This window comes from Trifolium pratense, linkage group LG5 (genome assembly GCF_020283565.1).
Source record: "Trifolium pratense cultivar HEN17-A07 linkage group LG5, ARS_RC_1.1, whole genome shotgun sequence".
Classification (NCBI taxonomy): domain Eukaryota; kingdom Viridiplantae; phylum Streptophyta; class Magnoliopsida; order Fabales; family Fabaceae; genus Trifolium; species Trifolium pratense.
This window is the reverse complement of record NC_060063.1, coordinates 4,399,781-4,469,892: the sequence shown is the minus strand read 5'-3', so window position 1 is coordinate 4,469,892 and position 70,112 is coordinate 4,399,781. Positions and strand designations below refer to the sequence as shown.

At 32.7% G+C, this 70,112-nt stretch overlaps 5 protein-coding genes, 2 long non-coding RNA genes and 1 other non-coding gene across 15 annotated transcripts; 2 read left to right on the top strand and 6 right to left on the bottom strand.

The window, feature by feature from the left end:
• The first annotated feature begins 17,713 nt into the window (after window positions 1–17,713).
• On the top strand, window positions 17,714–20,977 carry LOC123887387. 5 transcript variants are annotated; one of them, XR_006801457.1, is made up of 8 exons: window positions 17,714–18,110; window positions 18,205–18,241; window positions 18,557–18,612; window positions 18,841–18,920; window positions 19,059–19,469; window positions 19,556–19,685; window positions 20,224–20,665; window positions 20,778–20,977. It is a non-coding gene; the product is annotated as an uncharacterized LOC123887387 (long non-coding RNA). The 5 variants fall into 5 exon arrangements; XR_006801456.1 differs by having other exon boundaries at window positions 18,205–18,612; window positions 20,224–20,415; window positions 20,619–20,665; XR_006801458.1 differs by having other exon boundaries at window positions 18,205–18,612; window positions 20,224–20,502; window positions 20,619–20,665.
• A 7,743-nt stretch (window positions 20,978–28,720) lies between these two features.
• Window positions 28,721–31,440, bottom strand: LOC123887386 (heavy metal-associated isoprenylated plant protein 16-like). 2 transcript variants are annotated; one of them, XM_045936712.1, is made up of 4 exons: window positions 31,285–31,440; window positions 31,106–31,184; window positions 30,293–30,559; window positions 28,721–28,940 (listed from the first exon to the last, which is right to left on the bottom strand). In XM_045936712.1, the coding sequence occupies exons 1-4, from the start codon at window positions 31,288–31,290 to the stop codon at window positions 28,924–28,926; spliced, it is 369 nt and encodes a 122-aa protein (XP_045792668.1). In that variant the 5' UTR covers window positions 31,291–31,440; the 3' UTR covers window positions 28,721–28,923. The 2 variants fall into 2 exon arrangements, with proteins under 2 accessions (XP_045792668.1, XP_045792667.1); XM_045936711.1 differs by lacking the exon at window positions 28,721–28,940 and having other exon boundaries at window positions 29,464–30,559.
• Window positions 31,441–34,723: 3,283 nt separating this feature from the next.
• On the bottom strand, window positions 34,724–36,053 carry LOC123885885 (uncharacterized protein At4g26485-like). The gene is made up of 3 exons (XM_045935225.1): window positions 35,912–36,053; window positions 35,205–35,406; window positions 34,724–35,000 (listed from the first exon to the last, which is right to left on the bottom strand). The coding sequence occupies exons 1-3, from the start codon at window positions 36,051–36,053 to the stop codon at window positions 34,724–34,726; spliced, it is 621 nt and encodes a 206-aa protein (XP_045791181.1).
• Window positions 36,054–38,724: 2,671 nt separating this feature from the next.
• LOC123885884 (uncharacterized protein At4g26485-like) lies at window positions 38,725–39,509 on the bottom strand (the record flags this gene model as incomplete). Its single annotated transcript, XM_045935224.1, has 2 exons — window positions 38,725–39,111; window positions 39,301–39,509. Coding segments are annotated over 2 exons (486 nt in total), but the record flags the coding sequence as incomplete, so codon positions are not given.
• A 3,428-nt stretch (window positions 39,510–42,937) lies between these two features.
• Window positions 42,938–43,009, top strand: TRNAK-UUU. Its single transcript has one exon. It is a non-coding gene; the product is annotated as a tRNA-Lys (tRNA).
• A 5,221-nt stretch (window positions 43,010–48,230) lies between these two features.
• Window positions 48,231–49,197, bottom strand: LOC123885883. Its single transcript, XM_045935223.1, has 2 exons — window positions 49,135–49,197; window positions 48,231–48,986 (listed from the first exon to the last, which is right to left on the bottom strand). The coding sequence occupies exons 1-2, from the start codon at window positions 49,195–49,197 to the stop codon at window positions 48,231–48,233; spliced, it is 819 nt and encodes a 272-aa protein (XP_045791179.1).
• A 7,448-nt stretch (window positions 49,198–56,645) lies between these two features.
• Window positions 56,646–60,319, bottom strand: LOC123887385. 3 transcript variants are annotated; one of them, XR_006801454.1, is made up of 6 exons: window positions 60,096–60,319; window positions 59,800–59,982; window positions 58,988–59,143; window positions 57,896–58,101; window positions 57,506–57,799; window positions 56,646–56,924 (listed from the first exon to the last, which is right to left on the bottom strand). It is a non-coding gene; the product is annotated as an uncharacterized LOC123887385 (long non-coding RNA). The 3 variants fall into 3 exon arrangements; XR_006801453.1 differs by lacking the exon at window positions 56,646–56,924 and having other exon boundaries at window positions 57,352–57,799; window positions 59,738–59,982; XR_006801452.1 differs by lacking the exon at window positions 56,646–56,924 and having other exon boundaries at window positions 57,352–57,799.
• Window positions 60,320–61,386: 1,067 nt separating this feature from the next.
• LOC123885882 (uncharacterized protein At4g26485-like) lies at window positions 61,387–69,648 on the bottom strand. The gene is made up of 5 exons (XM_045935222.1): window positions 69,613–69,648; window positions 69,469–69,525; window positions 65,258–65,387; window positions 62,721–62,919; window positions 61,387–61,678 (listed from the first exon to the last, which is right to left on the bottom strand). The coding sequence occupies exons 1-5, from the start codon at window positions 69,646–69,648 to the stop codon at window positions 61,387–61,389; spliced, it is 714 nt and encodes a 237-aa protein (XP_045791178.1).
• Window positions 69,649–70,112: the final 464 nt, after the last annotated feature.

Sequence of the window (70,112 nt, the reverse complement as noted above, 5' to 3'; positions counted from 1 at the left end):
ATATCATGATACCAACTACCATACCAATGGATAGTAGTTATATTAGTAACAATAAGTGTAACCAAATAATACTCATGGAAATATTATTATTATTATTATTATTATTATTATTATTATTATTATTATTACTACTTAGTAATAAACACAAAATTAATAAATGATGAATAAAATGAAGACTTAATTGATCAATTTGCTTTAAAAAATGTTAAAATGTTGACATCTTTTAGATCTTATTGATTATAAAATGTCTCTTTTTTTTTCGGAGGTCGCTTTTTATGTTGGTTATAAGAATGACTTTTTTAATGTTATTTAAAACTTATATAGAGAGGATTTTTTTTTCTTCATTTTTTTACTAGGGCCAATTTTTAATAATTGAGCAGGGTCTCTAAAAAGTTGGAGCCGCCCCTGCACATCGCAACTTTACAATTTGGAATAAATTGTGCAGAATTAATTTGTTCATACTCAAATAAAAAAGATATCATATGACAATTAACCACATCAATATTATTTACGCAGCTAATAGTCATCTACCAAATATAGGGCAGAGGAGTATTCATATATGAGTTTCATGAATTGGAACAACGACACAATCAATTTGTTTTAAATGGGCATGAGTCATAAAAAAAAAAAAAAGAAGCATATTTCACATTTTAATGGTTCATATTAATAACTTCACCACACTTACCCTTAATTTACTCAGAAATTTGTATCAATTTTCATTCTGTTTTGTGATTTATCATCTTTATTCCTAAAATAGATATTATTTTAAAATTTAATGCTAATTTTATTTTTTAATATATATACATATTGTTTTGAAATAGATATTGAGTGGAGTTAAGATTTGATGTAGTCACTAATGTTAAAGTTAAAAGGAACACCTTTTATGTGATTGTTTTACATTTACTCTTTTTTTTTGCTTATTGGATTTTCTCTACTTATAATTGAACATACTAATTCCCTCGAGTCTTGTGAGAGTAAAATAGACGACAATCTTGTTGGAAATAAATCACTAAAGATTAAACATATATACATGTTACACCTTTTAATAACAGTTTGCGTCTTTTTTTATATGTTGTTAATCATTATGTGTCGCAATAGCATATCAAATGATTTTGAATTTTTCTGAAATTTTACACAAATGATCTATATGATATAAACTTTCAATCAAATGGTAGATTTTATAAAATTTATATCGGTTAAAACGTTGTTGAGAGGTGTAACATTTTGTGTCAAACTAGTTGATGTCATTTAATCCTGACACAATTATGATATATACTTTAGTGCGAAAACAAAATAGTCATAGAAGCATGTACAAAACCATAGGATCGACAAGTTGATCTTTAGGAATGTCTAGATCCATCGAGAAGAGTGTTTTGGCAATGATCCTGAAATACAAAAGGTTTGGCGACTTGTATGGTTCTTCCTCAACTGGTACCCTAATGCCTTGAGTCTCTTAAGATGGGGAGAAGAGTGTTTTGCTCATGTACAGTGTATTGGGGACCATATCCTTATATAGGATGTACAGTGTACTACAAGAACTTGAATTTTAGTGACAGCAAAAAGTAATTTTGCCGTAGGTATAGCGCGTAGGTAAAAGTAATTTTGTCGTAGGTATAGCGCTAAATACCTACACCAACGGCAATTTTTTTCGTGGTGCATAATCGGCTACGTGTAACACCCTAACCCCTTAACGCACATTTATTGAATATAAATAAATAAAACACTTAAGACAATTAAGGCGTCACGCTTCATACACGAAAACACGGCACATATTTATCATGCTCACACAGGGGGAAATTAAAATTCAAATATAGTTCATTGTGCATATCATACATTCACCATATTCTTCACATAATATCCTAAGGCTCTAAGCCATCATCAACAAGGATATTATATTTACAACAAAAGGATTAGCAAGGTCAAATAGCCATCATGGGCATAAATACAATCAAACGAATAACCGGACACGGTATTACACCTAATCAAAGCAATTCTATACAATCCAATAAAAAGATATATATATATATATATATATATTAATCATGGTTATAAACACCTAATTGTATACAATTAATCACAATACAACATCATCAAACAATTAATTGTATATAAACACAATACAACATCATCAAAGATATATATATATATATATTAATCATGGTTATAAACACCTAATTGTATACAATTAATCACTTTATTAAGATACTTCTATCTTCATATACTTCCTTTACATCATCAAACAACATCAACAATCATCACAATACAATTAATCATGGTTATAATTGTTGTCGCGGATGGCTGAAAAACAAATAACCGGAGGCGTGTAATCACTAAACTAAGGAATTATCCGCAAATATTGCGCAACTCCCCTAGAATACAACCGGTTCTTCTCGACGATAAACATGCCGAGGCTATCAAGACACGAGAATATTAACAAGGTAGGTAACTCAGGCATTACAAAGAAAACTGGAAAAACTAAACAAAACTCAATTGCATCTTCTGATTCTTGGATACACCTTCTCATATAATATCTATATAAAAACCGTTACTTAATAGTAATAATTATGATTTTACACAACAAAACTTTTTGTCTAAAACAAAACCGTAGTCCCTATTCATTAGCAATTAACTAAAGGTGTATCTCAAGTAAATAACAAAATTAATTTGGAGTTAATATATGAAAGGAAAACGTGAGAGAAATAATAGGAACAAGTGGGTATCCTATGTATAGACTAATTCAAAGTTTTTTCATTTAGATAAATAAGACTAAATGAATATAACCACAAATAAAATAATTTCCTTGATAAAATATATTTCTACTTTTCTCATTTAAAAATTATTAGACACAATATAATATAAACTTTTGAAATATACCCAAAATTTCCAACAATCCCCCACATATTTCAAAAGTTTTTAAATCAAAAGGTAAACAAAAATTGTTTCGAAAACATTGCCTAAATCACTTTTGAGTACGATGCATCAAACTGGTGTAGCAAGCTATATGAACCAGTGCTAGAATGATATACTTAACACACAATGAATTTGGTGTAGCAAGCTATATGAACCAAAGACATTTGGCGTATGTTAGCGGTATAACATCCACATCACACCCCCACAATTCTCGTGTTACGCGGTGTTGCGCATTTAGGCCGTGCGCGTGTCTGGTTTTCATGAGTGCTCTAGTGACCCGCCACGGTCTCATGCAAGCGGCCCCACTTGACACTCATATAGGTGATTCCATCTAGTGTATGCTACATCCATACACCACCCAAAAAGGGCTTATGGTAATCATTAAAAGCCTTTAAAGCTTACCCCTCAAATTTAATTTTAATTTAGCACTTCTCATAGCCATTATCATAACACATAGGAAAAGGACAAAATTTTAGTGCTAACATAACTAACAAGTAACTTGTTTTTACCCATATGAACCTTCTTCATGGGATCTCCAATCACAAAGGTTGGGTTCCCATTACTTGTTGTTTTTCAGTGGCATAGTCCATTCCTTTCTTCCCAGGGGTTAAGTCAACGGATCCGATCAATTCACTAATATTGACTAAGACGTCTCAAAGTCAATTCATCTCACAATTTCTTGAGTCTATAAAGTAAACTCGATTTTCACAAGAAGTTTATACAAGTCTACTTAAATGGCCACTAAGCGACAACTTATTCATCAACAAAATAAATCTACTTATAGATTTATCTCATTGGCTAATATCCAACTATAAATTTGTTATACAAGTCTACTTAAAATATTTCCAAGCGACAAACCTTCGCATCGAATAAATATAACTCTATGTAGAGATTTATCACACAAGTCTACTTGAATAATATTCAAGTGACCACACTCTACATTGGGCAAATTAAATCAACTTAAATATTGAATTTCATATAACCAAATTTATAAAACATCATTGTATTATTTTAACACAATGGTCAATTCACAATATACCGTATAATATTTTATGATATCTCTCAAATATCTTTACTCAAGTATAGCATTATGATCATAAGGGATACTCAATATTTTAATTCCAAAATATTTAAACTTCCTAAAAAGATTCTCAAGTATTATACTATTATACTATATATCACACATCCTTATGATCTTATACCATAATTCACACTTGATTATCTCATTTCTTATACAAATTTTCTTTGAATAAGAATTGGTATCACAATGAACTCCATTATTTAGCTCAAAATGTATTACGTACATATTATAGACTTCTAGCTATAACATTATACTGCTAGCTCCTCTTAACAAATGAAGTTAATTTTACTTCAAAATTCATTCGCAAGATGTGCGGGAATCCAAGTTTTTGGTATGATAACTTTGCATAAGTGCAGATCAGGCCTGAGCTAAACTAACCACTATGAAGACTCAAAGTTCAAGTGCAAAGCTTATTAATTAATAACAAAGTAGAAATCAATAACCACTTCATCATATATTTGTAGCAACCACAATATCATACACCTCATATTTAACTCTCAAGTTATTGCACACTATCAATCTTTCAAAATTACAAGGAGCTAGAACATTTTACATTAAAGTAAAATTTATCAAATCATCAACTTATACATGTTAAAGTGGTCTCAAAATATTAATGAGTATGTGACTAGCAAACATATCAATCATTAAAGAAGAAGTCAACAATTACTCACAAATCTCAATCACCATACATAATTTCATGCTTCCATTGCAAACACATCACTTGCATACAATCACTATTTAAATCACAAACTATAACACATATATTTATGACTAGAAATTCACTCGAGAGTATACATAGGAAGGATGAAACTTATCAAACAGATTCTCAAAACACTCAACTTTGGTGAATGACAATTATCCTAATAGTCATAACTTCTTAAGATAAAGACCAACATATTGCAAAAAACATTCCACTAATTATCAAATTAAGCTGTTCACTTTTATGAGAAAATTCTTATTTGTTCAATTCAAACACCAGGATTTTTATATTATGTTACAATCCTTCAATATATATATGTCAACTCATTTGATAAACACCTTTTTAATTTTAAAATTAACAATAATAATTTTTCATAATCCATTAATTAAATTGAAGCAAGTAGACTTTAGAGATGCAGGAGCATGTAATACGGTAGCTCATATTTTCATCCAAAACAAATATTTCTCAAAACAATGAATACATGATAACTCATCTTAATAAAAAAAAAATTAATCGCAAGGATGTACACAGTATTCTCATCATAACAAAAAATTAAGATTATCATTTTCATTAAACTATATTATATAATCACTAAATTTTTAGGTAAATTCAACACGGTCAATCAATCACAAATTCAACATAAAATTAAGAAGTTGTGAGGTTAATTAGAACTTAGAGTATGTACCTGACACCTTGTGGATGATTTTAAGGGGAGTAATAATATTATGCTTACAATTGTACATGCTCCGGTTCCTTTCGCCGACAAAGAGGGCAAACCCCACATTTTGACGTTAACCAAAATAGAGTGAAAATAAAATCAACGCCGTCAGAGTTTCGTTAAATGCAGACCCGGAGGCCATCAACCTCAATCTTGTTGCCATTGTCGTGACCATATCCAGCCATAATTCCTTAGATTGTTGTCGCGGATGACTGAAAAACAAATAACCGGAGGCGTGTAATCACTGAACTAAGGAATTATCCGCAAATATTGCGCAACTCCCCCAGAATACAACCGGTTAAACATGCCGAGGCTAACAAAACACGAGAATATTAACAAGGTAGGTAACTCAAGCATTACAAAGAAAACTGGAAAAACTAAACAAAACTCAATTGCATCTTCTGATTCTTGGATACACCTTCTCATATAATATCTATATAAAAACCGTTACTTAATAGTAATAATTATGATTTTACACAACAAAACTTTTTGTCTAAAACAAAACCGTAGTCCCTATTCATTAGCAATTAACTAAAGGTGTATCTCAAGTAAATAGCAAAATTAATTTGGAGTTAATATATGAAAGGAAAACGTGAGAGAAATAATAGGAACAAATGGGTATCCTATGTATAGACTAATTCAAAGTTTTTTCATTTAGATAAATAAGACTAAATGAATATAACCACAAATAAAATAATTTCCTTGATAAAATATATTTCTACTTTTCTCATTTAAAAATTATTAGACACAATATAATATAAACTTTTGAAATATACCCAAAATTTCCAACAATAAACACCTAATTGTATGTTAGAATACCCTACTCACATGTTACAAGTGCCCTAATGCACTCAAAACAATTATCAAAAAGTTGCAGTCTCAGTGCTGTTCGTTGAGCCAACCCGTGGCAAGCAGTGGCGAACTGTTCGCTGAGCGAACCCATGGCGAACTGGTCGCCACCCGTTCATTGAGTGAGGGCCTAGCGAGGGCCTTATGATAGAATTGCTCAAAACTCACGTTTTTCACTCCAAATCATTCAAAAATTCCATTTTTCATGTTATAAATCTCAAATAAGTTTGTTTTCATGTTCATAACACTTATATAAACATAAAATGACATTGATTCTCAGATCTACATCATAAACATCGGAAAAGTAAAGATTCACCACTTTTACTCAAAACTCATACAAACACATGTTCTTGGATTCAAACATCTACAAATTCCGTTTTTGCTCATTAAATTCGGTCATATATCATACTAAGAGTATATTAAACATGTTATAAACATTAGATTCTATTTTCTTCAAGAAAAATTCATCCAAACTAAAACGAAAATAGGGTGGAGAAAGTTCGGGTACGGAGAAATCGACATTCACCCCTTCCTCGTATCACCCACGATTATGAAACTTAATCTCATACCTGGATACGAAGAAAACTCGAAGATTTGCTCTTGAATCTCTTCACTTTCCCCTTGCCCTTGCTTCTTTCTCTCTTCCTTCTCTCTAACTCTCAATGACAAAAGAGAAATAAATGTTTTCTCTCTCTCTACCCATGACCATATGGGCACCCTCCACTTAGACCACAAGGCCCATTGGCCCATATGGGCACCCAGTTGCTTGGCCCAACACGCGTTAACTCTCACTACTCGCTTAATAGGTTATATTGACGAAGTTTAAGACGTTGAACATTACCTTCGGATATTGACTGATGGTATAGAGCATAATGTGAACTTTTAATTTTTTACCTACGACCCTTCGGTTGGCATAGATCGTAACAGTGAATAGCAATTTGATATTCCCGCAATTGTGTTTATTGATATTTTACCCTTCAATTTCAATTTTTACAAAAATATGCACACTCCTACTGCTATACTTAGGAAACAAAATGTAACCAAAGTCTTGCAATCATATAATTAAAATTAGCAATAGCTAAAATATGTCAATCCTAGAGTACTTAAGAGCATTAGACTATAGTTTGCATCTTCAAGTCTCCATAAAAGTAGCATGTTGGTAACTGCTAATTAGATTTGTGGGTTACCTATAATGAAATCAGAAGATGAAAGGATTTGCGGAATCCTTAGAAGAAATGGACTAAAACAATTGTCCTATATACTCATGTACTTTCAATTTATTCATAAATCATAAATAAACAATAGCATTATAACTCAGTGGTATCTGATTTTGTGTCAATGAGAAAGATATCGCAGACGAGGTTTAAATCATGAATCAAAAGCAAAGAAAATATAAAATGATTCCATCATGAGAAAAAATAAGGGTCATGCTAAACAGTGCCCCCGGGGCACTTGTTAAGCATACCTAAAAAGGAAATAAAAAATAAAATTTATATTGAAAAGATAACTTTTTGTACTTTTGAGGCATTGAATGCACGCATTTCGAGACAAAATTTCTATTTTAACATGCTTAACCAGTGCCCCCGGGGCACTGGTTAGCATTTTCCAAAAAATAAAATTAATAACATGAAAGAAGAATGAAAAGTTCTTATCTTCAATTGCTATGAATCAGTACCGGGGTTGATGGAGGTTGGTCGGTGGAAACTGGCGGAGACAGAGGGAACCAAAGGAGGTTGCTCGAGTGTGATTTTACCGCTATAAAGGAAGAGGGCATGTGACTGAAGAAGAATGCAGTAGGTGACTTTGCTCGCGTGATCTAGTTAGGTTACTATGCAAAACCAATTTAATATGTGCAACTATCCATAATGTGAATGTATTTTGTGAGCTTCACCTTTAGCCGAATTTAAACTCCTGTGAACAAACGAATTCCTCAAAAACACAATATTTGCTTTCATAGAAACAAATAAAACAAAACAAATACTTCTATCCTTTCCATATTTTCAAAATATGTTTAATTTAATTATTTAGTCAAAGACAATCTCACAATTGTATTTGTTGGAATTTGCCTTGAACTTGATTGTTGCAGAAAATTTTGGTTTTGGATCTGTCCACTGCGTGAAACGCAGCTCATCAGGCGTGTCATGCAAGGCTGAGCAATTGTGAAACTGCTTCTCCTAGAACCTGCGTGAAACGCTGGCATGAGGCGCAGCAGGCTTGTTTGATGGCTGCACACAGGCCTTGCTGCGTGGCGCGCAGCAGAGCATTATATATACTGCTGTATGTTTTTCTGCAGCCGTGAAGAGAGAGAAATGAAGGGTTTTGGAAGGGTTCTTCATTCAACATCAATCTAGGATCAAAGGGGGTTCCTTTTGGGTATATTCTAGGGTTGGGGAAGTGATTCTAACACCTTTTATCACTTATAATTGAAATATCTTGGTCATGGGAAGAGATTTGGGAAAATGGTAGAAATAGGGAAAATCTATTTCTTCCAACTCCTTTTGTATTGAACCTCATTATAATCAAGAAGGGAGTTTGATAGTGGAACAGAGAGCTCTCTCTCCCCCAGAGTAGGTTGGTTTTAACCAACCTGGATAAACAAATTCATCGTGTTCATTATCGTTTTTACTGGTTTTAGCTTTTGTGTGATTATTTCTTATTCTCATTTTGTTTGGTTGCTTATTCGTTTGCTCCACACACTAAAGGATTTATTGGTGTGGTTTCTTTGGATTCACAGCAGTATTCCATTTTGCTAGATGCAGAAACACATCATTGTTACTAATGCCCTACCACTTAATCATGTGTTCTTACACTTCTACTGACATTGAGTAGTAAGGATAGGTGCTTCATGACAATATTCCTTTTACCTCTATTACAAACATCTCGAAAAAGTCAAAAAGGAAACAAGCTCCCGCACCTGTGATCATTGCTCACAATATAGGGTGTGTGATGCAAGTGATCTAGCTGTGGGGGCGGTCAAAGACAAGGCTGAGTCCTCAATCTATTATGCAAGTGAAGCTCAGCCCACCACTGAGAAGGGCTGTTGTCTTTGCATTTGACAAGTTGTATATATAAAATTATCTACCGACTATTCTCATGTTATTTTAGATAGAAAAATGGAAACCAACCATGATGTGCTAAGGTATCAAATAACAAGAATTATACGCTGATTACCATTTAACATTAGAATAGAAAATATTCATTAATAACCAATAGTCCATCTCTAAAATAAAAAATAGTAATTTTCTGATGCTAGTTCAATCAAAATATGTTAGCAAGAGAATTATAGTAGAAGTCAAAAACCTGTATTTTGAGCCAAAATACTACCAGACTGAAGTAATGAATTAGGAGGAATGACAGAAACACCTGATAACAAACTAGTAATCCAACTAATCTGCAGCTGCCGTACCCCAAAACCAGAAAACTCTGCTGCAAAACAACTGCCCATAAACCAAAATCAAACACAAACCTGCACCAGTTCAACAAAATTGAAGTACAACATTCGCAAAAAATGTCTAAGCAAACCTTAAAACACATTAAATCACTGAAAAATCCAGTTCCAATTCAGCAGAAAATTACCTTATCATGCAGCTTAAGGGATATAACTATTCTTAATAGTTAAGACCTCATTCATTTGTTGTCCCCTTTACCTGTTCAATATCTTCAAAGCGACAAACTATGTTCTTCTCTTCACCCTTCATTATGTTCTTCTCCTCTCTCTATCTCCGAAAGAGAAATCCCTAACACCCTCTTTGAACCAGTGACCGAGCTTTGTGTAAAAATGGAAGATGCTCTAACCAAAGCAAAAATTGAAGAAACAGTTCTTAAGATCCTCCACGAATCAAACATGGAAGAGGCAACTGAATCAAAGATTCGAAAACAAGCCTCCACCGAATTGGACCTAAACCGAAATCAGCCTCCATTCAAAGCTTTGGTGAAGCAAATCGCCGAAGCTTTTCTTGTAGAAACAACAAGAGCAGGAAGAAGAAGAATGAAAACAGCGAGAGAAAGAAGGAGTTTCCAGCAAAAGCGATCTCGTCATCTGCAAGGTCTGTTTCGTCTTTTTTTTTTTCTCGTTTCACTTCTTAATGATGAATCAGTTAGAAAAGGGATGCTCATAATATTATTATTTTGTTTCAATTTTATTTTTCCCAGCTTACGAAAAAGAGAAAGATAACCATTCGGGATTACAAAGGGATAAGGTATGTTTCCATTCGGGAGTTTTACACCAAGGATAACAAGGAATTTGCTTCCTTTATAGGCTTGTTTTCAGTTCTTCTTATTCAATTTCCAAGAGGATAATTTGTTATGATTTTTTTTAGTAGTAGAAAAAGGTGGAGAGTTTTGTTATATGTTTTAGGAAAAATCATAACAAATTATCCTCTTAAAAATTGAACAGAAGAATTAAACACAAGCCTATAAAGGAAAAAAAACATGTACAATTTCCCTTTAAATGAAGAAAATTCCTTGTTATCCTTGGTGTAAAACTCCCGAATGGAGACATACCTTATCCCTTTGTAATCCCGAATGGTTATCTTTCTCTTCTTCGTAAGCTGAAATGGGAAAAACAAAATTGAAACAAAATAATAATATTATGAGCAACCCCTTTCTAATTGATTCATCATTAACAAGTGAAACGAGAAAAAAAAAAGTAAAAAAAAAAGAAGATGAAATAGACCTTACGAGATTGCTTTTGCTGGAAACTCCTTCTATCTCTCGCTATTTTAATTCTTCTTCCTCCTGCTGTTGTTCTTGTTTCTCTACAAGAAAAGCTTCGAAGATTTGCTCACCAAAGCTTTGAATGGAGGCTGATTTAGGTTTGGGTATAATTCAGTAGAGGCTTGTTTTCGAATCTTTGATTTAGTTGCCTCTTCCATGTTTAATTCGTGGAGGATCTTAAGAACTGTTTCTTCGATTCTTGTATTGGTTTGAGCATCTTCCATTTTTACACAAAGTTGGGTCACTGGTTTAAAGACGGTGTTAGGGACTTCTCTTTGAAGATAGAGAGAGGAGAAAAACATAATAAAGGGTGAAGAGTTAACCAAAAGAGTCTCTGCAGTTGCGCACGGAGCATACCTTTAGTTTCAAAAAAAAAACCAAAAGAAACAAATTAGACTTATATCAATTTATTATTTTTAAATGGATCCATGTCAACAAAGAAATTCTACTCGGTGAAAACTGAAGAAACCAATATTGCTTGAACACTGATTCATAAAAAAATTGTCGTATTTACATGCGATCAATATGATAAGCCAGATAAAAGTAATCACGCATATACGATATATACTGAATAATCCAAGTTTTTTTTTTTTTTTATAAAACATTAGCGTGCAGAGGCATCACATGATAATTATGACATCCCAACTATGTTGGCACCCCGTAATCATCACCTATCATTTGCAGCACCCTAATAAATTTATTAAAAAGAAAGAAAAAAGAGACAAACTTGGGGGGACTAGACCAAAACCCAAAGAAACAATAATACAAGGAACCTACCACTGCCTCATTAAAAACCTTTCCTGGAAAACCCCAAGGGATAAAACCAAGGATAGGGAAAAAGAGTGCAGTGGATTTAATGAAATCTAAAAGACGGAAGACCCATTAAATTACTAATATAATCTCCTTGAACACTCTGCGGAACATTGTCCCACCAGTAAAAACCATTAACATTAATGCCTAAGGCATCCATTCGATCTGCACAACAGTTCCCTTCACGATAAATGTGAGTCGCTCTAAAATGCATGGTTTTAGTCAACGTCAAGCAATTGAACCATCTATTACGAAGCTTCCAAGGGACAATGTGGTCGGACTTAAAAGCTAAATTAACCAATTGTGAATCGGATTCAATCCAAAGTTTGTTCCACCCTTTTGAATGAGCGATCTCAATAGCATTCATAACACCTATAAGCTCAGCATGAAGGGCGTAAGAGTTTCCAATATTAATAGAAAACCCCCCTAGAAAAGTAGCAGTATAGTCTCTAAAAATACCCCCACAAGAAGCAAGACCGGGGCTACCCAACGCTGAACCATCTGTGTTGCATTTAACCCAATTATAAAGCGGAGGTTGCCACAATACTTCTTTGATGACAGGTGTTTTGGGGTGATGGACATTGACATTAAAAGCTTTCAAAATGATGAATTCCTGCATGGAAATGAAAGAAGCTTTTTTAGATAAATTCCCAGATAAAGAAACATTGGAGATAATTGAGTTGACCGCAGATCTCCAATGAATAGATTTTCCCTCAAATCTATGTTGGTTCCTGCACCACCATATAGTATTAAAAATATTAACAACTGCAGAAATAACTACAGTTTTTTTTTTTTTTGAACAAGCCAAAATGAGATATATATATATATATATATATATATATATATAAATAGTCTATTAGCACAAGACGTGCCAAAAAGACTAAACAAGGTTACAACTGAAGTCCAAAAAAACAGGAACCAAAAGAAACTAAACAAGGCCCGAGCAAAGCAAAGGACTAGACCACCACCTATGGCAGTTCAAAGCTAAAGTACTACTCGTTACAATTTTTGTTACAAATATCAAAAATAGAACTAACAGTACTTGTGTCAACGTGCAAGGAAAGAACAGAGGCAAACCAATGCCAAATATCCTTAGAAAAACAACAATCACAAAAAATATGATGTATGGTTTCAGCAGCCTCCCCACAAAGATCGCATTTGGAGACAATATAACAACCTCTACGAGAGAGAAGATCATCTGTAGGTAATCTATTATGCATGATTCTCCACATCAAACAAGATTTAGAGGGAGGAATATCGTCACACCAAATAATTTTAGCCCAAGGAATATGTTGCCCTATAGGTCTGTGAAACAAGTAAGCCTCTTTAAAAGAAAGGACCCCGCTATCAGAATGAATCCATCTTAACTCATCATTAGTTTTACTAATAGGAATAGTGACAGAATTTAATAACGGCACCAAATTAGGATAGCTCGAAGTAATAGAATGAGGAATAAGCCAATGATCATTAGCAATAAAGTGTGCCACCTTAGCCTGTAATAGAGCATGATAATGGCGAGGAATATCCAAAAAGTCCACCAAAGGGTCACCCACCCAAGAATCTGTCCAGAAATTAATCTGGTCACCCTTACCAAGTTGCCAACAAGTATTATCAGTAACACTAGGATACCGACTTTCTACTGTAATGTAGAAATCGGTCAAAGAATACACTTTCTTGAATGGTACCACTCGAATTATACTATGATATCAATCTATGAATATGATATCAATCTATGAATCAGTCGTATTGATACTACGATATCAATCAATAATGGCACTGAGGCCATTCCAATATGGCACAAGACCAATCTTAAATCAATGAGATTATTGTACTATGACCATTCTTAATTTGAAGGAACAAGTGATACTTTGATGACTCTTAAAACAAATGAATAGCAATACTAAAAATAGTATCACACAACACAACGTATAGAATAAACATAATTCTTCTCTAAACAGTTAAGATTTAATTTGCATAATCAAATAAAGACGCCAAATTATGTATCTAATTAGTTCATTCACTTATCATATTTATTCACAATAGTTTAGAGATTCATTCCCAGTTTATAACCAATTCAAATTAATTTTGCATTACAAGGATTTCAATCACGACTATTTGGATAATTAGAGAATGAAACACGAATATTAGAAAATTTAACGATGCAAACTGACCTCACTTAGGAAGTTATTTGGTTGTGTCTTGTGAATCCATCAATTATTTTGACAGCCACAATAACATGAATCCTAATCCTAATCCTAATGGAGTAATAATAGTGCTTGTTGTTCTCTGACGGCAGCTTATGTGTGTGTTCTATCAACTAGGATTTTCTTGCGCAAATTTATATGAAGGTATAATGTTGGAAAATAAACAATTAAATAAATAAATAATAAAATGTGTTAAACCCCCGTTTGGATTAGCTTATTTTTGAGCTTGTGCAAACAGTTAGACATGGCAATCGGGCGGGGCGGGGACGGGTTTTGCCCTCCCCAAACCCAAACCCATAAAGTTCGGGTTTTCCCAAACCCGTCCCAAATTCTAGCGGGGATAAAAATGATAACCCCAAACCCACACCCAACGGGGATCGGGTATCCCCATCGGGTTTCGGGTATCCCCATTACGCCTCTTTCCACATGAATTTAGATTATATTTTAGTATTTTTTTACTAAAAAAAAAAGTTAAACGTCCAAAATTATTTTTTCTCAACAATATTTTTTTAAATAAAGAAAAAAAATAGAGAAAATGGTTTGTTTAATACTCAAATTAAAAATAAAAATTAAATATATGAATGTAATTTAAGAGATTGTTTAAACGTTTCTAATTTAAAAGAGATGAAATCTAATTTTTAGTATAAGCGGGGCGGGTTCGGGGTGGGTATCAATGTACCCATTACCCGCCCCAAATCCATCTTTTGAAATCGGGGAAAACCCAAACCCGAACCCAAACCCAGTCAACTCGGGTTTTCCCCGTCAAAGCGGGTATGGTTTGGGCGGGTACCCGCGGGTATGGGTTTTATTGCCATGCCTACAAACAGTTTATGCAATATAAATTGGGTTTTAAGCTGTGTTATAACTTCACACTGTGAAAATTGTATTTTAATAAGCTATTTTATCATAAACTACCTTGACAAACTTATAATAATACATAAAAATTGCATAAGCGGTTTGCATAAGCTCAAAAGTAAATTAATCCAAACATGGTCTAAAGTCCATTTTAAAAATACCTGGATCCATGGAGAAAAGTGTTTTGTGAATGATCCTACAAAAGGTTTGGCGGCTTGTATGGTACTTCCTCAACCGGTACTAGGGGTGTACATGGATTGGGCAAATTTGGTTGATCCGGTCAAACCCACCCAATCCAATCCAAAAAAGTGGGTTCGGTCGGGCAAGTTGGTGGATATGGATTTCAAAAATGAAAAACCCATAAAAAAAGTCGGGTTCCGGGTAAAACTGGACCCAACCCAAAAAACTCACTTACCCACTGGTGCTATGTTTTTTAAAATATTTTTTATGAAAATACTAAAGATTTTTCCATTTGATCATTAAATATTTTTATATTGAAAATAAGTTATACTGTTTTTTAAGAAAATAGAAAGATTGAATAATTTTTATAAACAAATATGATAATTTATCGCACTATTTAAAAAATAACATGAAAAGCTTTAATAGTTTTCATAAACATATAATATAATTCATCGTTTAGTCATTTGATATTAAAAAAATAAAAAAAAATTATTTGGGAGCAAACTATCTAACCCGTAAATTAGTGGGTTTACACGAAAAATAAGTGATTATTTTTTATAGTGAAAAAGTTACACTATTTTTCAAGAAAATACAATGGTTGAGTTATTTTTACTAAAAAATATGATGATTCGACATTTAAATATTTAATATAAAAAAATAGAAAAATAAATTGGGTAACCCACTACCCAACTCAATCCAACCCGAAAATTAGTGGATTTACCCAACCCGGCCCAATATGATAACAGGTGGTTATTTTCCTCGACCCAATCCGAAGTATTCTATGTGGTTCGGGTTTTGGTTTTGGTCAAACTCAACCCAATCGGACCCACGTACACCCCTAACCGGTACCCTATTGACTTGAGTCTATTCAGATGGGGAGAAGAGAGTGTTTTGCTCACGTGCGGTGTATTGAGGACCATAACCTTATATAGGGTGATGGCCCATTAGAGTTCTCATTATCCCGAAATAGATCATCCTGACATCCACCAATTTGATCCCACATCCAATTAATTATTTAATTCTAAATAGAAATCCAATAGTCTTTTAACTTTATTTGATCACTTAATTAATCAATTTAAGCTCTTTATTGATAAATAACTAATATAATTAATATAAATATATATGCCCACATAATGATTATTGAAATATAATAATTAAATAATATAAAATATTCCAACAAATCTCTCGTATGAGAGTGATTGATTTATTTCGCATATACTAGCTCTTAACCCTTATTAAGTTATAATATAATTTTACATCAAAAAATCCTTATAGTTACAAGATAATTTGCACCAAAAAACAATTTAAAAACAAAATAGTAACATGTAATCTGTTGGGCTGTCTTGGAGAGCCTCACAGAGTTGGATCAACACGTCGGGTCTTGAGCAACCACACAAGTGATTTTGACACCATAATTTTACCCAAAATCTTAAGATATTAGGTTTGTGGGTCATCTCATTTATAAAGTGTTCAACCCAATCAAACTAATATTTGACTTAACTCACACTTGATAGATCTCAAAATATCCTCTCTCAAGTGTGAGTGTCTTTGCTCCACGATTCATCGCCACGTACGACTTATTTCTCCCCATCTAGTCGGGCTCTGATATGACCGGTTAGCATGTTTAATAAAAAGAGTGACGCAGCAAACTATTTGAGGGTGTGTTTGAACATGAGTGTTAGAAAGAGTGACAATAGCATTGCTCATCAACAAAACGAGAAAACGTAAAGAAATTGAATTTGATAATAAGTTGAAGATATAAGCCATATGTTGAAATTAATTTATGCTATGCATGCCAATCTAGCTAAGTTATGCTTGTGAATTTCCTTCGAAATTACAGTTAAAATTTCATATGAAAAAGGACAGCAAATTACTAATATATATTTTATAAAGTGACTTGGTATAAACAAAGAAAATTTCAATCCTAGGATTTTAAATTTCTAGCTTGTTGTAGAAATTCTCTTGACTGAAGAAGTAAGTTTTTTTTTTTTGTACATGACTGAAGAAATAAGTTAATGCTATAAGAAATGGCAAAATTAAACCGCGTGGGAATGCATGTACCATAAGGGATGGTAACGAGTGTCCACGGATGCGAGTTTTACACTATTCAAACTCATACCAGAAATCACTACCCGAACTCAAACTCAAATCCAAAGGTTGTTCAGATGGCAAAATAAAACTCACACCCACATCCATTGGGTTTGGATTTTTCCACCCAAACCCGCAGTGCATTTTGTACTACTTTGTAAATTTAAGCAAAACAAGGTCTGTCAAGCCAATCAGTTAGCACAACATATTGTAAACTTAAGCAAAAACAAGGGAATTTAAACATATTGTCAATCAGTTAGCAAAAATATATGTTGTAAATTTAAGCAAAACATATTGTCATTGATGAGAACTAAACAAAACAAAGTCTGCCAATTGAAAATACACACTACAACATTTTGGACCTATCGCAACGCCTTAATTTTGGGATGTAAGAAAACCGTTCTCATAGAGTGTCAAAGGAAACGGTTTTTGTAAACCGTTGTGGTAGTGTCTATATTTCGCCCACTATTTGCAACAATCGAAAACCGTTGTCATAGACACCAACAAGATCGGTTTTCTATTTGTTTTGTATAGCGATGGCTTAAAACCGTTCTGTAATAGTTTATAATTATTTTAATAAAAATATATACTTCTCCCAAAAGAAAACAAAACACGCGTTTCCATTCCCAAATTTCAGAAACATTCATCCATTCCAATATTCAAGATTCAAAAAACACAATTCGCGATTTCTTCCCAAAATCGATTCATCTGTTCTTCTTCTTCTTAAAATTGATTCTCAAAACGCAATTCAGAAACGCGATTCATTTCATTCAGATTTGTTGCTTCTTCTGGCAAAGAACCCTAATTCGCTATGTTCTGTTGATTATTGTCGCAAACTCAGAAATTGATTCTTCTTCCTAAACTTACGAACCCTAGTCCGTTCATTGACCTGAGAAAGATGAGGAAACACGATTCATTCAAAGAAATCGACGAACCCTAGCCTCATTCAAAGAGATCAACGCGATTATTTCCTTTCTTTCAGACATCTATTCTCACAAGGTACTCACTCTTCAATTCTTTTTCAAATTTGATTATTGTGAGTATAAAACTTTTGTTTACCTTTTTTGTCGTTCTCTTTCTATATTTCACATAGGTATCTTCAGCTTCAAGATGAAGGGGTAACTAAAAAGGTAGTACTATTTTATTTTATGGTATTGAAATTGGAATACACCTTTAATGAGGTTATATATGTTACCTTGATTAACTAGTATGAATTACCTAGTTTCCGATTTGAATCGTTCACTGAGTTAGACTACCTATGTTGGATGGATTGCTCTGTCGAGGATTCACCACTAAATGGTTTTGCATTTAGATTTCTTATTTCTATTATCTTTTGAATCTTTGATTTAGTTTCTGATGAAGAAACGTTGCAGGGGTTTGTGAATGTAGTTATGATGTTGTTTTATCTGTTTTTTTTCGGGAAATCATTGATCAAATTGATGAAGAATCAGATCGATGTGGTAAGGAGATAAGGGAAAGCAACAGAGATGTTTCAAACTAGGTACTCAGCATCTTTAGTTAGCCTATTAGTGTCATTTTTTTTCATTCTTTGCATCTATGAACCTTATGTTCATTGTCCACATTCATCTCATATATATATATATATATATATATATATAGCTAGGCACTAATGTTATGCATTATGGATGAAGTTATAGTTAACTAGAATAAATAATGTGTATCTATCTTTTATATCGCAAATAGTCTTATTATTTTTGCATTATTTCAGTCCTCCTGCAATTGAGAGGTTTTCCAGTGGCTTCATGGTCTACTTCTCAACCCCGCAGATTGACTTTCTCTACATCTGATGTAAGTGTAAATCATTTCTCTAATTCTGATGTTTTCATTTCCATTGCTTAGATCTTTTCAATTTTTGTAATTGTTACACTGTGATTTCATGCTTTGATCGTAATTTTGAGAATTAAGACGGTTCTACTTGTGTTGCAGTTAACAAAAAGGGTAGGGCTGTGCATAGTAGGGAATTGTTATTTCGACACTTGTATTGCCTTTCTCTATCCTCCATTGGATATATCGGGTGGTTGATATATTTGATTGAGAGGCTGCTGTAGACACTTAGGATGGAGATGATCCGGATCCGATATAATTACTATTGTGTATATACTTGTCACAAATTTGGAATTTTATACAAAATTTTTATATCAATGAATACAGGAAGTAAGTCATCAAATGGCCAAAATATAGCTCAACTGAAGTAAGCCATCTAAATTGTGTTACTTCATTAATATTCTCATATACTCTCGTTTTACTTGGTTTAGCGTGTTAGTAATGAAGACAAAGCGCCTCCGACTCTTGGTGTCAAAATTGTTTGTGATGAAGCACTGATTAGTTTAAAATTAAGTAAGAGCTAAGACATAGCATTCAGTCCTTAGTTACTGAGTTAGCCTTATCTTTCTTGACTTTTCTTTTCTTCAAATGTTTTAAAGAAAGAGGAAATTAGGAGGAAGAGGCATAATAATCTGTTAGCAAGGCTTATGTCCCATGTACGACGGCTCCATCACTCTTGCACGAAGGCTCTGTTTTTTCCTGCACGATTGCTACTTCCGCGTGTGATTTGTAAGTTTGTCATCTCTTTCATTTTTCCTCACCACTTGCACTGGATTTAAACAAATATAAATAAATTGATTTATTTTCATGCATTGCTTAATTTTGTAGTTTGATTTGCATTGTGATTTGTTTGAAGTTTAGTGATTTTTTTGTACTGTGGTGTACTGACATGATGGTTTTTGGCTATGTGCTTATCCATCTTTTGTGAATGTTATTAAATTAAATAGTTCTAAGGAATTAATCGGCAACTGAACATCTTATATTTTGGTTGCAGTATTGGTATAAAATATAGATTGATCCTCTGTGCTAAACTTATACATGATACTTCTAGTAAATATGCAAACACTAAATTTGTGGTATATAATATGTTTGTTGCTGTTTTGATACCTAGGAATATTCCAAGTTACTTAGCATAGTTGGTGCCTTTTCTCTTCATCTAAATTTGGACTTGTTGATTCATGATTTCAAGAAAGTTGTTTGATTCCAAGATAATCACTTAATGTTTGTGGTTATAGGGCTCATGCTTAAACTCTTGGCATTATTGCAGTTGATATTTATTGGATACTATTGTGTAATCAGCAGCACTCTATGGCCTGCTTCTACTTTATGCATAATTGCAACAATGTAAAAAAGACTCAAATAGAAGAAGGCTAAGCTTTTTTGCCGGGAGTTTGTATGTTTTGCTGCAGTACATAAGTAGTTTGCAGAAGGATGTTGGGAGTTGGTGAACAATATTTTGGTACTAATTAATTTTGTTTTTCATTCCTTGCACATTTTGCTCTTTTATGAGTATAATAATTATAAAATCAGGTTCTATGTGCAAAAGGTTTGTTCTCTAATTAGCTTCAATAGTTCCTCGCAAATCCCAATCACCATTTTATTTTTGGACTAATTATATTATATAGTACTTATATTGTAATTCTTTATTTTATTTTGGATCAGGCTGGCCCTAAAATGTCTATATTTTTGGCTTATGGGGGCTTATTTCGGTAAGGCTTTATTTCTTCTCTCTTAGTTACTGTTATTTGTAATTGCTAGTTAAGTATATAAATATGATTATATATTGCTCATATCATACATATGTTTTCCATGTAATTGCAGAGTTACAGGTAGAGAGGATGGCAAAATACTACTTTATAATATGCTGAAGTCTCATATTTTAGTGATGTATTGTTATGTTTTTGTTAAGAAACCATAATAGGATTGTTCATTAGGATATTTAATGACTATATACAGTACATGTTCAACATAGTATAACTTGTATTCTTTTTTGATATGTAATTTGATAAGTTTTCATATCTTATTCTGGTGATATTTAATTTTTGTTATTGCTATTGGTTCTTTTTTTATTAATTATTATTAAAGAATAAAAATAGAATTTGAATTTTTTTTTTTAAAAAACGACATACCTTTTACATCTGTTGATGGAAGTACCCGTTGTGAAAAGTATCTTTTTAACATCTGTTTCTTTCAATAACCGAGGTGCAATGGACACCAAGTGAAGACACATTGCCTCAAAAACCGATATATAAGGTCGTTCCATCCAATGTAACCGATGTAAAAAGTCATTATTCTATCATTATAAACCGTTCTCTAATTCAACCAATGCCAACGGTTTTTACTGAGAATGGATAGAAACCGTTGTTGTTGGGAACTTTGAAAACCGTTCTGCTAGAGACTCTAAGAAAACGGTTGTCTTCAATGTGTTGCCGTTGGAAAACAAACCGTTGCCAAAGGCTAAGAGAACCCCTCGGTATAGAACGCCCTGAAATCTGTTCTCGTAGCCTATGGCAACAGTTTTTTTAGATTGCAGAACGGTTTTTTGGCGTTCTTGTAGAATGAAAATGTTGTAGTGACAAATATAGGTAATTTAACATATATTCGGGTGAATGTTCGGTTTTCAGGTGTGGGTTTGAGTGATCCCAAACCCAATCAACTTGAGTATCGCTCGTTGACTTGAGTTTGAGCTCAGGTGAGTCATAAGACTAAAAATTTAAATATGGTTTTTGTGTAAAAGAAATATAGCTAATCGTATATCGTGAGTAATTGGCAGAGATAATAGAACACGTAGGGTTGGATTCAAACTTTAAATTCCTATTTATTTATTATTTATTTATTTTAAAGGATAAAATTATAATTATTAAACTACATGAGAAAAAACATAAATTTTTGGTTATGTTTAGTACTATTTGTACTCTTTTTTTCCATGATTTATATAAATTTTTATCTTTGTTGTTAAAAAAAATAAAAATTGATGGTATATGACTTGGATGACTCTATTGTGAACTTTTAGAGTAAGGTTAAATTGTGAAGGTAATTATTATAAATAGTACGTAGGACAAGATAAAATAACACATAATAAATTTTTAGATGTTAAATAATTTTTGGTTTTGTACAATGTTTGGGGGAAAAGAGACTGATTTAATACTTTGTATTTGGAACTAAAAATTGTCCCGTAGTTTTTTTTTTTTAAGGAATTGTCCCGTAGTTTAGTGACTGATAAAAATTTCAATTTTGTGTTTTTTCAAAGAAATTTTATATTTTGGATGAGATAGCAATAGTTTTAGAGATCGACGATTATATGGAGCTCACCCTGAACTTGGAGCAGGGTGTCTGCTCTGATGCCAATTGAAATTCTGGCACACTAGTATTTCGATGTTGAACCTGATGTTTGAACACTGTAATACAGTTTCAATGCTTGATCCGGTGATCCAACATCCAAAAACGCAATACTAGATGAACAAGAAAATGCAATAAACAGGAAACTAAATAACACAGTTATTTGTTAACCCAGTTCAGCATAAGCCTACTCTAGGGGATACCAATCCATGAGTGAATCCACTATGATAGTATTAGTTCAAAGCCCTCAATAAACGACCCGTTTATGACTTCTCACCTAATCACCACCCGTGATATATTCTACCTAAGACACACCTAGGTATGAGAACCTCCGCTCACCTCCTCTTGACCACAGCCACCGTACTTCAAAGCTTAGGAATGGTTCACACACTAACTCCTTGCTTAGAAGCTCCAGAGATATTACAACACAGTAACACACAGTTCTTAGTCTTGCATCAAGATAACACAAGAATAAGAACACAAGGACACAACACTAAAACCCTAAACACACACTCTGTAAAACTCAATTACGGCTTCAGTGATTTGCACAATGGTGTCAGCTTCCATTAAATAACCTGAGCTAACATGGGCTAGGCCTTGAATTGGGCTTCGAAAACTCAGCAGGACCAAAAGTTCCTTCAAGGAATATTCTTCGAACAAATGTTTGGTTTCCTTAAATGGATGATTTGATTAGGAAAAACTAGGTCATGGTCGCCTTCTGAAACATAAGGAACGGCGCTACTTGGCGCACAATTAGAAAACGAGTGGATTCCATAAATATAAAAGGCGCGAGATAACAACGTAACAGGACCGGCCCACTAGATGTGGTATCCAATGTTAAAGCATTCGATGCAACATCTTGCTTGTACTAGATGCTGGAAGCATGTAGTTCCACGTCTAGCTTGGGCATTTGTTTTAGCAAAATGAGGCCAACATAAAACTTCAACATAGCGGATGAGTAAAAATAAGGCACCCGAGAAACTCGCAGTTAGCGGATAAGTTAAAATAGGGCGCGCAAGAGACTCGTACGTGGTGGTTGAGTAAAAATAGGGCGCGCAAGAAACTCGTAAGTAGCGGATGAGTAAAAATAGGGCGCGTAAGAAACTTATAAGTAGCGGGTGACTAAAAATAGGGCGCGCGAGAAAGACGTAGGTAGCGGATGAGTAAAAATATGACACGCAAGAAACTCGTAAGTCGCGAATGACTAAAAATACGGCGCGAGAAAGTAAAATAAAAAAATAAACCGGGTGGCCCGTAAGCCTGACAATCGTACCGGGCCGGGCTCGGGCACTAATTTGGGTAGCCCGTTTTTTATCCGGGCTTTTTAGCCCGGCCCAATAAAGCTCGAAGCCCGACCGGACCGACCCGAATTTAGCCTGGCCGCCCGTTTTGACAGCTCTACACGTAAGTATCATTGCACTCGTTAGACTGTTAGCGTTGCAAAGAATGAAAATTACACCGAATGAGGTATTATTAACAAAATTGTCTTAACTTCTACTCCGTTCATTTTAAAATGAGTGTCGTTTAAGTTATTTGCACACATATTAAAAAATGAAGGGTATTTAGAAAAATAAAGATATGTTACAAACAAATAAGATAAATGATTAACTTGTTCGTATTTATAACGTCCGACTCAATTGTGAAGGTAATTATTATAAATAGTACGTAGTACAAGATAAAATAACACATAATAAATTTTTAGATGTTAAATAATTTTTGGTTTTGTACAATGTTTGGGGGAAAAAAGACTGATTTAATACTATGTATTTGGAACTAAAAATTGTCCCTTAGTTTTTTTTTTTTTAAGGAATTGTCCCGTAGTTTAGTGACCGATAAAAATTTCAATTTTGTGTTTTTTCAAAGAAATTTTATATTTTGGATGAGATAGCAATAGTTTTAGAGATCGACGATTATATGGAGCTCACCCTGAACTTGGAGCAGGGTGTCTGCTCTGATGCCAATTGAAATTCTGACACACTAGTATTTCGATGTTGAACCTGATGCTTCAACACTGTAATACAGTTTCAATGCTTGATCTGGTGATCCAACATCCAAAAACGCAATACTAGATGAACAACAAGAAAATGTAATAAACAGGAAACTAAATAACACAGTTATTTGTTAACCCAGTTCAGCAATAGCCTACTCTAGGGGATATCAATCCAGGAGTGAATCCACTATGATAGTATTAGTTCAAAGTCCTCAATAAATGACCCGTTTATGACTTCTCACCTAATCACCACCCGTGATATATTCTACCTAAGACACACCTAGGTATGAGAACCTCCGCTCACCTCCTCTTGACCACAGCCACTGTGATCGTACACTTTTACTTTTAACAGGTGAAGACACACTTCATAAAACACTCACCAATTCCGTACTTTGATAAGTGTCAAAAAGTTGTTGAATTATATTATGAATTAAGACAATTATTAACTTATTTTGCAAGATTTGTGTATATAAGTCCCCAAGAATTGTACATATATGTTTTGATCTAAATTTGGTTAGTATATCTTAAATCCCAATCATTTTGACAAGTTTTTGTAATTAAAGTTGAATTTTTGATGAAGAATTAATGTTTGATCTTGAAGATGCTCGCTGGGCTAGAGAAAGCTAGAGAAAGCCAAAAATTTTGTTGAATTGGCAGAGAGTTTCTGGCTTAAGCCAGAGAAAGCCAAAAATCCTATTGAATTGGCAGAGAGTTTCTGGCTTAAGCCAGATAAAGCTACAAGTCGTGTTGAATTGGCAGTGAGTTTTTGGCTCCAGCCAGAGAAAGCCAGAAGAGCTGGAGGTGACTCAGAGGACACGTGTTAGCAAACCCAGCTATGAAGTAAGGTAGCTGGCTGAGCCAGTTATAGCTGGCTGGGCCAGCTTAAAAATCTAGTTCACTATAAAAGGACACCAAGAGCAGAAAAATGGATGAGATAACTGGTAATACTTCTAAAAACAGAGAAAAACATCTTAGGAGCTAGGTTTAAGCAACTTGAAGGTGGATTTGCTCATCTTTGTTGAGGAATCAACTCATGATGTTTGTTCATCTCAATTTCTTTCATCTTTGTAAAGTTACTATGTCTATGGGTAACAAAACTCTCTTATTGTTGGGATTAGATGTAAAATAGTCTATGAATATGTATTTATCTTGATCTTGTGTTATACATGTTTTGGTGATTCAATCAATCTTGATATTATCCTTGCTTTTAATGTTTTATTCTTTGGATTTGAAATAGTATAGGGATATATGTTTTGAATCAATGAATTAGGATAATATTTATTGAATCTAAACTCTAGGAATAGATTTAGATTTAATAATCACTTAAAGTATTGGTGTTTAAAAGATATTGTATCAATTAATCACCCGAGGGATCGGGGATTGATCGATGTAAAAATTTCTCGTCGTTATCTGGGAACGGAAACGTACGAAGAGCAATACGTGATAAAATTGGTTGGTAACTCAAATATGTATAACAGGTCAGGGAAATGCATATGAATAGATATTTGAATTCTAATCCCGGCAATTTCATTTCTCTGATATCAAAATCATCTTTTAATCGCAATTTTATGTTCACAAACAAGTTTACATTACAAAATCTCTGAAACTCTTACTTAAAATCATGGTGGTTGTTGAACGGCTTTTGATATCGCACTAGTCCCTGCGGATACGATATAACCAAAATACTTACTTTTGATACTTCATCATATTTCAAAGCTTAGGAATGGTTCACACACTATCTCCTTGCTTAGAAGTTCCAGAGATATTACAACACAATAACACACAGTTCTTAATCTTGCATCAAGATAACATAAGAATAGGAACACAAGGACACAACACTAAAACCCTAAACACACGCTTTGTAAAACTCAATTACGGCTTCAGTGATTTGCACAATGGTGTCAGCTTCCTTTAAATAACCTGAGCTAGCATGGGCTAGGTCTTGAATTGGGCTTCGAAAACTCAGCAGGACCAAAAGTTCCTTCAAGGAATATTCTTCGAACAAATGTTTTGTTTCCTTAAATGGATGATTTGATTAGGAACAAAACTAGGTCATGGTCGCCTTCTGAAACATAAGGAACGGCGCTACTTGGCGCACAAGTAGAAAACGCGTGGATTCCATAAATATAAAAGGCGCGAGATAACAACGTAACAGGACCGGCCCACTGGATGTGGTACCAATGTTAAAGCATTCGATGCAATATCTTGCTTGTACTGGATGCTGGAAGCATGCAGTTTCACATCTAGCTTGGACATTTGTTTTAGCAAAATGAGGCCAACATAAAACTTCAACATAGCTGATGAGTAAAAATAAGGCACCCGAGAAACTCGCAGTTAGCGGATAAGTTAAAATAGGGCGCGCAAGAGACTCGTACGTGGTGGTTGAGTAAAAATAGGGCGCGCGAGAAACTCGTAAGTAGCGGATGAGTAAAAATAGGGCGCGTAAGAAACTTATAAGTAGCGGATGACTAAAAATAGGGCGCGCGAGAAAGTCGTTGGTAGCGGATGAGTAAAAATATGACGCGCAAGAAACTCGTAAGTAGCGGATGACTAAAAATACGGCGCGCGAAAGTAAAATAATGTAAAATAAAAAAATAAACCGGGCGGCCCGAAAGCTCGACAACCCGTACCGGGCCGGGCTCGGCCACTAATTTTGGTAGCCCGTTTTTTATCCGGGCTTTTTAGCCCAGCCCAATAAAGCTCGAAGCCCGACCGGACCGACCCGAATTTAGCCTGGCCGCCCGTTTTGACAGCTCTACACGTAAGTATCATTGCACTCGTTAGACTGTTAGCGCTGCAAAGAATGAAAATTACACCGAATGAGGTATTATTAACAAAATTGTCTTAACTTCTACTCCGTTCATTTTAAAATGAGTGTCGTTTAAGTTATTTGCACACATATTAAAAAATGAAGGGTATTTAGAAAGATAAAGATATGTTACAAACAAATAAGATAAATGATTAACTCGTTCATATTTATAACGTCCGACTCAATAATTTCGACATTTTAATCCGTTGAGTTAAGACTTGTGGACCAATTTTTTTTCTTTTCATATGGTACGTGGACTATAAAAATATACTCCGTATTTGTAACTTTTTTTTATATTAATTGAAACCTTCTAGTCATCCACAAATTCTAACACAACTAGTAAAAATATCAAAATTATTAGGACGGACGTTATGACTGAGTTTTGAATCCCGGTTACCCCACTTGTGTGTGTGAATTTATATAATGGTTTTGTCATTTCGTCTATCTAAAAACCACTTTTTGATCTAATAAGTTTTTTATCCAACTCAGCTGAAATTTTCTATATATAAAATAAGGAATTGTTATAAAATAAGGAAATTGTACTAGTAAATCTCAGTATTTTAGTACTCTCACACTAACCAATTATTATTTTTATTATTTATTATTTATAGAATACTGACTAATTATATTATTTTGTATGTTACATACGCAACTAAATCAAATAGACTAATGACAACACGTAAGCCACTTGAATCGATGAGCTAGTTGTTTTTTGTGAGGAATTTGGTAGTATGGATGATGCCTTAATTAGTTCAAACTTCATTGTCCTCAAACTTCTTATAATTATAGATATAATAATAGAAGAATGACCAGTCGCCAAAAACAAAAATCATGATAAAAAATATATACTAAACATTAGGATTGGATTGGGTTGAGAAGTTTAAAGGAAAAGTGAAAAATTATAATTCTTTAAGAAGAGAATTGGAGGAAATTTAAATTAAAACACTTATATTTTTAACTAAGAAATTTAGCTCGAGTGCTTTATGCAATTTTTTTAAGAGGGAATCTTTCAAAAAAAAACTCGAGTTCAAATTCTCGAAGGTTTAATTTTTTATCAATCTCTAAAATATCAGAGACTCATTCTTTTAAAAATTGAAGGATTAACACTAAAAAACGTGTAACTCGTTTAAGAGTGTATTAGAATCAATCAAAGTCGGAAACTAGACAATTTAACGTTTGGCTCATGTTCCATGTTGATAGCATAATTTGAAGCCAAAGGGCATATATGGTTAACGAAAACGGAAAACACCGCGAGATATGAGAAAATGTATGTCAAACATGAGCCGTTATTTAACACACAAGCAATTAAACAATTCTAGTTTTGCAAATCTATCCTTCATCTTTCTCTTTTAGTTTAACTTGTCCAAATTTTAGTTTAATAGCTCATAAAAAACACAACTCCGTACTTAACACTCTTTCGCGGTTTTAAAAACCCACAACTGAGGGACAAAATCATTTCTCAACGAAGTCCTTTGTAGCACAATTTAGAGTTTTTAGTTGATTTATCGAATAACTTGCAAATTCGACAATAACAATGACAAAAGGAAATACAAGTGGTATACATCTAAAAAAACAAAAGTATATATGGTTAAATAATAGAAATACAACCAAACATATGTTACCTTTCTAGTTTTTTACTTCAAATATATTCTAAGTTTACCAATATTACAAGTCCTTGCATATTATGCATTATACAATAAAATCTAAATTTTTAAAACTAACAAATAATTTCAATAATTGCATGGAAACCATCCACACAATACCAAAGTTCCATCTTCAAATAAGGTAATAATTGTGGTAAAGGCATCACACTCGGAAGATTTAGTGTGTTACTTGTGGAGACATCCTGCTCAAAGGAAAGAAAATTATGTCAACATTTGTGTGCAGTTAGGCTAAAATTAATTATTATTATTCTTGCCAAAGTACAATGTGTATATATAAAAAAATACAGCTAATAAAAAATTTATTATGCATTATTATAATAATTAAACATTAAAATCTTATAAATTCTCACTAATCAGATTTTGTATTCCATAGGTTTTTTTTTTTTTTTCCTTTTCATGAGAGGTAATCTTATTTAAAATATTGTCTTGTCGACACTAAATGTAAACATCTCTCACAATTGAAATTATTATAGTTCACCGTGTAATGAGATGCTTATATTCCTCTTTTCATGTTAGACCCTAACCCATTGGTATTAATTAATCAAATTGTGCCCAAGATTTTGTACTCATTGATATATTATTCAAGCTAACAAATCAATTCATGCTTTGTTACTCTTTTATCTCCATTTCTTTGTTTAATTTCTCCCTCCAACCCATTTTATCATTTCATTCTCCTTTAAAATTGTGTTACTCAATGAAACTTGCTTGAAAGGAAATTTTATTCTTTATTGATGAAAGATATACAATTTAATCTCACTCAAATAGAAAGAAAATAGCAAAGCAACTCCAGAAGTTTACATGATAAATGACTACGGAGAAACCAAATAACACATTTCTTAGTTGTTTAGGTGCGACTCAAAATAAAATTCGTAACCAAAATTAGAGGTTAACAAAATAAAATTCATCACTAATTTTTTTAATCGCTAAATTTAACGATAGAATTAGATAAATGAATTTAACATTTTTCCTCTCAAAATTTTAGCCACGGATTTATTTATTTTGTTGTAAGATTATTGTATACTAGTACTAGTATACAAATAGCTTATAATGACACCGTACTTACAAATTTTATTTAACAAATAGTCCTTACTCGTGAATATGGTGTAAGATCCCGTACACACACTATATGGTGCAAAAACATCAAAGAGACCATTGAATTTATAAAGATAGTTATTATCTTTATAGATATAATAGTCTCAATGGTGTTGACCATTCAGCGCTCTAGGCGATCCAAGTCCATATTACATGATGGAGCAAGGTTCGGGGTTTGGATCATAACAAACCATGTAATTAGGTGGACAAGGGTTATAACAAGGTTGATATGGAGCATAACACTTAGGACATGTGCACCATTGAGGACATTGTTGTGAAGGAGGCTTAGGTTTGCAACCATCACACTTGTGGTTGTCACAATTGGAGCAATTAGACTTACATGCACAATTACTCTTTGGATTTTCACACTTAAAGCAAATTGTGACACAATGTTTGCCATCACACTTTGTACTTTCGCATATTGTGCATTTACTACACTTACCATTACAACTCGAGTTATGACACTTATTGCACCCGAACAAAACATCACGACACGCCTCCATCATCTTTTTCTTTTCTTCTTCTTTTTTCTTATCTTCTTCCTTTTTCTTTTCTTCCTCCGTTTTCTTTTTCACCTCTTCGATACTAAGTATGGTGACACAACTGAACTTCTTCTTTAGTTGATTGGCTAAACAGACTGTGTCCACATTATCACCCGTCACAGATATGCGATCCTTATCATCTCCTTCCAATGATACCGAGGTCACACCTATATGTGTTTTGATTTTTGGTCATGAGTTACAACAACAAAAAAAGAAACGCTAGCTAAAAAATGCATATATTGATCTTTTTCGATTTAAGGTTAGAAAAAATAGAATTTTCTTACAAAAATTAGACAAAATAAACAAATTAATTTCATTGTTATTAGCAATGCACAAAATTGAAGGTTTTAATAGTGAATATGGATAAATGGTTGCTGCTTTGGAATAGATGTCTCAAATTTGTACCATCACATTTACTCATGAACATATTCGTCCTCAAATAGACCTAATATGATTCCACTAAGCCAACACACTAGATAACTAATTGAATTCGCAACAAAATTAGCGTAAAAAAAAACATAAGATTAAAAAATTATGTACTAATGTACGATAATATCGTACATTAGTACATAATTTCTAAAACTTTATAACAAATATGAAATGAATACTTTTTGTCACTAAAATATGATTGGCTATATGGATTCTATCATATATTATATCTCTTTTTCACATGTTTGTTTTATTCATCCTAAATTGGCAAGATGATTAATTACCTTTGACCTCAGCAGCAGTTTTGAGGGCTTTGTTTCTGCATTTGTCGCAATCCATTTGCAACTTTATAACCATTTTTTGCTGTATTTGTCATTTTGCATATAAAACTTCTTAAGAAAATTATCATAAAGAAAAAGAAAATTAAAAAATAATGATTAATTAGCTAAGTAATTAATCTCACCTTCATTCTTGCTTAATTGAAACAAATAGAAACTTTTTGCTACTTTTGTTTTTGTGATTGAAACAAACAAAGATGTTCTTTGAGTTTGTCCTCTGCTTTGGAAGAGAGTGAACAAATACATAGTATTTGTAATGATACATTGATATTGATATATACATAGTATCTACATTTTTTTGGTTGACTTTACTCAAAAATTAGCTATTTAGTCACTGTTTTGTGGAAGGTTCAGCTAGTTGTAGATAGAAATAAAAGGACTAATAAATAAATAAATAAATAAATAAAAGGACAATGAAAAAAATGCATAATTGAGGTTGTTGGAGTCAACTCTCTCCATAGTCAGCTTTCTTTTAAAAACTTATTTTTCGAAGTTGTCTTTTAACTATTTGTTCGTGTATATAACGAATCCAATTGTTTTGTTTTTGTTGTTCAAATAAAAAATGATAAAATATTTAAGAGTGGCCAAGTAGTTCAAGCAATGCAAATAGTTCTCATTGACAATGGTACAAGAATTTTATAATGTTTGTAGGGATGTTATTTTGTATATTTTTACGGAGTTTTCCGTGGAGATTATATATACGGAGCTGCAAAGTCGGAGTAAACCCAAAGCTTCACCATACGCGTTGGGCTTCCTGTAAACCCAAAGCTTCGGCCGAGTAATTCAATTTTATTGGATTATTATATCTCATCGTAAAAAACATTCGTATATTTTGCATAAAAAAAAAACATTCATATAAAGTGAGAGTTTAGAACTGACCTCCGAATCAGATTAAACTGGTGGTAAAAGCCAAAAAAATAAAATAAAATAAAATAAAATAAAATAAAAAAGTGGATTGTTCACTTTAAAGAAGTTTTATATCTTATCTTATCTTATTTTTTTTTTTGTGCTTGATTGACTTGTGGTTTTCTGGGTTACCCTATTCACTTGATTGACTTGATGGAAATGTCTAATGTTTGATTTTCAATGTTTGGGAAAGTAACAGCACAACTAAATTTGAAAAAAAAGACTTGATTTTGGTGACGGAGTTTAGGAAATTCCCTTCTTTGTTGAGGTAGGTTTTTCTGGTGAGGAGTTTTACTCAAGAATGAAAATCAAAAGTTGGTGTTACTAAAATAGTTTTAAAATCAAAATAATTTTATTTTTTAGCAGATCAAATACATTCCAAAATGTTTTTACTTGAACTAATTTGAGTTTTGCAACTATATAACTAAATTGGCTTGGGCCGTTTGGTCATTGCTCCATAGGTGGTTTGGTGTAGTATCGGTGGTGCTGGCAACCTTATCCTCTATGTGTGAAAGCTTTCTCACGGTGTGTAGGAAAGGGAAATAGGGACCTAAAGGTGTTCTTCTGGTGTGGCCTGTGGTGGTTTGGATATTATGACACGCTAGAAATGATAAGATCTTTTCCGCAAAAGAGGTGGATGCAGACGTATTATTTGACAAAATTCAAATTATTTCGTGGAAATGGTCGGTTGCAAAGAAGATTAATGCCCCATGTTTATTTTATAAATGGTGTATAAATCCATTTGATTGTATTGTTCGTTGGCTTTTTGTAGGTATGTATATGCCTTGAAATCTACTTTATCCGATAGTTTTGGGGCGAGTACTATCTGTACTTTTTCTATGTGTGGGTTTGGAATCTCTTATACTATAATTCAATTATAATAATATAACATACTTTTTGCTGTTAAAAAAAAAGTACTAAATTTGCACACTAAATTATGTTTGTTTATTTTTATTTATGTTTGTTTTTATATAATTGAACTTGCTTGAGTTTTTAGGTGCTGTTGTTAGAAGTAGCTATCCAAGTTACATTATTTCAATTTTATAGACATCAAGTTGAACTAGATAATAAAAGGTTTAACAAAAATTTATTTATATGATACATGAGTCTCTTTTGTTACATAATATTCACAATATTAAAGGTAACCTCAACATTCAAATGGATCATCAAGACTCAATTATGTTCAAAGTGGAAAGACTTGGTCAGGGTGGAGTTTAAATAGCTCATGTCAGCTATTGAAGACCTTGCTTATGCATCAATTGTAAAAGGAATTTTGTTTAATATAATCAACAACAGCTACATTTTTCAACATATAAGTCATTAAGTGATTTTGGGCATTGTGTATTTTAGTTTTAAATTTATTAAATCATGTGCAAATAAAAAAAAATGTATTAAGTTATGTATATTAGTGTTTATGTCATTGTATTTGTGTGACATTTTGTGTCATTCTTTAGTGTTTAAGTGATCATAAGTCTTTTAGTCAACAAAAAAAAGTGATCATAAGCCTTTCATAAAATCAGCTTTTATTTCAAAAAAAAAGAAAAAGAAAGTGATCATTGTAAACACGGATCCATAAGTTAATTAATATCCTCTTGTAAAAAAAAATAAAATTTAACCACCAGTTGAATCTGGTTCGGAGGTCAATTCTGGTATCAAGTGGTTCCAGCCTCCTCCCGATCGCAGTTGCGGGGGATCGAACCGAGGTTCTTCATGCCAAGTTTAGTGACAATCACCACTAAACCAACTAACAATTGGTAAACAAAAAACAATAATAATTAATATCCTTGTACAGTGACCATATTGGCTTTTGACATCAGTTGTAAAATTTTATAATGAGAAACGAAACAAACATATATAGTTTTTTTTTAGAAAAAATAAAATAAAATATAACAAAAAATATTCGGAATTTCCATATTTCTTACCGTCACATGCAATATTAAAGTGACATCTTAAATCAACTCACTTTCTTAATCTCCACAATTTTCTCAAAAGGATCTTATATTTAGGGAATGATGTAGTATAAAATATCTTTCAATTAAATATCAATATAGAAATTCCTCACATTTTATGACACATGATTCTTCATTGCTTAAACAAATGATGTAAAAAAAAAAAAACTCAGTCTATTAGTGCTAGTGTTTATGCGTATCTTCTCTAACTTTTTTATTTGTTTCAAGAGTCATTCTTCTAACTGTGTAGGAACAATATTATTCCGCCCATGGTTGCAAATAATGTTTTTATTATGGGTTGGATACACGTAAGTTAATTTTATTGTTTGAGCCTATTGATCACCGGATACGTACCCTTCAAATTATGTCGAGACACTAATTTTCAAACCAATCTCTATAGTGTTTTATAAATAAGAACGGATTGAGTAGTATAACTTTTTTTCCATTGATTTTCGGAGTCAGTTTGTGAAAACACCATACCAAAAAATATAATCTAAAAATAAAATAAAAAATGAAAGAAAATGACAACAATAAAATTCATCAAGTGCAATGTAATATCCTGGATTTCACCACTTAATTAGTCTAATCTCAAACAAAATTTGTTTCAACTTTCACGCAGAAAAGTTCACAATTTCTTCAAAATAAAATTTAAAAGTACTTGAATTTGAATTTGATATTTTCCACTTCTCTTCATTTAAGGTACATGAGTCTAACCATGGAAACAAAATTTAAAAGTGCTACTCTCTCCGATACGAAAACTTTGGTCACAATTCGAGCCAGCACCTCTCTTATTATTGTAACCTGGGTAAGAAAATTGATCAAAATCCACCTCTTCAAGAAATGATAATCCCAAATCTTCTCCAAGATTCTTGATATTCCAGCAACTATAAGGATGAGTTGTTTTGTGGGTAATATGAATTTGACCAAAATAATTAAGCATGTCCTTTGCATTTCTTAGAAATCCACTCACCAAATTCTTGTGTAGCCTGTATTTAATAAAACATAAAACTTAATTTAGAGACAAAAAAATATACTACAAAAAAAGCTGGTCATCAAAAAACGCTGGAAAATATTATGTAAGGATTTAAAAGCTTGAAAATCATATACTACAAAAAAAGTTGAAATACCGACGAAAGTTAGAGACAAAAAAAATAAATTTGATCACATGATACGATTTTTATGCAACTTACTCAATCACCGAGACATAATTTTCACGTGAAAACACCCCGGAATGAGGAAAATTAAAGATTATTCGATCAAAATTACGATGGTGCTTGAGATAAAGGTGTTGATTCATGTTGTGAACATCCACTTCATGTAAGATGGTGCAGCCAAGACCCTCAAGTTCACTCAAGTTTGTTATTGCATTTGTGTATTTCCATGCCAAAGATACTTCAAAATAAGAACAAAATAATATCAGTTAGTATAATTAATGAGCACAATTCTATAGGAAATTTCATCTTCCTTTTTTTTTACTAAAAAAGAAATCTAACCTATATTTTGTATAAAAAAAATTAATTTAATTAACATTGACTGCAAAGGGCACAAAGTTGTACATACAAAGTACTCCTATATTCCAAAGAAGGAAAAAAAGTTGTACATAATTGATAATTTTATACTATGTCAAGAAGAATGCAACATTTCCTAGAACAAAAAAAAAATGGAACACTTTAATACCCCTTATATTTGTAGTTTCAAAAACAAAACAAAAAATCTATGTTGCAAATTATGCAAATGGTAAAAAATGGAAAACCATTTTTTGAAAAAAAAAATGGTAAAACAGTAGATACTCGTATGCTCCTTAAACCTAGCTATGTTACAAAATCATGCAAATATGATTAAACAAAAAAAAAACCTTAATATAAAAATATTCTTTTTATAGGTAAATGAGTGATACCTCTATCATCCAAAGAAGTGGCTACCATGTTCACAGCTGAACCAAATGCTTTAGCCAAGCAAAGTGAGAAGGAGAAATCTCCCTCTCCCACGAGCAAGATTTTCTGAGAGCTACTATAATGCGTTATATTTTTCTTTTCCATTTTTCCTAATCAAATGATTAAAAAATCACTAAGTATGAGATTAAATTTATAGACTTATTTTGGCTTCGGATGGAATTCCCCATAAAATGTTTGAGTTAACATTCATTATTCACATTCTTTTGTGTAATTTCTGAGTCTTTATATTTGAAAACCGATAAGATTTCAATTTCATTTAATTTATTTATTATCTTCTTGGAAATCCCAATTTTATTCTAGTGGAATTGAAATATTACCTATTCCCAAGCATAGGAAGAGCATGTAAGTGAACTTTATGGTGACGGCAAGGAATTTGGAAAGGCAAAAAAGATGTCTTTAGTTAAGTGAACTTTCATTTTATTTTTATTTTACGAAAAAAAAATAATGCATTTGATTTATAATAATAATAATAAATAGACCCGTGCTTTTTTTAAGTTATAGTTTAATAATCAAAATTGGTTGCAATTATAAATATTTAAATTGAAAGAAATAATTACATATAACATATTTATATACCAGTTAGAATTTATTCCGTGTAAAACAATTTTTTTAAAAAATTTTTATTAGTAAAAATTGTCTCGCATATGATAATTATTTTGCATTTTTAATCAGTGATAATTTATCCTGTATATGATAGTTAAAATTTATATATCAGTTAGAATTTACCCATATATTTTTTGAAATTTTTATCAGTAAGAATTTGTGTCACATATGATAATTATTTTGAATTTTTTATCATAAACTCACATCTTTCAATTTGGTTTTTTTAGATCTTTATATTATTTTAAAAAGTACAATTTTAATGAATAAATTTATTTGGAAGTGTTTATAACTACTATTTTTGTGTTTTCTTGGGTTAATTTGATTTATTTATTTTGGTTCCGGTATATTTGTTATTCAAAAGATCTTGTATGTCATTTATGGTTAGTGTTTGGATGTTAATTTGAAAAAGAATTATGAAAGTTTTTTTTGCATACCGCTTGATCTTGATGTAATTTGGATGTGATGAAGTTCTTCATGTTGTTATTTGTTAGATAGAAAAAAATATCTTTAAATTACATAATCAAACTATTAGAAAAAAATGTAGTTTAACATGAGTAGAGAAAGAACGAATGAATATAGAGAAAGAAGATGTGAGGATTGAGGAAAGAGGAAATGATATGAAAATTTGTGTAGAAGATATAATAGAATTTTGAATAAGTGAAGAGAAGGAAAAAAAATTGAATTTGAAATTTGGTCTCATACATTGGGAACCAAAATTGGAAGAAGGGAAAATAGTCAAACCAGTGATGTCACTGTCACATGGTTTATTTGTAACTTGAAGGGTCTTTTTCATGTGGTTGACTTAGATGGTTTGGTTCAATCTCAATGATAACTTTCATTTCTAATCACAAAATGTCATATGGCTTAGATTGCTTGGTTCAATCTCAATGATACATTTCCTTTCTTTTCACAAAATGTCATATGGCTTAGATGGCTTGGTTAGTAGTGTACTTTTAGTTTAGTTCAGTGGCGACTCCAGGAATAATATTAAGCCTGGGCACAATGTTAACCGCGAAGCACAAATATTTATTGGTTTAAGGTTTTCGGATCGGAGTTCAACCAGATCAGACCGTTTTTAACTATATATATATATATGGATTTAATTGATATGCACCGACGGTGTAAAATAATTTTACACAGTCAACCAATACCAACCATATTTTCCGCCACATCACCCCACTTCACCCCACTTTCTTGATATGACATGGCAAAATGATGGTTATTTATTGGACGATCGTGTAAAACTATTTTACACCGTCAGTGCATATCAATTAAACTCTATATATATATATATATATATATATATATATATATTGAAATTATAATCAAAGTAATTAATTTTAAGATTTAATCTAAATATTTGATTCATAATAACTATACAAGTAAAAGTCATAAACTCCCCACAATCCTACATATGAAAGAAAGTAGAATTACAACATATTTGAGATTAACACCAAAGCAATCAAACATATTTTTTTAGTATTTTGTGTTATATCTAAGCATTAGTAAAAAATTAAAATCAAAGAAAAACGAATACATTTTTTTACTAGTTTTACTATATATAAAAACGAAACCAAGTTGATATTTTTAGTATTTTTGATAATGTTTATAAACAAATAAAATAAAATAAAAGGAAATAAAAAAACAAAAGTGTAAAAATTAAGGGGTATCTGGTAGTTGAACCCAGGCCCTCTTAAATGCTTAACCATATGCAAGACCACCAAGCCAACACGCACTTGATGTTTGAAGTGCAGCTTAACTGATAAATATATTAAACTACCTTTTGTTACTGTTCATCATCTTCAACCTCATGCTCACCATCACCAAAACCTCAAAAATCGTTTTTTTCATTCTTGCACCAAATTGGACATGTAAATATACAATTTTGCTCAGAATTTCAAGGGGATTATGAATATACACTTAAATTTTATTAATTCTTACTCAAACATTCGAATTTTCATATCAAAGTAAGAACCCTAAAAAAAAAAATTATTTGTCGAGCCTGGGCACATACCAGGTATGCCGGGCGATAAAATCGCCCCTGGTTTAGTTATAAAATAAAAAATGAAAGAAAATGACAACAATAAAATTCATCAAGTGCAATGTAATATCCTGGATTTCACCACTTAATTAGTCTAATCTCAAACAAAATTTGTTTCAACTTTCACGCGGAAAAGTTCACAATCTCTTCAAAATAAAATTTAAAAGTACTTGAATTTGAATTTGAGATTTTCCACTTCTCTTCATTTAAGGTACATGAGTCTAACCATGGAAACAAAATTTAAAAGTGCTACTCTCTCCGATACGAAAACTTTGGTCACAATTCGAGCCAGCACCTCTCTTATTATTGTAACCTGGGTAAGAAAATTGATCAAAATCCACCTCTTCAAGAAATGATAATCCCAAATCTTCTCCAAGATTCTTGATATTCCAGCAACTATAAGGATGAGTTGTTTTGTGGGTAATATGAATTTGACCAAAATAACTAAGCATGTCCTTTGCATTTCTTAGAAATCCACTCACTACATTCTTGTGTTGCCTGTATTTAATAAAACATAAAACAAATAAATATCCTACAAAAAAAAAGTTGGTCATCAAAAAAAGCTGAAAATATTATGTAAGGATTTAAAAGCTTGAAAATCATATACTACAAAAAAAGTTGAAATACCGACGAAAGTTAGAGACAAAAAAAAAAAATATCACATGATACGATTTTTATGCAACTTACTCAATCACCGAGACATAATTTTCACGTGAAAACACACCGGAATGAGGAAAATTAAAGATTATTCGATCAAAATTACGATGGTACTTGAGATAAAGGTGTTGATTCATGTTGTGAACATCCACTTCATGTAAGATGGTGCAGCCAAGACCCTCAAGTTCACTCAAGTTTGTTATTGCATTTGTGTATTTCCATGCCAAAGATACTTCAAAATAAGAACAAAATAATATCAGTTAGTATAATTAATGAGCACAATTCTATAGGAAATTTCGTCTTCCTTTTTTTACTGAAAAAGAAATCTAACCTATATTTTGTGTAAAAAAATTAATTTAATTAACATCGACTGCAAAGGGCACGAAGTTGTACATACAAAGTACTCCTATATTCCAAAGAAGGAAAAAAAGTTGTACATAATTGATAATTTTATACTATGTCAAGAAGAATGCAACATAATTTTTCATTATCAAAAAAAAAAAAAAGAAGAATGCAACATTTCCTAGAACAAAAAAAAAATGGAACACTCTAATACCCCTTATATTTGTAATTTCCAAAACAAAACAAAAAATATATGTTGCAAATTATGCAAATGGTAAAAAATGGAAAACCATTTTTTGAAAAAAAAAAAATGGTAAAACAGTAGATACTCGTATGCTCCTTAAACCTAGATATGTTACAAAATCATGCAAATATGATTAAACAAAAAAAAAAACTTAATATAAAAATATTCTTTTTATAGGTAAATGAGTGATACCTCTATCATCCAAAGATGTGGCTACCATGTTCACAGCTGAACCAAATGCTTTAGCCAAGCAAAGTGAGAAGGAGAAATCTCCCTCTCCCACGAGCAAGATTTTCTGAGAGCTACTATAATGCGTTATATTTTTCTTTTCCATTTTCCCTAATCAAATAAAATGCTTAAAAAATCACTTAGTATGAGATTAAATTTATAGACTTATTTTGGCATCGGATGGAATTCCCCATAAAATGTTTGAGTTAACATTCATTATTCACATTCTTTTGTGTAATTTCTGAGTCTTTATATTTGAAAACCGATAAGATTTCAATTTCATTTAATTTATTTATTATCTTCTTGGAAATCCCAATTTTATTCTAGTGGAATTGAAATATTACCTATTCCCAAGCATAGGAAGAGCATGTAAGTGAACTTTATGGTGACGGCAAGGAATTTGGAAAGGCAAAAAAGATGTCTTTAGTTAAGTGAACTTTCATTTTATTTTTATTTTACGAAAAAAAAATAATGCATTTGATTTATAATAATAATAATAAATAGACCCGTGCTTTTTTTAAGTTATAGTTTAATAATCAAAATTGGTTGCAATTATAAATATTTAAATTGAAAGAAATAATTACATATAACATATTTATATACCAGTTAGAATTTATTCCGTGTAAAACAATTTTTTAAAAAATTTTTTATTAGTAAAAATTGTCTCGCATATGATAATTATTTTGCATTTTTAATCAGTGATAATTTATCCTGTATATGATAGTTAAAATTTATATATCAGTTAGAATTTACCCATATATTTTTTGAAATTTTTATTAGTAAGAATTTGTGTCACATATGATAATTATTTTGAATTTTTTATCATAAACTCACATCTTTCAATTTGGTTTTTTTAGATCTTTATATTATTTTAAAAATTACAATTTTAATGAATAAATTTATTTGGAAGTGTTTATAACTACTATTTTTGTGTTTTCTTGGGTTAATTTGATTTATTTATTTTGGTTCCAGTATATTTGTTATTCAAAAGATCTTGTATGTCATTTATGGTTAGTGTTTGGATGTTAATTTGAAAAAGAATTATGAAAGTTTTTTTTGCATACCGCTTGATCTTGATGTAATTTGGATGTGATGAAGTTCTTCATGTTGTTATTTGTTAGATAGAAAAAAATATATTTAAATTACATAATCAAACTATTAGAAAAAAATGTAGTTTAACATGAGTAGAGAAAGAACGAATGAATATAGAGAAAGAAGATGTGAGGATTGAGGAAAGAGGAAATGATATGAAAATTTGTGTAGAAGATATAATAGAATTTTGAATAAGTGAAGAGAAGGAAAAAAAATTGAATTTGAAATTTGGTCTCATACATTGGGAACCAAAATTGGAAGAAGGAAAATAGTCAAACCAGTGATGTCACTGTCACATGGTTTATTTGTAACTTGAAGGGTCTTTTTCATGTGGTTGACTTAGATGGTTTGGTTCAATCTCAATGATAACTTTCATTTCTAATCACAAAATGTCATATGGCTTAGATTGCTTGGTTCAATCTCAATGATACATTTCCTTTCTTTTCACAAAATGTCATATGGCTTAGATGGCTTGGTTAGTAGTGTACTTTTAGTTTAGTTCAGTGGCGACTCCTGGAATAATATTAAGCCTGGGCACAATGTTAACCGCGAAGCACAAATATTTATTGGTTTAAGGTTTTCGGATCGGAGTTCAACCAGATCAGACCGTTTTTAACTATATATATATATATATATATATATATATATATATATATATATATATATTGAAATTATAATCAAAGTAATTAATTTTAAGATTTAATCTAAATATTTGATTCATAATAACTATACAAGTAAAAGTCATACACTCCCCACAATCCTACATATGAAAGAAAGTAGAATTACAACATATTTGAGATTAACACAAAAGCAATCAAACATATTTTTTTAGTATTTTGTGTTATATCTAAGCATTAGTAAAAAATTAAAATCAAAGAAAAACAATAATAATACATTTTTTTACTAGTTTTACTATATATAAAAACGAAACCAAGTTGATATTTTTAGTATTTTTGATAATGTTTATAAACAAATAAAATAAAATAAAAGGAAATAAAAAAACAAAAGTGTAAAAATTAAGGGGTATCTGGTAGTTGAACCCAGGCCCTCTTAAATGTTTAACCATATGCAGGACCACCAAACCAACACGCACTTGATGTTTGAAGTGCAGCTTAACTGATAAATATATTAAACTACTTTTTGTTACTGTTCATCATCTTCAACCTCATGCTCACCATCACCAAAACCTCAAAAATTGTTTTTTTCATTCTTGCACCAAATTGGACATGTAAATATACAATTTTGCTCAGAATTTCAAGGGGATTATGAATATACACTTAAATTTTATTAATTCTTACTCAAACATTCGAATTTTCATATCAAAGTAAGAACCCTAAAAAAAAAATTATTTGTCGAGCCTAGGCACGTGCCAGGTATGCCGGGCGATAAAATCGCCCCTGGTTTAGTTATAAATTTTTTGGACACCAATTGTCCTTACTTTGAACACATGGCAGCATTTTAAGTAAGGACAATTGAGAGTTTTCCAGAACAATCAACTTTCTTATATACATTAGATAAGGTGGACAATAATTAAACACTTGGGGACTAGCAATGAAATGAGATGTCTAAGATAATTCATTAGACACTCGATTGGCTTATTTTCGAATGTAACTGACCTTCCAGTTCTTATTCAAAATTAGTAATCTCCTATGATACTCATCTATAATATTGTCAAACTCAGTATCATTCCTTCTTTTACTATTAAGTCCTTGCACCATCGGTAGACAATATTTAAATGTTTAATTAAATTGTAAACAACAAGCCGACTTAGCTCAGTGGTAGAGCGCGTGGCTTTTAACCACGTGGTCGTGGGTTCGATCCCCACAGTCGGCGTTAATTTTTTCACTCCCTATAGTACTTGATAATTTTTATAATTATTTTTTTGTCAAACTAAGTAAATTTCGCAGTAGAAAATTATATTTAACTTATGGGTCTTGTTAACATGTGCATATAGGGCACATGATAAGGTATCTTAATATAGAAATTTAACATTTAATGATACAAGACATTTAATGCTTGAAAAGTTAAAATGCACAAATTCTAAGACATAATTTCTATTTTTACTACCTTAACATGTGTCATATATGCACATGTTAACATTCTCCTTAACTTATTTAACTTTTTATTGCGAGAAAGAAAATGGTTAAGTGAGATAGTAAATGGTTAAGGGTGTTATAGGTAAATGAAAAATTATTTCAAGAAGTTTAAAATGACAATTATAAAAGAACGAATATAGTATTACTTTTTTTTTATCTAGTGGCTTGACTTACACGTTATTGGTGTGAAGAAAAAGAAAATTTGATAGCTACCAACGGATCTACTCTTATGTGAAAATAATTTTGATAAAATGTGAAGTAATCAGCAAATTGTCACTTCAGTGTTTTTTTTTAACGAATATTGTCACTTTAGTGTTGATTGCAGAAACTTATACAGTTTATTACTTCCTCCGGTCCTATGTATAAGAAACATTTCTCTTTTTAGATTTATTATAAAATTTATGTATTTAGACTATATTATTGTCTAGGTACATCAATTCTAAAATGAATCTAAAAATTTAAATATTTCTTATATATAATATCGGAGGGAGTATTTTCTTTTATTATTATTTTTAAGATTGTTAAATAGCCAAATTTATTGTTTTCGTTGGAAAATATAGTTTCATTTCATGTTGTGTTATTAACTACTGGAATGTCGTAATTCTTTACTTGAATAACATGACCAAAAGAAGCATGAAATATCACCCCTCCCTTACTTGATTTGTTCTTGATCAGGGCCATGTCGTTCCTTAATTTGATTGAAGACTCAATATTAGATTATGCCCTAATCATAAGAATTTCGATCAATATTATATTATGCTCCTCACAAAGTCTCAGGTTCAATTCTCTCTGGTATCAATTTCGATAGACTAGTCCATACAAAGCAAAAAAAACTCTCGTTTTAAATGGGACCCCCGCAAGTGGGCGGTGGGATTGATCCCCTTGAATTAGTCGGTCCTAGTACTTTTTTTTGTGGGCGGTAGAAAATAATAATAATAATATTCAATGACTATTATTTTTTATTTTTTTTTGTAAACCAAAGATATCTTCCGCGCGCAATTGCAGAGACTAATCCCCTCGAGATAATTGGGATTCATTTAAGGGGTTGACCTCTCCCAACAAATGTTTCTCCATACGCACCGGCCGGAGATCGAATCCATGACCAAATGGTTAAGGGACCCAAGTACCTACCACTTGGGTCACACTATGTTGGTTCAATGACTATTATTAATACACTGAATTTTAATTTTTTTTTTGACAAAAGAAAATTTATCTCATTTCATTAATCGAATAATTATCAATACAACGAGGAACCGACTCAAAGATACCGCGACTAGGCATTGAATAGGCCGCCCTTGCTAAGAAATGAGTCACCATATTCGCTTGTCGCTTGACAAATTTGACCTCAAAGTTTCGACATAACACTAATAAGGACTTAATATATGAGATTACAACATTAAATTCAGATGTTCCTAATTGTCCGGTGGTGATAGCATCAACAACAATTAATTTTGGAGTCACTTTCAAAAATAACATGAGATAAATCTCATTGCTTCACCTCACAAATTGCTTCCTTAAGAGTCATTGCTTCTCCCTCCAAAGTAAGCCTTCCGTTGATTATGTTGGTTCCTACTTTCTGCAAGAATAAAGCGGCCTCGATGGTCACATAAACACCATCCCCCCCACCTCCTGTTTTTTCAGCTGCGTCATAGAAACTTGCATCAACATTGCATTTCAAGTAACCGGAATGCGGCGGCTGCCACTGATACACTGCTGGGCCATCATGTTGCTGCGCTATGGTGTTGTTTGTTGTTACAGGGACAGCGGCTGTTGTTATCCTTCAAGTAAACCGTGAATCATTGCCCATTCATTCCAAGCTTGTGCTTCTTGCATTTCAATTTGGCATGCTGTTTGTTATCATTCCACACTATGTTGTTGCGATTTTGCCAAATTGTCCAAAGTAGCAAAACCATTTTTCCTGCAAGTTGCTTACTGTCATGACAACAACATGTGTGGAAAATGAAATCTCTAATATTCTGACATCCACTCAGCCATGGATGTGCTTATAAAAAATAAAAAAAAAACTCAGCCATGGATATAAAATGTGATCTATTCCCATGGCACACCATGCTTCATTAATACTTTCACAATTAAAAAACATGTGTCAATCATCTTCCGGTTCCGCTAAACATAAAGAACATTCTAGCGGACATTGTACATGTCTACTTCTTAGTCACATCCGAGAAGGTAAGCATTCTTTACAAATTTGCCATAAAAAATGCTTGGCCTTAGGAAGGTAAGCATTCTTAGTCACATCCCAGAAATTAATGCTGCTTTCTCCATGAATCCTCCAAATCATTTCCCAATCCTCCCTACTTATCGATTTGTTCTTTGCTGCCCTCTCCCTCATTAATCTTCTATATCTGGATTTTACCAAATATACTCCATCGCTCTCCTCATCCCATATCAATTTATCCTCTTGGATTATTTTCAAGGGTAGAATTAATGAAAGAAGAGTGAGGAAAGTACTTAACCTTGAAAACTCTAGCCACCAAAAAGGTTGGTTTATTTCATCTTTGTTTTGGTACCATCGCCATGTTAAACAATTGGAAGTCGCGAAATCCTAAACCATATTCGGTCTTTAAATAGAAATAAATTGAAATGTTTTAGGTACATGAATTGGTAAGCAAATAAATAGAAATAAATCAATACCCTTGATCATTGATTAACTCAACCTAATAAATTTTGTATAAAAAAAAAAAAAAAAAAACTCTACCTAATAAATACAGTATACATAATGACTAATACTAATAATTGATTTAGACAAACCTTCACTAAAACAGTAATTAATCTCTATTTGTAACTCCAAATTTAGTGGAATTTGATTCTGTGGTTCAATTATGGTCATTTCGGTAAAATCCAAAAAATTATAAAACATGGGTTAAAGTCCTCGTTTTAAAACAAGGGGATAAAATTCCGATTTAATCAAAACGGAGGGAGGGGGGGGGGGAGGGCAAAACTGCATTTAAGCCTAAAAAATATTACACTATTCTATCTTCTCTCTTACACACACGAGAAAAAATATAGTGTTTTCGATGAGACTCCTATTTAAATACTGCTAATTTTACAGTACTCACTCCTATTTAAATACTGCTAATTTTACGGTACGAAGGAGTTCGCAATAGAGATTTACTCAACACTATTTTTATCTCACTCAAAGGTTTTCACCTTTCTCATTCACTACAATATAGAAGCTCTATATTTCCACTTCTGCTTCGATGAATTTCTTCGATCAAATGTGAAATTCTGGCACACTAGTGTTACGATGTTGTACTCAACGCTTCACCACTGTAATACACTTTTAATGCGTGAACCAATGATCCAACATCCAACAGCGCATACAAAATGAATAATAAACTAAACAAATTGAAAATAAATTAACACAGTAATTTGTTAACCCAGTTCAGCATAAGCCTACTCTAGGGGATACCAATCCAGGAGTGAATCCACTATGATAGTATTAGTTTGAAGCCCTCAATAAACTTTCCGTTTATGACTTCTCACCTAATCACCACCCGTGTTATATTCTACCTAAGACACACCTAGGTATGAGAACCTCCGCTCACCTCCTCTTGACCACAGCCACTGTGATCGTACACTTCTAGATTCAATAGGTGAAGACACACTTCATAAAACACACACACCACTTCCGTGCTTAAAAGCTTTGGAATGGTATACACACACTATCTCCTTGCTTAGAAGCTCCAGAGATATTACAATGCACAGACACACAATTCCTAGTCTAGTGGTAAATCAACACAAGACTCAGAACACAATAGACACAATACTAAACCTAAACTCACGCTTTGTAAGACTCAAATATGGTTTCAGTGATCTGAACAATGGTGTCAACATCCTTTAAATAACCTACGCTAGTGTAGGCTTGGTCTTCAATTAGGCTTCAATAGCTCAGCATGATCAAAGGTTCCTTCAAGGAATAATCTTTAATTAAATGTTTTGTTTCCTTAACTTGAAGATCTGATTAGCAAACAAAACTCGGTCACGAGATCCATTATTAATTATGTGTGACGACGCTCCTTATCACATACGAAGATTTATTATGGATTCCATATTTAGAATTTAGGCGCGAGATCTCAACATACACAGGCCCGGCCCTCTGGATGTGGTATCCAATGTTGAAGCATTGTACCCAACATCTTGCTTATACTGAATGGTGGAAGCATGTAGTTCCACATCAGGAAGGATCACATGTTTTAGCAAAATGAGGCCAACCATACAACGCCAACAATCTCCCCCTTTGGCAATTTTTGGCTAAAACATCCTAAGATTATTTTAACAGTTCTAGAGAGATACACAAACTACCTTTCTTCAACTCAACATAGGCACACAGTCATGAAGTAAGGTAGAACAGTTTACCATGCTTATTTTAATAACCCCTCATATAAAAATAGCATATTTATTATGTATCAAATTAGAACTTCAGAGGCATGCAACAGCGGAAGAGCAAGCACAAGTAGCCTCACAAGAATTTGCCAATAGAGAGTACAAGATTCTCATAAGAAGAAACACTGGGGAAAAATAAATTCCCTCAAGGCTGAGAAAAATAAATTCTCAGGAACAGATGATGCTTCAACATGCAGTAGCACATTGTGTGCTTAGCAGAAAAATATTGCTCCCCCTCAATAGTAGAGGCGAGTACCAAGTTCATCTTACTCCCCCTTAGTTCTTGCATAGTTTTATTCAGATGATCCAGCATCTGATGGCACATCATAGCTCAGCATCTATTATGGCATACAATATCTACTCCCCCTTTTTAGCCACAAAATAGACAAAATGGGAACTGCATAAAATAATATCCAAAAGCAGTGCAGATAGTAGCAGGACAGAAAGTGCAGACAAAATATTACAAACCATGCACACTAGGTGCTAAATTCAGGGCTCAGCCCACAGACTTGCAAAACAAAAATCCAAAAAAAATAAATAAAGACACATCAGAATTACACAGAAGCACTTGGGGAGGAATCACTTTCTTCTCCTTCAGCATCTGAGTCAGCTTCTTCTTCACCACTAGTACCATCATCACCTGCATCAGCTGCTTGAGCTGCAGCCTCTTCAACCCTGAGAGCATGTATCATCCTTTCAAACTGCAACTTCTTTTCATCTAGCTCCTTACAGTTTGCTTCCAGCATAGCAATCATCTCCTTCCTTGTCATAGGAGTATCAATAACAGCATTTGATGGTCCAATAATATCTGGAGCATGTTGTTTACTGTACAGCTTCTGATGAATGGCCAGAGGAGTTGCCCTTTTCTTAGCAGACTCACCCTCATGCCTTATATTAGGATGTTGGGACAAGATGATGTCACAGATCAATGTTGGAAATGCAATGGGTTGCTTGGTGACAGAAGTCTTAGCATGCTGCACAACTTGATTAAAGATATATTGACCAGCATTAAATTTTGCACCAGTACCAATCATGTAAATGAGCTTACCCAGACTTGTAGCAATATCGGATGCATGTGTAGTAGGAACCCAGTTGACAGATGCAATACGATTCAAAATGGCATACTTTTGGGTCAGCTTGACTGCAGGTACCTTCTCCTTCTTTGGCCAGGTTTTCACTTTGTCAGCTGTGATGGTTTTGCAGACCACATTGTCAGATACTTCTATGTCAGGATGAGGGTCATCTGAGTTACCCAGCACCTTGTTGATCACACTTGTAGAGAATGTCACACATTTTCCTCGAACAAATACCTACTGAAATTCTTTGTCCAAGGGATTGTCACAACCTATAGGAATGTTGACAACAAACTCCCTAACCAGCTTCTCATAGCAAGAGCCTAAGCCCCACACAGTTTTGATCAATCCAGCATCATTGATCAAGCTCACAATCTCTTCACACTCTAGAATATCTTTGCCTAGTTCCCTCTCCAGAGCCAATCTTCTTTTGCAAATGATTCCCCATCGTTAAGCATAAGATGGAAGATGAAATGAAACATTATCACAAGGGAAGTCTTCAGTGTCAGGAGCAGTAACTTGAGGCATGGCCTTCTTAGCAGACATTGCCTTCTTAGCAGGAGGCTTGATGCTTGAGTCATCCTTTTCAGCCTCAAAATCAGAGTCACTTGATGGTGCACTCTTCCTTTTCAGCACACCCTTTTTCTTTTCAGGAGGAGGTACAGACTTGCTCCATCCTTTCTTAGGACCATACTTGACAGGCTTCAGAGTAGTGTCCTTTGTTTTCTTGCTGACAGCAGGGGTAGTCATAACAGCAGGTACAGGTGTAGTAGTCCTGCTTCTCAGTCTTCTCCCAATTCCTTTCTTAGTAGGCTGAGGTTGCAGATCTTCTTCAGAGGGGACTTCATCAACATCCACTATGTTCTGTTCTTCATTGGTAGTTTTCTCAGAATTCTCACCAGTTTCATTTTCTGGCTTAGAATCAGCCACATGTTCAGGAGTATTTTCTTGGTTTACTTCTTCTTCAGTGGAAGCTTCAGTATTAGATTCACTGCCAAACGACCCAGTGGCAGTGTTAGCATGTGGACTAGAACCTCCTTTGGATGCTTCAACCTCCTTTTCAGCATCAGTTGGTACAGAGGGTGGCTCAATACCGGTTGGCGCATCGGTCACAACAGCTTTTTCTTGGGGTTTTTCAGCAACATCAGTTATGACATTCGTAGGAACTGCCATATTCTCAGGACCACTAGGATTGTTGGTCACAATAACATTCTCAGCAACAATTTGGGTTTTTCCTAGGGTTTCAACAGAAAAAGGGTTTTCCTGTGCAGAAGGGGTTTCTTGATTGACCTTTTCAGAAACAGACTTAGCACTTTCTTCATTAGCTTTACTAGACGATTCAACATTCGCATTTTTGCCGGAGGCAGCACCATGCGATTCCACATTCGCAGTTTCAAAAGGATTCTTACTCAAGTACAGATCAGACATGCTCAAACCCCTTTTTACAGGAGATTGGGGTTTCTTCTTCTTAGATTTAACAGTATCAGATTTAATTGAAATAGAGGGAGACGATTCACTTACTTTCTTAGTGGATTTTGCAGATTTCTTCTTCTTAGAACTAGTTGCAGGGATGCTTGATATGGGTGTCGCATTGACCACAATAGTTGCTTCTTCCTTCTTCGATTTTGATCTTGTTTTCACAGTATCAGCGATTTTGTTTTTGATCTGAGCAGAACCGGAAGATTGAGACATTTTCACAGAGAAATTGTTGAAGTTTTTGAAGTTTTTGAAGTTTTTGATGATTTGAGATGATGATTTGAGTTTGCAGATCGCAGCAAGAAGTTTAGAGGAAGTTGAAGGTTTTGAAGAGAAATAATGATGATATGAGAGTTGATAGCGTGTGAGTGGGAAGTTATGGAAAATATTTTTTGTCTTTCCTTGATTTACGTGCGCCAATTGTTGAAATTTGGAGAACAAAACGGTTGCGCGCACATAATGGCTTAACTGCTATAAATCCTCATGTAGGCAAATTCCCAATTTGCCCCTAAGTCTTTCAAACTGAGTAGCATCTAATGTTTTAGTAAAGATATCAGCTACCTGTTCTTCAGTTGCAACATGCTCAAATTTCACAATATTTTCTTCTACTAAATCCCTGATGAAGTGATGACGAATGTCAATATGCTTTGTTCTACTGTGCTGTATTGGATTTTTTGAAATATTTATGGCGCTCAAATTGTCACAGTACAATGTTAGAGCATCCTGTTCAACATTGTATTCCTTAAGCATCTGCTTCATCCACAATAGTTAAGAGCAACTACTCCCAGCTGCAATGTACTCAGCCTCTGCAGTGGATAGAGAAACACAGTTTTGTTTCTTGCTAAACCATGAGATAAGATTCTATCCTAGGTAAAAACATCCACCAGAGGTGCTTTTTCTGTCATCAGCACATCCAGCCCAGTCTGCCTCACAATATCCCATCAACCTAGCATTGTTGGTGTGGGAATACATTATCCCATAATCAGAAGTTCCATTGACATACTTCAAAATTCTTTTTACTTGTGTAAGATGGCTCATTTTTGGCTCAGCTTGGTACCTTGCACATACACCAACAGCAAAGGTGATGTCAAGTCTGCTTGCTGTGAGGTATAGTAGGCTTCCTATCATGCTTCTGTACAGGCTTTGGTCTACATCTACACCTTTCTCATCCTTGGTTATTTTTAGATGTGTGGCAGTAGGTGTTCTTTTGTGGGCAGCATTTTCCATACCAAATTTCTTTATGATATTTTTAGCATACTTGCTTTGAGACACAAATATTGTGTCTTCCATCTGTTTTACCTGTAATCCAAGAAAATAGGTTAGTTCACCTACCAAGCTCATCTCAAATTCAGACTGCATCTGTCTCACAAAGTGTTGGACCATCGGTTCCGCCATCCCTCCAAAGACTATGTCATCAACGTATATTTGTGCTATCAGCAAGTTTCCATCCATTTCTTTGACAAACAAGGTCTTGTCATTTCCTCCTTTCCTGTATCCTTGGTTGATTAGGAATTCAGTTAGTCTTTCATATCAGGCCCTTGGTGCTTGTTTTAAGCCATACAAGGCCTTTTTCAGTTTATAAACATGATCCGGATGATTTGGATCTGTGAAACCTTTTGGCTGTTCAACAAAGACTTCTTCATGGAGATACCCATTGAGAAATGCATTCTTGACATCCATTTGATAGAGTTTGAGCTTTAGAATGCATGCTACACCAAGAAGTAGTCTTATGGACTCGAGTCTTGCTACAGGCTACAGGGGCAAAGGTCTCATCAAAATCAATTCCCTCCACCTGAGTGTAGCCTTGAGCTACCAGTCGTGCCTTATTCCTTGTTACTAAGCCCTTCTCGTCAGATTTATTCTTGTATATCCATTTTGTACCTATGACATTCACATCATGTGGTCTTGGGACAAGATCCCAGACTTCATTTCTCTTGAATTGATTCAATTCTTCCTGCATAGCTTCAATCTAGAACTCATCAGTGAGAGCCTCTTTTACATTTTTAGGCTCAAATTTTGATACAAAGCAAGAATTTGAGATAGAATCAATTTTTCGCCTGGTAGCAATACCCTAGTCTGATCTCCTATGATTAGATCTTTAGGGTGATTCTTCTGTGTCCTAATAGATGGTGCTTTTGCTGGAACAGGCACTGATTCTTGAGTGGATTCATCACCTTTTATTTCAGTCTTCTCCATTTGTACCACATCATCAGAGTCATCAGGGAATGGTTCAACATCCGATCCCACATCCTGTGTTTGATAGGATGTTACATCATCAATTACAACATTAATTGTTTCCATAATTACTTTGGTTCTTGAGTTATAGACCCTGTATGCTCGGCTATTTAGAGAGTATCCCAGGAATATACCTTCTTCACTCTTAGGATCAAGTTTTCTTCTTGGCTCCCTGTCAGCAAGGATGTAGCATTTACTCCCAAAAATGTGAAAGTGTTTCACTGATGGCTTTCTTCCCTTCCATAGTTCATATAAGGTTGCAGATGTTCCATTTTTAAGTGTTACACGATTGTGTATGCTGTACTCATGGCTTCTGCCCAAAATTGATATGGAAGACTCTTGGCATGGAGCATTACCCTAGCTGATTCTTGAAGGGTTCTATTCTTTCTTTCTACTACCCCATTCTGTTGTGGTGTTATGGGAGCAGAGAATTCATGTTGGATACCTTCTGATGCACAGAAATCATAGAATTTTGCATTCTCAAATTCCTTCCCATGATCACTTCTGACCCTTATGATAACAGACTCCTTTTCTCTTTGCAGTTGTAGACACAATTTTCTAAATGTTTCAAAACTGTCTGATTTTTCTTTAAGAAAGTCTATCCAAGTAAATCTAGAGAAATCATCCACCATAACAAACGCAAACCTTTTTCCTCCAAGACTTTCAGTCTGCATAGGTCCCATTAAATCCATATGCAACAATTCAAGACTTCTGGTAGTAGTCGGATGGTGAAGTCTTGGATGTGCCACCTTGGTTTGTTTGCCTATCTGACATTCCCCACATATTGTTCCTTCATCTACCTTGAGTTTGGGCAGTCCTCTGATTGCTTCTTCAGCTATGGCCTTCTTCATTCCTCTGAGATGTAGATGACCTAACTTTTGATGCCAGAGTTTGACTTCATCACTTTTGCTCAAGAGACAAGTAGGTAAATAATTTCCTTCTTCAGACACCCACAAATAGCAATTGTCTTTTGACCTTACTCCCTTCATTACCAGATTTCCTTCTTCATTTGTAACAAGACATTCTGATTGTGTAAAGTTCACCTTCATGCCTTAATCACACAGTTGACTAATGCTGATCAAGTTTGCTGTAAGTCCCTTCACTAACAAGACATTGTCTAAGTTTGGTAGTCCATTGTCAATTAGATTCCCAATTCCTTTTATTTCACCATTAGCTCCATCTCCAAATGTCACAAAACTTGTGGCATAGGATTTTAGGTTGGCTAGATATCCTTCCACTCCAGTCATGTGTCTTGAACACCCACTGTCAAAATACCAATCTTGCCTAAATGATGCCCGCAGTGATGTATGAGCTATCATACTTACACTATTTTCTTTCTTCTTCCACTCTTTCTTGAGATCCACGTTCTCAGGCTTGGGTCCAACTGGCCGTGAGTTCTTGGGATAGCCATACAGCTTGTAGCAGTAAGGCCTAATGTGTCCTTTCCTACCACAGTAGTGACATCTCCAATTCCTTCTTTTGATTCTAGATGTTGACCTGTTGTAACGATGTGGAGGCGGATGTTGAGGCATTGGTTCAGTCTGAACAATATGCTTGGGTTTCAACCATGTGTCAGTTCCCTGATGTGTGGGAGGATGAGGAGGCAGTAACCCACCACTAACAGGAAAAGTTTTATCAATGGGGGTAGTGATTGTAGCTTTGTTGTAACTCATTTCTTGATCCACTATCTCATAGTCAAAACCAATAGGTTTCTTACCTGCACTTTGTTTTAACAGCATGGCTTGAAACTTTTCTTCTCCTGATGCAAAGACTCTAACTTGTTTTCTAGCAAGCTCCAAGTCTTCATTCAGCTTTTCAATCTCTTTGTTGAGAGTCTTAATTATATCCAGACATTCATTCTTCTCAGCCTGAAGTTGGCAATTTGCCTTCTTTTGTTTTTCCAAAGCTTTGCAGAATTCATTGCTCCTGATAAATAAGTCCTTATAGGTAGCCAGTAATTCTTCATAGGATGTTTCATCACATGATTCAGCATCAAATTCACAGACACCTGTCAATGCATTGACAAGTTTAGCAGACTCACCTTCATCTTCTTCTTCTGACTCATCCTCATCTGACCAAGTAACAGCAAGACTCTTCTTCTTCAGAAAAGTAGGGCATTCAGATTTGATATGACCAAATCCTTCGCACTCATGACACTGAACTCCTCTAGATGAAGTACTTTTGTCATCACTTCTGGTCCTCCTTTGACTAGATGCAGATTTGTTGAAGTCAGATTTGGTGCTTGGACCATTGAACTTATTGTTGAAGTCAGATTTGGTGCTTGGACCATTGAATTTATTTCTTTTGTCCATCCTCTTCATGATACGGTTGAACTGTCTCCCAAGTAGCACCATGGCTTCAGATAAACTTTCATCACTCTCCATATCTATCTCTTCATCTTCTGCAGTATTAGAAGTAAAAGCCAAACTTTTGTTTTTCTTCTCTTTTCTTTGGTTTATGCTCATCTCATAGGTTTGAAGTGAGCCTATTAGTTCATCCACTTGAATGTTGGCCAGATCCTGAGATTCTTCTATTGCTGTTACTTTCATGTCAAACCTCTTAGGTAGAGATCTGAGGATTTTGCTCACCAGCTTTTTATCTGATATGGGTTCTCCCAAAGCATCAAATGAATTTGCAAATTCTAAAATATTCATGTGAAAGTCATGAATAGTCTCTTCTTCCTTCATACTCAGATTTCCAAAGTTTGTGCGAAGCATCTGAAGTTTAGACAACTTTACCTTGTTGGTTCCTTCATGTGCTTTCCTGAGTATTTCCCACGCCTGTTTGGCCACAGTGCATCGTTTGACAAGTCTGAACATGTTGATGTCCACCCCATTGAATATGGCATTTAAGGCTTTTGAGTTTCCTAGAGCTAAGTCATCCTCGTCTTTAGAATAGTCTTTTGTAGGCTTGATTTCACTGGTTACCTTTCCATCCTTATCAATGACCACTGGGGGTTCCCATCCATTTTCTACAGCTTTCCATGTTCTGCTATCAATGGATTTAAGAAAAACCATCATCTTAGCTTTCCAGTAGTCATAGTTCTCAGGCCCAGTTAGCAGTGGTGGTTTAGAAACCGTTCCTCCTTCCTTGTCCATCTCACCAGAAATTTCCGTCCCTGAAGCTCACCCTGAGGTTCGAGCAGGGTGCCTGCTCTGATGCCAATTGAAATTCTGGCACACTAGTGTTACGATGTTGTACTCAACGCTTCACCACTGTAATACACTTTTAATGCGTGAACCAATGATCCAACATCCAACAGCGTATACAAAATGAATAATAAACTAAACAAACTGAAAATAAATTAACACAGTAATTTGTTAACCCAGTTCAGCATAAGCCTACTCTGGGGGATACCAATCCAGGAGTGAATCCACTATGATAGTATTAGTTTGAAGTCCTCAATAAACTTTCCATTTATGACTTCTCACCTAATCACCACCCGTGCTATATTCTACCTAAGACACACCTAGGTATGAGAACCTCCGCTCACCTCCTCTTGACCACAGCCACTGTGATCGTACACTTCTAGATTCAATAGGTGAAGACACACTTCATAAAACACACACCACTTCCGTGCTTAAAAGCTTTGGAATGGTATACACACACTATCTCCTTGCTTAGAAGCTCCAGAGATATTACAATGCACAGACACACAGTTACTAGTCTAGTGGTAAATCAACACAAGACTCAGAACACAATAGACACAATACTAAAACCTAAACTCAACTCACACTTTGTAAGACTCAAATATGGTTTCAGTGATCTGAACAATGGTGTCAACATCCTTTAAATAACCTACGCTAGTGTAGGCTTGGTCTTCAATTAGGCTTCAATAGCTCAGCATGATCAAAGGTTCCTTCAAGGAATAATCTTTAATTAAATGTTTTGTTTCCTTAACTTGAAGATCTGATTAGCAAACAAAACTCAGTCACGAGATCCATTACTAATTATGCGTGACGACGCTCCTTATCACATACGAAGATTTATTATGGATTCCATATTTAGAATTTAGGCGCGAGATCTCAACATACACAGGCCCAGCCCTCTGGATGTGGTATCCAATGTTGAAGCATTGTACCCAACATCTTGCTTATACTGAATGGTGGAAGCATGTAGTTCCACATCAGGAAGGATCACATGTTTTAGCAAAATGAGGCCAACCATACAACGCCAACAAAATGCACCTCTATCATCCGTACTACGACACCGTTTGAGGCTATCCAACCACTCCGTCATGCTGAGGATATCACCGCAGAGCTACCAAGACTTGCATCTTTTCTTTTTCTTTTAATAGCACTTAAAAACTCTTACAAGCATCACTATCATAGGTTTGGTACCTATAATAGTGTTTATTAAGCGCTATCAAATGTTCTCCTCTATCAAGCACAGAACGCAAAAAGCTCAGGGAGAATACCAAACCTCTACTAAAAAAACCAGAAAATTGGCAAAACAAAACTCCACCTGAACAACCAGAAACAAGATATATGTGTTACAGAAGAGAAGCATAAGTGCAAATACTAAATATGTAATTTGACTACATAATTATAACCTGATTTGACTACAAAATCATATATGTAATTATTTGACAGTAACAGATCCTTGGAATGGCATGGAAAGGAAACAAATTATCATGAGTGATGTTGTCTTTGAAGAAAACATATCTTTATATGGAAGAGAGACAAATTGTACTCTTCTAACAAATGAAATTGTCAGCTACTCGATAATCAAAAGCACTTTAATTGGTCATCCTCATCCTTACATCAGAAACTTTACTATGGTGTTTTCATGATAATCAAAAGCAATTAATATTGGGAAGAAATTCTATCATGTAAACCTCTTATGTTTATATATTTATGTTATAGACATTCAGAAACAAAATTCTATCATGTAAACCAACTTATTCAACTTCCATAACAGAAATAACAGAAACAAAATTTTAAAATGAAAGACAAGGTCGGACGAAACTCTAACATGAGGGAATCCATCTTATTAGCAGTGTATAATAATGAACACCAAAAAATGAAAGAAGCGGTTCAAGAGACCTAATAACAAATACAAAGCATAGCAGCTCCTTGCGGCACCAAAACTACAAGCAACTGAACCCAAATACACACAGCAGACCTGCAGGTTGCAGCTGACCAGAACAGAAATAAAGCCACAAAACCTTAGCAATAAGATACAATTTACCAACTATTGGTTAATTCACTGATCAGTTAATATATTTGCTTCATTTTTGCCGTCTTGATAACATGTTAGGCCACATAGGTAGCCGATTCCTCCCTCACCTCATCTAGCTTCTCCAAAGAGTATGAAGGACATTTGTGGTCATCAAAGTACTTCAAGTATAAAAATAGCACAAAGTGAGTTAAAATTTAATTACACTACATTACATATACATATATGATTACAAATTAATTATTAAAATAACGTACATTATTGGGGATCTTATTTGGATATTCCATGGCAACCTCTTTCCTGAATCTCATCACAAAATATCCGCAGTCAATACTATTTCTTTGATTAACAAGCTCCTCTATGTGCTCTGCATGCATATGCGTATCCGGTTGGTAATTTAATGCCATGCACCTTATCACCTTTGGTGTTATGTATGCCAGTTATATTTTGATGGATGAGATACCTTAAACCATTGAAAAATTAACAAGTAAGAAGAATCTCATGCATAAGTACAGTCAATGATTTATATGGTTCAATGAGATGTCAAATTATGATTAAGGAGAATCAGATTATTAGACAATATCATAAATTCTATACATATTAGGCAAATACATTAATAATAACGTTCAATGCACAATTGTCAGCTTTCTCATGACACTTGTGAGACTCTTCTTTGCAGAAGAGTTGGCAAAGATGGACTCTAATCCTTTGATGGTTTGCTTACTTCTAACTTCAGTAAGCAATTATTTACTATTATGTCCCACATCAATAGATTTGATAGAGAGGTTGTGGGATAGCTATGTTGCCTCTAAAGTGATTAGTTTCTCGTGGCAAATGCTCATCACCCGGAGCCAACTTGAAGGAACCTTTGTAGCGACGGCGTGTTTGAGGTGGTAAGTGAAACTAAGAGTTTATGGTGACGAGAGAGAAACGGAGGTTCATTTGTTTGCTACACGTTGCAAGTTTAATTTGGTACAAGGTCTTTAATTGAATAGGAGTATCAATGGTGTTGCCGGAGAATCTCTTTGTTCTCTTATAAGCACCATTACCTATGACTCAAACTCATTCCCAAAACTACTCAGCAGCTAGAACTGAAATAAGCAACATACTGTCTTAGGCAACAATCCATGGAAGAGAGCGAGTCCACACTCCGCAATAAATTGAAAAGGGTCATATTAACCATTCATCAGTAATCATATTTAAACTCAAATGTAAGGCATGTATGTAGTTGAAAGTAACTCATTCTTTCAAAATGCAAGATCCTCTATGGCGATAGAAATAAACATCTACATCAATAGCTTCAATTTCATGTTTTTCTTATAGCACACACTTCAAGGGAGATAACTGACCTATTGTCTGCTATTTGGATTCCAAGTTCCTCTACAACCTCCAAAGGTCAGGAATGGATCCTCCCATGTGTAAGTTCCACTATTACCAATCAAATTCACTTCATCTAAACACCTCATGGTGAGAGATCGCTCTCGTATCTTTCGTGCCTTCAAGATCTGCAAGTTCAAAATTATTTTACTCCAGTAACTGACTAAACAATAAACCAAAAAGACACTATTCTATATTAGTACATGTTACCTACAAGACTCTAGTTGTACTTAATCCTTAACATATACAAGCCAACAATATTACCACCTTTCTCAAATTTTAGCTTAGTCACAAGCAAAGATACAATTCTATGTTTCCTTTTTACAGTATTTATCCTCAATGTTTCTACTGTTTTGAATTTTCACAAACCACAACCTTGATTAAGTGGAAAACAGAGAGGCATGAAATTAACATTCTACTTAGCATTGTGAGATAAAGACCAATCCAATTATTTACTTATACAACAACGACATAATATTAAAATTCTAAACTTATAAGCAAAAATTGAATGAGTCTTGCTCAAGAAAACTCAGTTATAAACTACTAGCCCCTTTTTCATTATTCTAGTTTTGACTTTGGAAAAAGCAAAGAGGAAGAGGATATCAAACCAACATCCAATGTTATGACCTATTGTTGAAAACAAAGAAAAGCTAGCCGAAAGAGAAAACAGATAATTTCAATCCATTCAAGCTACTGCACCTCAGAAAAGTCTCAATTAATACCTAGCAATCACAAGGTTGAAAGGAGAGAATTAAGTTTCGAAAATGGAGGCGAGCTTCTCTACCTTTCTCTTCAGTGATAGGTAACTAGCAAAATTCCCGTCGTGTAATTTGGGAACAAAAAAATCATCTTGGCTGGCAAAATCCTTTTGCCTGCCCGACAAGAAGGCAATTGACAAAAGGCAGTGGTGTGCAAATGACGCCACTTTTAATCAAAGAAATCACAGTCGAGTCGTTCAAATAAGAAACTGGAGAATACAAAATCAAACAAGAATAAAGTTAGGATTTTATTTAAAATAAAAATACAGAGAGTCGTTTGGTTTGAAGAATAAATTGAACAAAACAAGAATAAAAAATTAACCTTGAAGGAGAGTTTCTTGACCATTTGAATCTTCCATATCATTACTTTGAAATTCACTGCTGAAGTTGCTCTTGTTCTCACTACCGATCTCAGAGACGCACCCAAATCTGCTACACGACATCTTCTTTCTACTTTGCGTGTTCTGTCTTCTTCGACCTTATCTTGAATCGCAGCTTTCAATCAACAATGGAGGAGGAACCCTAATTTTTGCCTTTTCTTCTTGCTTAGGCACAAGTGTTTAGGCACAATATATAGCCACACACACAAACCAAAAAAATTTAAAAAAAAAGTAAAATGATCACATCAAATTATATTATTTTAATGATTTTCTATTTTTCTATTTATGTTTTTTGGGTGTGTTCCCAATAAATCATATTTATGGGTGTGCCTATTAAAGAATTTCTCTTCTTCTTTATGTTCGGATGCAATTTCCATCCCCTTTTAACTTTTAATTTTTCAATTTATTTTGTTTTTTTGTTTTCTGAAAAAGTAATTTTTAATTTAAAAGTTAAATGAAAATTACATGTTAACTGCCACGTCATCAAAAATCATAGTTATCATAGTTAACAACTGTCAAATATCAACAATTTGACATGTCAAGAAAAAAATCCTTTTAAAAGTTTTGAGATTTTGCAGGCACTAAAATCAAACTTTTTTTTTGCAGGGGTTAAAATCAAAACAAGACATAATTACAGGGACTGTTTTCATATTTAACTCAAATTAAAATTTTGAAATTCAAAATAAATTGAATCTTGTAGTATAATCGTAGCAATAAAACTGAAAATTGAAAACTAATGCAAGGAAAATTCACAAGACAAACTCCGAAAAATATTAATTCAACTATATTAAAAAATATTACAATATTGATTAAAAAAAATAGAATATTACAATATTCTATCTACTCTCTTACATAAAAGAGAGAAAAAATATTATTTTCGGTGAGATTCACTCCTATTTAAATAGGAATGGAATTTTACAGTATAAAGGAGTACCGTATATAATAGAGATTTACTCAACACTCTATTTTTATCTCACTCAAAGGTTTTCACCTTTCTCACTACAACAAAGAAGCGCTATATTTCCACTTATGCTTTGATGGATTTCTTCCATCAAATGTACCTCTATTTATAAGAGGTAATGAACCAAGAAGGTTTGAGAAATTAGTATTCAATTTCTCATGAACTTGAAATGAGAATCATGCTATATATATAGCAATTTTTTTTTTAATGCACATAAAACTTTGTGCATGGAAATTTGCTTATAGCAAATTTCTTTGGCTGAACAATCAAGTTCAATACCGATAATATTCGTTACAAGAAAATTTGAAAGTACTACTCCATCCAATAGGAAAACTCTTATCACATTTAGAGCCATCTCCTCTCTTGTTATAATAATAACCTGGATAAAATGATTGTTGAAACTCCACTCCTTCATTGAAGAACAATCCAACATTTTCAGCTAAATCCTCGATGTGCCACTCACTATATGGATATGTAGTCTTGTGAGTTATATGAATTTGTTCTCTACAAGTAAGCATTTCTTTACCATTTTGTAGAAAACCCCTCACTAGTCTTCTGTGAAGCCTGCATTATTAAATAAAATATAACCTTAATATTTTATAAAAAATAAATAAATAAATGCATTAAATAAATTAAATTATATAAATAATTTTGATATATGCAAATAAAATTAATTGCCCATCAAGAATATGAGCTTTTCAAAAGGATAGGTGATTTGAGTTATCTTACGCTCCTAGCCGGCCCTAATATTCTATTTTCTTTTTCTTTGAGTTTTTTTTTCCTCTACCAGTTGGGGGGTGATTTTAGGTCATATTTGGCCTAAAATCACCCCTCTGCGTCTTTTTTATTGTTGTTTTAATCTAAATAAGTGATTTTTCACATAGATTGAGTGTTTTAGTTGTTTTTCTTTTCTATTTGTGATATCGTCGTCTGAGTGCGGCGTTTGTGTTGGTGGTCGTCTTGGTACGGCGTTGTTGATTTTCTCCGTCTTGTTACGGTGTTCGTTTAGTTCATATTGAAAGATCATCTTCAATCAATTGCAGATTCAATCAATGATTTTGGCATCAACGTTGCAGATCCGGAAGCATGGACATTTCGGTGACTTTAATTTTATCATATTATTATTTGTAGGCATTTTGCCGTTGTATGCTATTAACACGGATGATGTGAGTTTGTTCGCAGATTCATCCTTTTTGTTTTTAGCGATGTTGAATTCGTATTTGGATCTGATGTACTCTGTTGATTATTGGAATGAATGAATATCGTTATCTTTTTTAGTCAAAAAAAAGAATATGAGCTTTAATATTGGATGTAGGGCTCATTTGGAACAACTTAATTTTTAACTTAAGCAAAACAGCTTATGAAATAAAAAAAAAAATTATCTGTTATTATAAGTTTTTTAAGATAGTTTATAAAAATATGGTTTTTATTAGTGAAAACTTATAAATTAATATAAAAATTTATTTATTTATACAAGTTAATTTGCATAAACTCAAAAATAAGTTATTTCAAACGGACCCATAAAATACTTCTCACTTTGCAAAATAGAAATTTAGATACTGGACAATATAATAAATCTATAACTATATATTTGTGCATAACTTACCGGATCTGCCTTTTATGAAATTCATGATAATAAAAACCGGCATGAGGAAAATTAAAAATTATTCGATCCAATTTTTTATCTTTGAGATGTTCATGGAGCACCATGTTTCCAACATCCACTTTGTGCAAGATGGTACAGCCAAGATCTTTAAGTTCAGTCAAGTTGATTGATGCAAATCTGTACTTCCGAACTAGATATTCTTCAAAATTTGTAGTATTTCAATTTCAAAAACAAATAAACTCAATTAATATAACCATATAAAAAAACTAGCACCATTAAGATATATATATATATATATATATATATATATATATATATATATATAGGGGTTTTCTAACTTAGACCCTAGTTAGGTCTAAGTTAGCAAGGTGCACCTTTTGAGTTGGACAAAAATGCCTTTTTTTTTTTGAAACAATAGAGCAACTGGGGCATGTATGTAATTTGCATCATAAAAATACCTTTTTTTTTTTTTTTTTGAAACAATAGAACAACTATTACATTTTTTAAATTTCTTCCAAATTTCGACCTCATTTTACGTGCGAATCGAACGCCGATTTCAAAAACTAATACCGGAAACCTTTGTAAAATTGAAAAACGATCAAAATCCATATAAGGAACGTCGAGTTTCGTTGAGTATTGAGGGAGATCGAACCGGGTCAAAAACCGGGTCGCACGACCCGTTTCTGCATAAAACGGGTGGGAGGGACGATGAACAGTGCTCGTCGCCCACGCCCACTCTCACCGGCGGCGCGTGGGGGCGCGTGCGGCCTCAGGGAGGCTCTATTTTTATTTTATTTTTTCATAATAAAATAGTAGATAATATTCTGGAAATTTTGGTATATTGTATGAAATTGTTGGAGACCCGAAACTATTTTTAGTTAATTAAATGAGTTAAAAGGTAATTAAAAATATTATAATTCCATCAAAAATTTCCAAAATTTTATGTAAATTACTATGAATTATTTAGAACCCTCTTGTGTACCTCACTCTCCCTAGTTCAAGTCATGAAATTATTTTCACAAATTCCGCTGATTATTTAAAACCGTTTAACAAATAATAATAATAATTTCATAGATTTGTACTCTGAAACCAATTGTGTTTTTATTTGTTTCTAATAAAATATTAGATAATATTCTGGAACTTTTGGTATATTTTATGAAATTTTTTGAGACCTGAAACTATTTTTCGTTAATTAAATGAGATAAAACGGTAATTAAAAACTATTGTTTGCTTCTGAAACCATTTAGCTGGAAGAATGGTTTCAGAGAGTTATACTGTGAAACCATTCTAGCAGTAAAATGGTTTCAGAAGCAAACAATTAAAAATCAACTCCCCTGAAACCATTCTATCAGTGAAATGGTTTCAAAGTACAACGCTCTGAAACCATTGTACCAGCTAAATGGTTTCAGAATGGTTTCAGAAGCAAACAATTAAGAAATTACTCACTGAAACCATTCTACCAGTAAAATGGTTTCAGAGAGTTATACTGTGAAACCATTCTACCAGCTAAATGGTTTCACAGTATTATATAAAGATAATTAAAGGTAGTGAAAAATTGAGTTTTTTTTTTTGTGTCCAAATCAAACGAACCAAGTCTCTATTTGTAGACAAAAAAAAATTATGAATTTTGGTATAAAAATAAAAAAATAAAAAAATAATTTAAAACGAAATAATTGAGTTTAAAGTATTAAATGAAAAAAAAAACACGCCAACCACCCAGCAGTTGACACGTGTCCTGCTTTTTAAAATGAAATTTTCTCTCTCCAGGCGCAGATCTAGTGTGGTGCACGCGCTGGCTTATCATAGAGATGGATGATCTGGACTGTCTGATTGATCCGACAGCCTTGATGAGATCATCTCTTGGCCGTCTGATGGAAATCAACGGTCTGTAACGGTGGTCCTGCGGTAGGCGCGCGACACTGGATCAGCGCCAATATGTTTTTTTTTTTTTTTTTTAAAAAAAGAAAGGGTATTTTTGTCCAACTCAAAAGGTGCACCTTGCTAATTTAGACCTAACTGGGTCTAAATTAGCAGCCCCCATATATATATATATATATATATATATATCTTCTAAAAATTAAGTAAGTGTATTATAGCAAATGCCTAGGAGTTGCTAACGTACACCCACTTATTTTTTAGAAGGTGTGCATTAGCAACATGCACCCTAAGGTGTATTTAACTACTTTTTAGTTATAACTTGCTAACACACACCTTCTTAAAAATAAGCGGGTGTACGTTAGCAAAACCCATATATATATATATATATATATATATATATATATATATATATATATATATATATATATATATATATAAGAAAATAAACTACTTTTTTTTTTGACAATAAGTATTTTTGGATAGCTTCTCTAGAAAATTTTCATTTTCATTAGAGTAAATAAACTCAACAGAGTCTATAAAACTTTTTAGAAACTATTGAAAGTTAAAATTACTTTCTAAAAAATTTATTGTAAAAACAGACCCTAAAATTAATAATGTAACCATGTAATGTGTCAAATTGAGTACTCAAAGTAATATACCTCTACTATCCAAAGAAGTAGCAACAATGTTCACCGCTGACCCAAATGCCCTTGCCAAGCAAAGTGAAAAAGAGAAATCTCCCTCTCCTACAAGCAAAATTTTTTGAGAGCTACGATAATGCTTACAATGCTAAATCGAATAATACAGTAATTGAGAAACCACTAATTAGAATGAATATATATAGACACATTTTGGTGTTGGAAGTAAATTCCCTAATAAATAATTGGAATCTGAACTCAATTAATATTAGTATTCATGTTTTCTAAAAATTACTAATGTGTGGCTCTTGATGTCCATACCCAATCATCGAACACATATTATTATTATCTTTTACTAGTAAAAGGAAGGTTGAGTTGCTCCAAAGCCTTCATTGTAATGATGTGGCACATCTAATAAAATTGCTTACAAAAGGATATATCAATACTAAAAAATGAAAAAATGAAAAATTAAATTAAAAGGGACCAACTAAAATTAAATACTCCTAAAACAAAACGGAAAATTTTCATATAATTTATGATTGTGTTAATCCTCTGGAACTTGAAAGAGCACAACTTTTCATATATAAAAAACGTTTACAAAATTAAACATATTTGTAGTTGAGTAGTATCCTATATAAATATGCAATAACCTATCCACTTTCTCACATCATGCAATTGTAATACTCATTTTGTGTGTTCATTCTTTAATCTATCAACCTCTTTGTACTGAAATGTGTTTCTTGCTCAAAGGAACTTCAACAAGCTAAGTATCATCGTTTCAAACTCTCATTTTTTTGCGTTATGAGTATATTTTAAAGATTACATAAATTCATTAGTGTGTGTTTCTATATATATATATATATATATATATATATATATATATATATATATATATATATATATATATATATATATATATATATATATATATATATATATATATAGTTACATTCCCAAGCATGCGACTCAATGTTTAAGAAATTGATATACATAGGTATGAGATAATTGTCTTTCATTTAAGTTTGTAAATTATAATTGTTTGATTGCTTTTATGATCTTATAAGACATCATATCTAATAACTTTTTTAATTATCTCTATCTTTTTTCAGGTTGAAAATGGTCATTTAGTGTTTTGTTCCACAGTTGCAAGCTTTAAGTAATTGTTAGAATATTCAGGTTGAAAATGGTCATTTAGTGTTTTGTTCCACAGTTGCAAGCTTTAAGTAATTGTTAGAATATTGTATTTATTTTCAATTTTCAAATCTATTTATCTATCTTCTATCTATTAAGCAAACATTGTGATGATTTGACTCCTCTAAAAAATTTCATGCAACTTCTTATTCTAGGTGAATAAATAAATAATATAACTTTTACAATTCTACAACTTCCTATCTATCTATCTATCTATCTATCTATCTATCTATCTATCTATCTATCTATCTATCTATCTATCTATCTATCTATCTATCTATCTATCTATCTATCTATCTATCTATCTATCTATAATAAAAAAAAATTGATTTTGGATCATCATCGCTTTATTCAAACAACTATTTGATGATACTCTTCAAATTTTTCATTGGCTTTTCTTATAGGATTGAAGCTGAAGTCGCTATATATTTAGATTAACCAAATCTTTTTCCATTATTTTATTTCATTATATTGTGGATATTACATTGTATATGTGCTAAAACTTTCTGGTAAAAAAAAAAGTGCTAAAACTACAACCGTCTTTATGTTCTACATTTTTCATTCATAATCATTATGAATTATGTCTTCTAATAATTGTGGATTACGTTTTTCTATAATGGAGTTATGTGTGCGGTCAAAATCATCATGCATTTTTTGGAGCTAGATATATGACCAATAACATGTATGTGACGGTTCGTCTTCAACAAGATGTGTATTTTACTCTTGGTTATTTTGAAGCCTCCATATTTTTGCCTATGTAGCATGCTTTAGAGAAAATTTTCTCTAGCTATATTTAAACATTACTCTAAAATTTATTTTGTGTCCATTTCATCATCCAAATCATTGGTCTTGAGACTAACATAAATTATATCTAGGCAGATTATAATGGGTTTAAAACAAATGCAAATATTGTAAAAAATAAAATGCAAGTAACCTATAATATTACGTTTATATATGGTATATTATATCTATGCATACCTTGGAAGTATTGAAAATTAATAAGTAACAAATAATGTAAATTAATGGTGCTAAAATAAAAAAAGAGGATCAAAATTATAAAAGAAAAAAAATGAAAATACGTCACTAAAGTATGTATATATAAATTATATGTATGCTCAACATAAAAAATATACTATGTATATATAATGACATTTACTATTCTTATTCATTATTCAAAGGTTACATATTATTCACCTTCTATTAGAATGAAATAACTTTTTGCATTGAATACCTTATGGGTTGATGGTTACATTTCAAGTATTGGTTTTTGTGGTAGTTGATGAGTCAATCTCTTGAATATCAGTTATGTTATTCAATGATTAAAAAATTATATTAGTTTACATATATGTCTTTTATTGTTTATAAATTTCAATTTTTTATACGTTCTCAAAATCTTTCAAGACATTAACTCTAATAATTTTCATGTGTAACCAGGTTACTGGATTTATAAATTGTATCCTTTATATTGCTTTTAAGATCTTGCAAGACTACAATTCGATCTAATAATTTTTTGTGCATAATATTTTGAGAATATGATTTAAGAGTACTGCTTTATATTATAAAAAAAAAGTACCCCTCTATAAAAAAAGAGTATTGCATTCTAATAAGCACTACTAAACTATACTGAAAACCCGAATAAAAATTATTCAATAGCAAAAGACAAAAAAAAATGAGGGGACAAAAAAATCATTAAAAAAAATGAAAGATAAAAAAAATGAATTAAGCATAGTAAAAAGAAGATAAATAAAACCACTAGCTAAAAACATTATGAAAATTTTTGACCAATAAAATATGGGATATAAATATTCTACCAGGTGAATGTTTGAGAAGAAACTTCAATAGAAACAATTTATTATCAGAACAAGAATCGTCTTTTTTATAAATCTGAGAGACCTTAAATTGTGTGAAGGGGTAGAGTAAATAGTTATAATTTTTCAAGATTAAGATGAAAAATCATCAACTATATAAATTGTTGATGCTCATACGTCAAAATAAATTTTAGAAATTGTAGAAACCGTAGATATTAAAACATAATTACATGCAAAATAATAAGGTGATTTAGATAATCTCATTCTTTACATATAGTGTGTGCATGTGATCTGAAATTCACTAAAAATTCCAAAATTATTAATTTGATTTAAATAATAATGCAAATATTTAAATAAAATAAGTACATATTCTATAAAGTGTTAAAAAAATGTTTAAGTTACGGCTCAAAATAAAATAGTGAGATGTTTGTAAGAAAAATATAACATTTTTTAAAGCAAATAATAAGATGACATGTGAAATTCTTCTAAAATAATAAACTTTCTTTATCTGAGCCAAATAACTAAGCCTAAATTCATATATATGAAATCATCATCCAAACTTATATATTGGCAACAAAAAATATTCACATTTATAACAAAAATAAACTAAGATCTTATAAAGAAAATCAACATCCAAACTAAGATCTTATTGGAAAAAAAATACATCAAAAATAAAAAGCAAAGTGATACATGTGACTATACAGTTGCAATTCATATAAAAAAAACTAAGATCTTATACGATTACACTATTAAAATAAAATATGATTCTAAAATATTATAAGAGATCTATTACATTAAATTATAAACAAAACTACGATATAAATTAATGAAAAATCTCATATTTCTAAACAACTTTTTTTTTTTAATTTATACTTATATACTAATATTAAATATAATCATATTTTAAATTAATGTCTATCTTTTAACTATATATGATTATACTTATCACAATTATTATTTTTTATTTATAAAAATATTTTAATTATATATTTTAATCGAACCCGTGCAACGCACGGGTTTATCCCTAGTTATTATAAAAGTAAAAATGGTTATAGTATTAGTGCTCCTTAAATTTGTTTGGGAACTAAAAAGTTTTTCCTTTAATTTTTTCTCGGAAAGCCTAATATCTATATATCTATTATTCTTAGATAGTTCTCCTACTATCTATGTAAACCCTAATTCACTTAAACCAATGAATTTTTTTGATTTAGTCATGTCAGTCACTTACAATGCCACATCACTTCTCTTTACATCATTATCATCTCTAGATTCTATCCACTTTTCATATACCTACATTTATATAAATGACTTTTCATATTGTCCACATTAAACCATGAGGAACTTATACTAAAGAGCCACAATTTACTACTTACTCACCATATATTCCATCGGTTGCAAAAACAATTCATCCATTTACATCATGCATGTTCCATAGTTAATGTATTAAAAATCCTTTATATTTTATTAAATTTATCAGTTTCATTTTTAAATTATTCTTGTGCACTCAATACCTATATGACTATATATACGGTGCATAGATATTCATCATTTTTTTCGGTGAAATATTGTGATGATTTTTATCTCCATAAATTCATTCCTCAAGACACATATAGAGGCAAGTGTATATATACTATATCAATTTAGAAATATTTACCTTACTTTTTCTATTATTATAGTAAACATTTTTAGTTTTTTTTATTATTGACTCTTTTTCCATTATTATAATAATGTTCCAATGCTTAACCAATTTTGTTTCCTCCCTTTCCTTTTTTTATTATTGACTCTTTTTCTTTTATTATTATTATTATTATTATTATTATTATTATTTATTTTGATCATACTTATTGTTTCAATTTTTCTATGTTATAATATAAAAC

Bases quoted from the DNA above. Each gene is read 5' to 3' on its own strand.
- LOC123887386 (XM_045936711.1), bottom strand. The intron at 30,560-31,105 runs GTAATTAATCAT...AAACACATATAG, and splicing joins AACTGCTGCTGAGGTCAAAG to GTGTGACCTCGGTATCATTG.
- LOC123885885 (XM_045935225.1), bottom strand. From the start codon at position 36,053: ATGGAAAAGAAAAATATAACGCATTATAGTAGCTCTCAGAAAATCTTG. The intron at 35,407-35,911 runs GTATCACTCATT...CTTATTTTGAAG, and splicing joins CACTTCTTTGGATGATAGAG to TATCTTTGGCATGGAAATAC. The intron at 35,001-35,204 runs GTAAGTTGCATA...TATTAAATACAG, and splicing joins AATTATGTCTCGGTGATTGA to GCTACACAAGAATTTGGTGA.
- LOC123885883 (XM_045935223.1), bottom strand. From the start codon at position 49,197: ATGGGGAATCATTTGCAAAAGAAGATTGGCTCTGGAGAGGGAACTAGG. The intron at 48,987-49,134 runs GTGTGAAGAGAT...GAATTTCAGTAG, and splicing joins CTAGGCAAAGATATTCTAGA to GTATTTGTTCGAGGAAAATG.
- LOC123885882 (XM_045935222.1), bottom strand. From the start codon at position 69,648: ATGGATGAATTGTTTTTGCAACCGATGGAATATATG. The intron at 69,526-69,612 runs GTGAGTAAGTAG...ATATAAATGTAG, and splicing joins TGCAACCGATGGAATATATG to GTATATGAAAAGTGGATAGA. The intron at 65,388-69,468 runs GCATTGTAAGTG...TATTCGATTTAG, and splicing joins ATGTAAAGAGAAGTGATGTG to CATTGTAAGCATTATCGTAG.